Raw genomic sequence first — 71608 nt, 5'->3', positions numbered from 1 at the left:
AGTTGCCTTCTTTCTTTTGAAAAGAAGCTTCTCCGCTCTCGTCATCCAAGGTTCCTTTATCTTACCCCTTCTTGCCTGTCTCAGAGGAACACATTCATGCATTTTTCGCAACAACTATTCCTTAAACCGTATCCACATGTCTATAGTGGCCTTTCCATGGAGCAATTGCTCCAAGTCCATGGTTCCCAACTCACGTCTGATAGTATCATAGTTTCCTTTTCCCCAATTAAATATCCTCCCATTGTGCCTGCTTCTCTCCTTCCCCATGGCTATATAGAATGTGAGGCAGTTGTGGTCACTATCACCAAAATGCTCTCCCACCGCAAGATCTGACACCTGCTCCAGCTCATTGCCGAGCACCAAAATCAAAATGGCCTCTCCCCTCGTCGGCTGCTTCAATGCGCTGAGTTAGGAAACCCTCAACACACCTTACAAAAACAGCTCCTTCCAAACCATCTGCTCGAAGGAGGTTCCAATCAATATTGGGAAAGTCAAAGTCACCCATTACAACAACCCTACTCCATTCACTCGTTACCAAAATCTGCCGACCTATGCTTTCTTCAGTCTCCCTGCTGCTGTTGGGGGGGGGGGGGGGGGGGGGGGGGCTGTAGTAAACCCCTAATGAGGTGACTGCTCCCTTACTGTTCCTAATTTCCACCCATACTGCCACAGCAGGCAGACCCTCCTGACAATGTTAACTTCTGTAGCTGTGATAACCTCTCTGATTTCCTTTCTGAATTAATTGCATGTGGTGTCCCTCAAGGGTTGGCCCGCACAGTGGCTCAATGGTGAGCACTGCTGCCTCACAGCATGAGGGACCCAGGTTCGATTCCAACCTCGGGCGACTGACTGTGTGGAGTTTGCACGTTCTCCCCGTGTCTGCGTGGGTTTCCTCCGGGTGCTCCGGTTTCCTCCCACAGTCTAAAGATGTGCAGGTTAGGTGAAATGGCCATGCTAAATTGCCTGTAGTGTTAGGTGCATTAATCAGTGGTAAACGTAGGGGAATGGGTCTGGATGGGTTCCTCTTCGGAGGGTCGGTGTGGACTTGTTGGGTCGAATGGACTGTTTCCACACTGTAGGGAATCTAAGGATCTACCCTTGGACTCTCCGTTTCCTCACCTACATAGTGCCAGGAGGTGACATTGTCCAAAAGCACCGTGTTAGGTTTCACATATACACTGACACTGCCCAGCTCTCCCTCCCCATCATCCCTCTCCATTACTCCACGGTTACTCACTTATCAAACTGCTTACCACGCTCGCACTACTCGATTAGCTGAAATTTTCTCCAATGGAACATTGTAATGGTTAGAACCATTGCCTTCAGTTGCTATTACAAATTCCTTTCCCTTACTGCTGAGCCCCTCCATCCCACTGGGAAATATCTGAGGTAGAACTCCATTCTTTCCAATATTGCTGTTATATCTGACCCCAAGGTGACCTTCTGATCAGACATCCACACAATCCCAAACACCAGGAATTCCATTCTCTAAAACGTTTCTTGTCTCCCCCTCACCCCAGCTCCATTGTTACTGAAACCCCATACCCGTGTCGGTGTTGCCTTAAACTTGACGAATCTGAAGCCGAACCCTTGATTCCGTGACTGACCCAGAATCTGCTAGTTTTCTGTGTTTCCTGCGCAATTACCCCTGGTCCGTTTGTGGTGCAGCTTTCTACAGTTTCCACCATTTAAATAGCACTGTTCTTTTATTATCCCCTCCAAAATGACCCACTTCCCATTTACCCAAATTATACTCCATCTGGCAACTTGTTGTCCCCTTCTCCTGTGCATCTCTCCCTCTTCAAAGTCCTCTTAGAACTTTACATTTATGCCTTTTCTGACAGATTCCCCCACCCCCCAATTCTTCTAAACGTTTACTGGGAAACCTGGGCAGTGGGAAGCGTGCAGTTTTGCTCTGTTTTTCGTGAGACTCTATGGGATGACGGGGAGGAGCTTGCTGCCCATTGCTCAGAATGGAGACAACTTGCCCATCGAGCTGCATGAGCCTTTCACCCCCCCCCCCCATGTCTTATTGATGAGGCACAAGGGCAACACGGAAGGAAAGAGAAGGAAGGAAATCCTGCTCTCCACATCTTACTGACTCTTGGAATATACTGTCTCATGTGTCAAAGATCTGCCCTGTTCAGTCACATGAAGTCCCAAGGTGGAAACTCATAGAAACCCACATAGATTTCCCCCTGAACTAACTGCTGACCTCCACAAGTGGTAATGTGTACAGTCATCCTGGCCCAGGTGGAGGGGATGGTGTGAGTTTCTAAGCTGAACTGACAGTGACAGATTTTATAACTTGTATTAAAGGATACTACAGGTGGACATTCAGATGGTAATCTCAGTCATTGTAACACCTAACTCTGATTGAATTAGTCAAGTCATCAGGATCTGGATATTCACATTGTGTGTGAGTATTGTGTTCCAGCTCAATCCCAATTACTGCATAAAAGTTCTCCTTTAAATCATCCCATTCTCTCAATAGTTCTCCCCACACCTTCAATGTGTCCTGTAATCCTTGTATAATGAGCTGATGGGTGTAAGGTTTATTATTATAACGTGTAGCTTTTGTAAACCCCTCTGTCACAGCTCCCCTCAATTTCCTTTGCTACAAGGAGAACAATCTTAGTTTTCCCAAACCCCTGATTCCCCAATGTCTGTTTGCTCTCTATAAGCCACACATCAGGGTTGTGTTGGAACAGTGTCCACTTGCCTGTATCAGTGCAGCTCCCAGCAATGTTAAAGAACGTGAACATCCTCCAAGGACAAAGCATTGTGCCTGAGTGGTGTCCCATCCACCACCTTCAGCATTCCCTCTCCCCACCCCCGAGGTACAGTGGCATCACTGTTTAAGAGGTAAAGTCAGTATTGTCCTACCAGACCATAGGGCTGCTCTCTCATTAGGGAAAGATGACTGGTGGTGTTTTAACCGGAAGGTTACCCCAGCCCAGGCAAGGGGAGAGGTTGAGAAGGAGAATCCATCTAATGTAGATCGATATTATCTACCCAATATATCAGCAACAACTATATCATACCAATGAATAATGTAAAATAATATCCAAAAAATGCTACTACAATCCCCCATTCCTTCAACCATCCTGGTAAATCCCCTGTGCCCCCTCTCAGGGACCCTGACATCCTTCCCAATGTGTGGGCGATCTCTGGTTTGCACAGACCCAGCTGCTCTGTGTTCCTGTGGGTGATGTCATCATCGAGCACCAGTTGCACTAAACCTCACTGTCTGTGAGGGTGGGAGACACAGAATTCCCAATAGCATTTAATACATATTTAGGTGCACACTTATGATACCAAGACAGATGGTGCCAATGACTCTGTATTGGAAACTGGATCAGGATAGTTTGGTGATAGTTTTCTTTACTGGCACAGACTCAATGGCCCACAGAGCCTTTTTCTGTGCTGTAAACATCGAGACACTTAATATAGGAATATGACAGGCCACCTTTGAAACCAGGTCAGAAAAAATGATAGAAGAATAGAGGACACATGATTGGTCAATGTGTTTGGGAGGAACGTGAGATGGAGAGGTTTAGGAGGAAATTCAGGAGCTCGATGCAGGAACCTGAAAGGGCCATCATCAAGTGAGAAATAAAAATGGGGTATCCTCAAGGCCGAAATCAAAGAAAGGCACATGTAGCACAACTTTGAGAGACTGGAGGGGATTAGAGTTAGGGAGGGGTCTGAGGCTTGAGAGGGATTATTAGAAATAAGGAAGATGTTCGCCGAGCGGGAAATTTGTGTTGCAGACATTTCGTCCCCTGTCTAGGTGACATCCTCAGTGCTTGGGAGCTTCCTGTGATGCGCTTCTGTGATGTTTCCTCCGGCATTTATCGTGGTTTGTATCTGCCGCTTCCGGTTGTCAGTTCCAGCTGTCCGCTGCAGCTGGAGTGGTAATGTTATCTAGCATGGAAACAGACCCTGTGATCCAATCAATCCATGTCAAACATAATTCCAAACTGAGGTAGTCTCACCTGCCTCCCCTTGGTCCACATGTATCCAAACATTTCCTATTAGGTACCTGTCCAAATGGGTTTCCCGTAGAGTCACTGTGGTGTGGAAACAGGCCATTTAGAGTCAGAGTCATTGAGATGTACAACATGGAAACAGACCCTTCCATCCAACCCATCCATGCTGACCAGGTATCCCAACCCAATCTAGTCCCACCTGCCAGCACCCAGCCCATATCCCTCCAAACCCTTCCTTTTCAAATATCCATCCAAACGCCTCTTAAATGTTGCAATTGTACCAGCCTCCACCACATCCTCTGGCGGCTCATTCCATGCACGTACCACCCTCTGCGTGAAAAAGTTGCCCCTTCAGTCCCTTTTATATCTTTTCCCTGTCACCCTAAACCTATGCCCTCTCGTTGTGGACGAGTTGCTGGAAGACTGGTGCCATTATTTGAGAAGGTTGGTGAGGAAAGGCGAGCAAACTATAGACCGGTGAGCCTGAAGTCTGTAGAAGGCAAGTTGTTGGAAGGGCTTATAAGGGGCAGGATTTACATGTAATTGGAAAGACAAGATTGATTAGGGATAGTCAGCATGGCTTTGTGCATGGAAATCACTTACTTGGACTTCAGAAAGACGTTCAGCAAGGGTCCACATAACACACGGGTTAGCAAGTTCATTACCATAGAATACAAGGAGATGGGGAGATTTGGATACAAAATTGGCTGGAAGGTCATAGAGTCATAGAGATATACAGCACCGAAACAGACCCTTCGGTCCAACCAGTCCATGCCGACCAGGTATCCCAACCTATTCTAGTCCCACCTGCCAGAACCTGGCCCATATCCCTCGAAACCCTTCCAATTCATGTTCCCACCGATAGAGAAACCTCAATTATGTGAACGAGTGGGCTGGGCACTAATTCATTCGGATAATCAATAATTCGGTGAATCGATTAAATGCCTTTTCTCTGGGGCTCGGAGTTTTCAAAGTCTGCTCCCCATTCCGGAGACTGCAGCAGCACAAAGGACGATCGCCCACACACACACGGGGCCCAAGCCTGACCCCTACCACAGTCCAACACCGCACCCAGTCTGACCTACATGGGAATACTCACACACCATCCCCAGCCAGACCCTCACCACTGTCCACACACCGACCCAGCCTGGCCCTCACTCCTGCCCACATACTGCCAACAACTTGATCCTCAGTGCTATCCACAACCGCCCCCAACCTTACCCTCACCGCTGTCCACACACCGCCTCCAGCCTGACCCTCACCGCCGTCCACACACCGCCACCAGCCTGACACTCACTGCTGCACACACACCGCCACCAGCCTGACCCTCACTGCCACCCACACACCGAGCCAACCTGAACCTCACCGCTGTCCACCCACCGCCCCCAGCCTGAACCTCACCACTGTCCACACCGCCCCCAGCCTGAACATCACTGCTGTCCACACACCGCCCCCACCCGGAACCTCACCATGGTCCAAGACCGCCCCCAGCCTGACCTTCACCGCCGTCAAACACCGCCCCAGCCTGACTCACAATGCCACCTGCACACCGCCCCCAGCCTGACCCTCACTGCCGTCAACACACAGCCCCAAGCCTGACCCTCAACGCTGTCCAACACTGCTCCAAGTATGATACTCGTTGCCATCCAACAGCGCCCACAGCTTGACGCTCGCCACCATCCACACACAGCCTCATGCCTGACCCTCACCGCCGTCCACAAACTGCCCCAGTCGTTACACTCATTGCCGTCCAACACAGCCCCAAGCCTGATACTCATTGACGTCCAACACCGCCCCCAGCCTGACCCTCGCCGCCATACACACACCGTCCCAGCCTGACCCTCAACGCTGTCCAACACCACGCCCAGACTGACCCTCACCTCTGTCCAACTTGCCTCCTGGCTGTCCCTCACCTCCGTCAAACACCGCCCCAGCCTGACCCACAATGCCACCCGCACACCGCCCCCAGCCTGAACATCACCGCCGTCTACACACTGCCCCAAGCTTGACCCTTAGTGCTGTCCAACACTGCCCCAAGCCTGACACTCATTGACGTCCAACACCGCCCCCAGCCTGACCCTCGCCGCCATACGCACACCGCCCCAAGCCTGACCCTCACCGCCGTCCACACACCGCCCAAACCTGAAACCTCACTGCCGTCTACTCACTGCCACAAGCCTGACCCTCACTGCCACCTACACACTGCCCCCAGCCTGACCCTCACCGCCATCCACCCACCACCCCCATCCTGACCCTCACCGATGTCCACACACCACTTTCAGCCTGACCCTCAACAACGTCCAACACCGCCCCCATATGTGACCCTCATCGACGTTCAACACTGCACCCTGCATGACCCTCATTGATGTCCAACACTGACCCCAGGCAGACCCTCACCGCTGTCGACACACTGCCCCAAGCCTGACGATCACCGCTGTCATCACACCGCCCCCAGCCTGACCATCACCGCTGTCGACACACGCCCACAGCCTGATCCTCACCGCTGTCAACACACTGCCTCCAGCCTGACCCCCTCTGCCATCCACATAATACCCCCACATTAAACCTCACTGCTGTCCCCACACCGCCCCCAGTCTGACCCTCACTGCCGTCCACCACATTCCCAGTCTGACCATCACCACCCCCAGCCTGACCTCCCCCGCCATCCCCACACCATCCCCAGCCTGACGCTCACCGCCGTCCACACACCAGCCCCAGTCTGACCATCACCGACCCCTGCCTGACCCCGTCTCCCGTCCACACACTTCCCCCAGCGTGACCCACTCTGCCATCTCCACACCGCCCCCAGCCTGACCCTCACCGCTGTCCAACGCCATCCCGAGTCTGACCATCACCGCACCCAGCCTGACCCCCTCCACTATCCCCACACCGCCCCCACCCTGAACCTCACTGCCGCGCCCACATCGCCCACAGCCTAACCCTCACCACCCCGAAACACCGCCCCCAGCCTGACCCTCACTGCCATCCACACATCTCCCCAGCCTGACCCTCACTGCCACCCACACACCGAGCCAGCCTGACCCTCACGGAGTCCACCCACCGCCCCCAGCCTGAATCTCACCGCAGTCCACACACCGCCCCAACCTGACTCACAATGCCAACTGCACACCGCCCCCAGCCTGACCCTCACCACCAACAACACACAGCCCCAAGCCTGACCCTCAATGCTGTCCAACACTGCCCCAAACATGACACTCGTTACCGTCCAACAGTGCCTCCAGCTTGACGCTGGCCGTCATCCCCTCACCGCCCCAAGCCTGAAGTACACCGCCGTCCACAAACCACCCCAATCCTGACACTCATTGCCGTCTACACACCGTCCCCAGCCTGACCCTGACCGCTGTCCAACACTGCCCCCAACTGACCCTCACCTCCGTCCAACATGCCACCAGGCTATCCCACACTTCTGTCAAACACCGCCCCAGCCTGACCCTGAATGCCACCCGCACACCACCCCCAGCCTGACCCTCATCACCGTCTCCACACTGCCCCAAGCCTGACCCTCATTGCTGTCCAACACCACCCCAAGCCTGACACTCATTGCCGTCGAACACCGCCCCCAGCCTGATCCTCACCACCGTCTCCACACTGCCCCAAGCCTGACCCTCACTGCTGTCCAACACTACCCCAAGCCTGACACCCATTGCCGTTGAACCCCGCCGCATGCCTGACCCTCACAGCCATATAATCATCGCCCCCACCCTGACCCTCACCACCATACACACACCGCCTCAAGCCTGACCCTCACCGCCGTCCACACACCGCCCCAAGCCTGACACTCATTGCCGTCTGCACACTGTCCCCAGCCTGAACCTCACCGCTTCCAACAGTGCCCCCAGCCTGACCCACACCGCCGTCTACACACCTCCCCAAGCCTGGCACTGATTGCCGTCTGTACACTGTCCCCAGCCTCACCATTGCCACCATCTACACACCGCCCCAAGCCTGACACTCATTGCCGTCCGACACCGCCCCCAGCTTGACCATTGCCGCCGTCCACACACCACCCCAAACCTGACACTCATCGCCTTCTACACACCGCCCCTAGCCTGACCCTCACCGCTGCCCAACACCAACCCCAGCCTGACCCTCACCTCCGTCCAACACGCCCCAGGCTGTCCTTCACCTCCATCAAACACCGCTCCAAGCCTGACCCTCACCGCCGTCCACTCACTGCCCCCAGGCTGACCCCCACCGCTGTTTAAAAGCGCATGCAGCCTGTCCCTCAGCGTCGATCACACTCCGCCCCAGCCTGACCCCCTCCGCCATCCATACAACACCCACGCCCTGACCCTCTCTGCCATCCATACACTGCCCCAAACCTGACACTCACTGACCCAAAACACCGCCCCCAGCCTGACCCTCACTGCCGTCCACTCACTGCCCCAAGCCTGACCCTCACTGCCACCTACACACCGCCCCAGCCTGACCCTCACCGCCATCCACCCATCGCCCCAGCTTGAACCTCGCTGATGTCCACACACTACTCCGAGCCTGACCCTCACCAACTTCCAACACCGCCCCCGATGTGACCCTCATCGACGTCCAACACTGCACCCTCCATGACCCTCATTGATGTCCAACACTGCCCCCAGGCAGACCCTCACCGCTGTCGACACACCGCCCCCAGCCTGACCATCATCGCGGTCGACACACCGCCCCCAGCTTGACCATCACCGCTGTCGACACACCGCCCCCAGAATGACCTTCACCGCCGTTTAGCTTTGCACCCAGCCTGACCCTCACCACAGTCCACACACCGCCCCAAGCCTGACACTCAACATTGTCCACACACCGCACCAAGACTGACCCTCACTGCTGTCGGCACACCGCCACCAGCCTAACCCTCACCAACTTCCAACACTGCCCCCAGCCTGACCCTCACTGCCGTTCACACAGCGCCCCAAGCCTGACCCTCTTTGCCATCTATGCTCTGCCCCCAGCCTGACACTCACCTCTGTCCAACCCCACCCCAGCCTCACCCCCACCACTGTCCACACACCACCCTCAGCCTGACCCTCACCACTGTCCAACACCGTCCCCAGTCTGACCCTCACCTCCATCCATCACCACCCTCAGTCTGACCCTCACTGCTGTCCATACATGGTCCCCAGCCTGACCCTCACCTCTGTCCAATACCGCACCCAGCTTGAGCCACATTGCCACCCGCACACCGCCCACAGCCTGACCCTCACCGCCGTCTATACACCGCCCCCAGTCTGACTCGCATCTCAGTCCACACAATGCCCCCAGCCTGACTCTCGCCGCCGTCCACACACCACCCCAAACCAGTCACACACCGCTGTCCACACACCATACCCAGCCTGACCCTCATTACCGTCCAACACCGAGCAAAGCCTGACACTCATTGCCGTCTACACACTCTCTCTAGCCTGACCCTCACCACCGCCCACGCACCGCCCCCAGTCTGTCCCTCAGCACCGTCCACACATCACCCCCAGCCTGACCCTCACCGCTGTCCACCCAACGCTCCCTGCCTGACCCCCACCACCGACCACACACACCGCAACCAGTCTTACCCTCACCGACGTCCACATACAACCCCCAGCCTGACCCTCACCGCTGTCCACACACCGCCCCCTGTCTGACCCATACCGCCATTCATCACCGCACCCAGCCCGGCACTCACTGCCGTCCACTCACCGCCCCCACATTGACATCCACCACCTTGCAACACTGCCCCGAGCCTGACCCTCACCGCCCCCAGCCTGACCCTCAACGCCATTCACACACCATCCCCAGCCAGACCGTCACCTCCATCCACCCACCGTCCCCAGGCTGACCCACACCGACATCCACACACCGCTCCCAGCCTGACCACCACCATCGTCCACGTCCCGCCCCCAGCATGACCCTCTCCGCCGGCAACTCCTGCCCCAGCCTGATCCTCACCACCATCCAAACATGGCCCCGAGCCTGACCCTCACCTCCGTCTAACCCCGCCCCCGGGCTGATCCTCACCACCGTACACACACTGCCCCAAGCATGTCCCTCACCGTCGTCCACACACCACCCCAAACCTGAACTTCACAGCCGTCTACATACCGCCCGAGGCTGACCCTCACCAGAGGACTGGAGGGAGGCAAATGTAATTCCTCTCTTCAAGAAAGCAATCAGGGAAATTCCCGGCAATTACAGACCAGACACTCTTACGTCTGTTGTCTGCAAGGAGTAAGAAAGGATTCTGAGGGATAGGATTTTTGACCATCTGGAGGAGCATGGCTTGATTAAAGCAGTCAACACGGCTTTGTGAAGGGCAGATCATGCCTCACAAATCTTATTGAGTTCTGTGAGGATGTTACCAGGCAGGTTGATGAGGGTCGAGCTGTGGATGATGTCTATCCTGACTTAAGTAAGGCATTTGATAAGGTTCCCCATGGTATGCTCGTTCAGAAGGTCAGAAGGAATAGGATAAAGGGAAATTTAGCTGTCTCGATACAGAATTGGCTGGTCAACAAATGACAGCGAGTGTTATTGGAAGGAAAGTATTCTGCCTGGAAGTCAGTGGTGAGTGGTGTTCCACAGGGCTCAGTCCTTGGGCCTCTAATCTTTGTAATTTTTATTAATGACCTGGATGAGGAGATTGAAGGGTGGGTCAGCAAGTTTGCAGATGAACAAAGGTTGGAGGTGTCGTTGACAGTATCGAGGGCTGTTGTTGGTTGCAGCGGGACATTGACAGGATGCAGAGATGGGCTGAGAGGTGGCAGATGGAGTTCAACCTGGATAAATGCGAGGTGATGCATTTTGAAAGGTCGAATTTGAAATCTGAGTACAGGATTAAAGACAGGATTCTTGGCAGTGTGGAGGAACAGAGGGATCTTGGTGTGCAGATATATAGATCCATTAAAATTTCCACCTAAGTGGACAGGGTGGTTAAGAAAGCATATGGTTTTTTGGCTTTCATTAACTGGGGGATTGAGTTTAAGAGCCATGAGATCTTGTTGCAGATCTATAAAATTTTGCTTATACGGCACTTGGAATATTGTGTCCAGTTCTGGTCGCCCTATTATAGGAAAGATGTGGATGCTTTGGAGAGGCTTCAGAGGAGGTTTACCAGGATTCTGCCTGGAATAGGTGACTAATCTAATGAAGAGAGGTTGACTGAGTTCGGACTTTGTTCATTGGAAAAAAGAAGGAAGAGAGGGGAACTAATTCAGGTGCACAAGATAATGAGAGGCATAGATAAAATCGACAGCCAAAGACTTTTTCCCAAAGCAGAAATTGTTAACACGAGGGGACATAATTTTAAGCTGTTTGGAGGAAAGTACAGAGGGGATGTCAGAGGCGGGTTCCTTACGCAGAGAGTTGTGAGAGCATGGAATGCGTTGCCAGCAGCAGTTGTGGAAGCGAGGTCATTGGGGATATATAAGAGACTGCAGGACATGCATATGGTCACAGACATTTGAGGGTTCATATATTAGGTTTACCTTACATGAGGATCAACGGTCGGCACAACATTGTGGGCTGAAGGGCCTGTTCTGTGCTGTACTGTTCTAGGTCCTATGTTCTATGTTCTATGAAGTGTATCTGTACCTTTCGACCATCTGCACCCTGTACTAACAGATAGTGCTCCCTCACTACCTTAGAAACCATCCCCTCAGTATGTTTATCCCCAAAACACCTCGACAGAACATTCATGCCCTCAACACCTCAGAAAGCAAACCTGTTGCCCCCTTGGACCATGTTCATCCCCAAATCTGTTCTCACTGGGACGACCCACTGCCACCTCCAAGATTGGAGCCCAGGGCCCAGAACATTATTTGAGTCTCTGGATTGATCATAGATTCGCTGTGATGTGGAAGCAGGGCATTCGGCCTATCAGGTTCACACTGACCCTCGGCAGAGCATCCCACCCTACCCCTCTATCCCTGGATCCTTTCATTTCCTCTCGCTAACCCACCTAGCCTGCACATCTTTGGACAGTGGGAGGGAACTTGAGCACCCGGAGGCTGACACGGGGAGAATGTGCCAACTCCACACAGACAGTCGCCAGAGGCTGGAATCGAACCCGGGTGGGGTGAGGCAACACTGAGCCCCCGTGACCATCCCACCATCTCCTCCCCGTTGATGACCGTCTGATGTCTGTACCCAGGGAGTATCGAACTTGTCTGGCGTTTATTTAAGAAAGATTAGTGAAAAGGGCAATGCCTCCACAAGCTCAAGATGCTTGATCCCCCTCGAAAAAATATTTATATCAATATCAAAAAGAGACTTTATTCACAAAAATAACTTTACGTACAAACATAGTCACTAAAGTTCGGTTCGGTACACTCTTTACAACAAGTCTTTGCCACGACATATATCCTCCCCTTGGCTGATTAACTGAACTGTTAGGTCTGAGCTGTTCCTTCTGAAGTAACAACACAAAGTTACATTGAGAAGGATCTTTGTGAAGTGCCTGTGTTCTGTATCTGTTCTCCCATGTATCCCGCCCTCCAAATACAACACCTTACAAAGCCTTAAACCTGTTTGTCAACTTTCAGCAGAAGCTGCCTCAGGGCATTGAACACAGACTGAATTACTCAATGGCGCTTGGATCAGGTCAGATCAAATTCTCAAGTAAACAGATTGTTGGGGATATTCAGTAGCAACGGTGAAGAGAGAGAGGAACATTCGCATTTCAAGTGACCCTTCCACAAAACGGTCTGTTCTGAAGGAACTTTCCCGTAGAAATCACTGGATTGAAAGGTGAACTCTGTCTGTCTCTTTCTCCCTCTCCCTTCAGAGATGCTGCCGGGCATGCTTAGCTTCTTCAGCAATCTCTGTATTGATGTTTCAGGTCTCCAGTGCGTCCGTATAGATTGATTTTAGTGTTGAATTCTCAAGCTTTCTCTATTAAAGGAATAGAATTCCTCTCCTACAAAGCGGGGTCAGTTACCACAGCTAACAGCTTCGTGATGTCAACACGGTTGGCTCAATCTCTATCAGGTCTGAAATTACCATGAAGGCACCAGCTTCTCAACCTCGCCCCTCACCTGAGGTGTGTGACCCACCAGGCCTCTCTCTCTGACAAGACAGCAGCTCTCGGGTCCTCCTGGTCTATACTAACTTCCCAACTTTAAAAGGGCACTACAGTGAGAGAGCTCTTTGCATGGTTCAGGTCAAAGTCCTGGAGCTCCCTCCCTAACATCACTGTGGGACACCCAAGGACAGCAGCAGGAGAGTACAGCTCACCCCCACCTTCCAGGCAACTATTAGAGGGTGTGGGAATCACATGCAAGCCAAATTTGAAAACAAATTTTATAACAGGGTCACGGTGGATGGTCACTAACTCTGTTTCTTTACCTCTGTTGAAATCAGCGTAATGAAGAAGCTAAGGGTGGGTTGAAAATCACAATGATAGCCTTTCGTAGGTTGCTGTTTAGGAGAGTTTGTATCGACAGTATGAATGTTTGAGCACTTATTCAAGAGAATGCAGGTAGCTGCCAGAAGTAGTGATGGGGGCAGGTACAATTGCGACATTTAAAAGGCATCTGGATGAGTATGTGAATAGGAAGGATTTAGAGGGTTATTAAACAAGTGCTAGCAAATGGAGCCGAAATGAGATGAGAATATCTGGTTGGTATGGACGAGTTGGACAGGAGGGACTAGTTCCAACCTGTGCACCTCTGTGACTCTGTGCCTCTGAATACTCTATTGCAGAGAGTTTCAGACAGGGTTTGGTTTGTGTGTCTATCTCAGGCTTCCTCAGAATCTGCAGACCCAATGTCTCCAAATTTCCACAAGACTCTATGAAATAGAAAAAAGAGGGTCAGTGCTGAAAGAGTGCTGCACTGTCAGAGGATCAGTACTGAGGCAGTGCTGCATTGTCGGAGGGTCAACACTGAGGGAGTGCTGCAATGTCAGAGGGTCAGTATTGAGGGAGTGCTGCACTGTCAGAGGATCAGTACTGAGGGAGTGCTGCATTGTCGGAGGGTCAACACTGAGGGAGTGCTGCAATGTCAGAGGGTCAGTATTGAGGGAGTGCTGCACTGTCAGAGGATCAGTACTGAGGGAGTGCTGCATTGTCAGAGGGTCAACACTGAGGGAGTGCTGCAATGTCAGAAGGTCAGTATTGAGGGAGTGCTGCACTATCAGAGGGTCAGTACTGAGGGAGGGCTGCACTATCAGAGGGTCAGTACTGAGGGATTCCTGAAGAAGGGCTAATGCCGGAAACGTCGATTCTCCTGTTCCCTAGATGCTGCCTGACCTGCTGCGCTTTTCCAGCAACACATTTCCATCTTTGAGGGAGTGCTGCACTGTCAGAGGATCAGTACTAGGGAGTGCTTCACTGTCAGAGGATCAACACTGAGGGATTGTGGCACTGTCAGAGGGTCAGTACTGAGGGAGTGCTGCACTATCAGAGGGTCAGTACTGAGGGAGTGCTGCATTGTCGGAGGGTCAACACTGAGGGAGTGCTGCAATGTCAGAGGGTCAGTACTGAGGGAGTGCTGCACTGTCAGATGGTCAGTACTGAGGGAGTGCTGCACTGACAGAGCGTCAGTACTGAGGGATTGCGGCACTGTCAGAGGGTCAGTACTGCGGGAGTGCTGCACTGTCAATTTGTCAGTTCTGAGGGAGTGCTATACTGTCAATAAGTTAGTAGTGAGGGAGTGTTGTACTGTCAGAGTGTCATTCTGACGGAGTGCTGTACTGTCAGAGGTTTTATCCTGAGATTGGGCCACACTGTCAGCGGGCCAGAACTGAGAGAGTGCATTACTAACAGAGGATTAGTGTGGAGGGAGTGCTGCATTGTCAGAGAGTCAGTATGGAGGGAGTGCTGCATTGTCAGAGAGTCAGTGTGGAGGGAGTGCTGCATTGTTAGAGGGTCAGTATGGAGGGAGTGCTGCATTGTCAGAGGGTCAGTATGGAGGGAGTGCAGCATTGTCAGAGAGTCAGTATGGAGGGAGTGCAGCATTGTCAGAGGATCAGTGTGGAGGGAGTGCAGCATTGTCAGAGGGTCAGTATGGAGGGAGTGCTGCATTGTCAGAGGGTCAGTGTGGAGGGAGTGCAGCATTGTCAGAGGGTCAGTGTGCAGGGAGTGCAGCATTGTCAGAGGGTCAGTGTGCAGGGAGTGCAGCATTGTCAGAGGGTCAGTGTGGAGGGAGTGCTGCATTGTTAGAGGGTCAGTATGGAGGGAGTGCTGCATTGTCAGAGCGTCAGTATGGAGGGAGAGCAGCATTGTTAGACGATCAGTATGGACGGACTGCAGCATTATCAGAGAGTCAGGAAGGAGGCATTGCTGTGCAGTGAGAGAGTCAGTAGTGATGAAGTGCGCACTCTCTGAGGGTCAGTGCTAATGGATGGCCATGCTGTCAGAGTCTCACACTGTGAGAGGGTTACTGCTGAGGGAGCGCAGCACTGTGAAAGGGTTAGAACTGAGGGAGCACGGCACTCTGAGGGGGTTAATACTGAGGGATCACCGTGCTGTGAGGGGGCCAGTACTGAGGGAGCGTCGCGCTATGTGTCGGACAGTCAGTACTGAGGGACTGCTGCATTGCCAGAGGGTCAGTACTGAGAGAGTCATGGACTGCCAAAGGGTCAGTACTGAGGGATTGCTGGAGTATCAGAAGTGCAGGAATGAGGCAGTGCCGCACTGTCAGAGGGTCAGTACTTAGGGAGTGCTGCACTGCCAGAGGGTCAGTACTGAGGGAGTGCTGCGCTGTCAGAGGGTTCAGTAATGAGGGAGTGCTGCACTGTCAGAGAGTCAGTACTGAGGGAGCACTACACTGTCAGATGGTCAGTACTGAGTGAGTGCTGTACTGTCAGAAGGTCAGTGCTGAGGGAGTGCTGCATTGTCAGACAGTCAATACTGAGGGAGTGCTGCACAGTTAGAGGGTCAATAGCGAGGGAGTGCTGCACTATCAGAGGGCAGTACTGAGGGAGTGCTGCACTGCCAGAGGGTCAGTACTGATGGGGTGCTGCACTGCCAGAGAGTCAGTATTGAGGGAGTGCTGCGCTGTCAGAGGGTCAGTACTGAGGGAGTGCTGCGCTGTCAGAGGATCAGTACTGAGGCAGTGCTGCATTGTCGGAGGGTCAACACTGAGGGAGTGCTGCACTGTCAGAGGATCAGTACTGAGGGAGTGCTGCATTGTCAGAGGGTCAACACTGAGGGAGTGCTGCAATGTCAGAAGGTCAGTATTGAGGGAGTGCTGCACTATCAGAGGGTCAGTACTGAGGGAGGGCTGCACTATCAGAGGGTCAGTACTGAGGGATTCCTGAAGAAGGGCTAATGCCGGAAACGTCGATTCTCCTGTTCCCTAGATGCTGCCTGACCTGCTGCGCTTTTCCAGCAACACATTTCCATCTTTGAGGGAGTGCTGCACTGTCAGAGGATCAGTACTAGGGAGTGCTTCACTGTCAGAGGATCAACACTGAGGGATTGTGGCACTGTCAGAGGGTCAGTACTGAGGGAGTGCTGCACTATCAGAGGGTCAGTACTGAGGGAGTGCTGCATTGTCGGAGGGTCAACACTGAGGGAGTGCTGCAATGTCAGAGGGTCAGTACTGAGGGAGTGCTGCACTGTCAGATGGTCAGTACTGAGGGAGTGCTGCACTGACAGAGCGTCAGTACTGAGGGATTGCGGCACTGTCAGAGGGTCAGTACTGCGGGAGTGCTGCACTGTCAATTTGTCAGTTCTGAGGGAGTGCTATACTGTCAATAAGTTAGTAGTGAGGGAGTGTTGTACTGTCAGAGTGTCATTCTGACGGAGTGCTGTACTGTCAGAGGTTTTATCCTGAGATTGGGCCACACTGTCAGCGGGCCAGAACTGAGAGAGTGCATTACTAACAGAGGATTAGTGTGGAGGGAGTGCTGCATTGTCAGAGAGTCAGTATGGAGGGAGTGCAGCATTGTCAGAGGATCAGTGTGGAGGGAGTGCAGCATTGTCAGAGGGTCAGTATGGAGGGAGTGCTGCATTGTCAGAGGGTCAGTGTGGAGGGAGTGCAGCATTGTCAGAGGGTCAGTGTGCAGGGAGTGCAGCATTGTCAGAGGGTCAGTGTGCAGGGAGTGCAGCATTGTCAGAGGGTCAGTGTGGAGGGAGTGCTGCATTGTTAGAGGGTCAGTATGGAGGGAGTGCTGCATTGTCAGAGCGTCAGTATGGAGGGAGAGCAGCATTGTTAGACGATCAGTATGGACGGACTGCAGCATTATCAGAGAGTCAGGAAGGAGGCATTGCTGTGCAGTGAGAGAGTCAGTAGTGATGAAGTGCGCACTCTCTGAGGGTCAGTGCTAATGGATGGCCATGCTGTCAGAGTCTCACACTGTGAGAGGGTTACTGCTGAGGGAGCGCAGCACTGTGAAAGGGTTAGAACTGAGGGAGCACGGCACTCTGAGGGGGTTAATACTGAGGGATCACCGTGCTGTGAGGGGGCCAGTACTGAGGGAGCGTCGCGCTATGTGTCGGACAGTCAGTACTGAGGGACTGCTGCATTGCCAGAGGGTCAGTACTGAGAGAGTCATGGACTGCCAAAGGGTCAGTACTGAGGGATTGCTGGAGTATCAGAAGTGCAGGAATGAGGCAGTGCCGCACTGTCAGAGGGTCAGTACTTAGGGAGTGCTGCACTGCCAGAGGGTCAGTACTGAGGGAGTGCTGCGCTGTCAGAGGGTTCAGTAATGAGGGAGTGCTGCACTGTCAGAGAGTCAGTACTGAGGGAGCACTACACTGTCAGATGGTCAGTACTGAGTGAGTGCTGTACTGTCAGAAGGTCAGTGCTGAGGGAGTGCTGCATTGTCAGACAGTCAATACTGAGGGAGTGCTGCACAGTTAGAGGGTCAATAGCGAGGGAGTGCTGCACTATCAGAGGGCAGTACTGAGGGAGTGCTGCACTGCCAGAGGGTCAGTACTGATGGGGTGCTGCACTGCCAGAGAGTCAGTATTGAGGGAGTGCTGCGCTGTCAGAGGGTCAGTACTGAGGGAGTACTGCGCTGTCAGAGGATCAGTACTGAGGCAGTGCTGCATTGTCGGAGGGTCAACACTGAGGGAGTGCTGCAATGTCAGAGGGTCAGTATTGAGGGAGTGCTGCACTGTCAGAGGATCAGTACTGAGGGAGTGCTGCATTGTCAGAGGGTCAACACTGAGGGAGTGCTGCAATGTCAGAAGGTCAGTATTGAGGGAGTGCTGCACTATCAGAGGGTCAGTACTGAGGGAGGGCTGCACTATCAGAGGGTCAGTACTGAGGGATTCCTGAAGAAGGGCTAATGCCGGAAACGTCGATTCTCCTGTTCCCTAGATGCTGCCTGACCTGCTGCGCTTTTCCAGCAACACATTTTCATCTTTGAGGGAGTGCTGCACTGTCAGAGGATCAGTACTAGGGAGTGCTTCACTGTCAGAGGATCAACACTGAGGGATTGTGGCACTGTCAGAGGGTCAGTACTGAGGGAGTGCTGCACTATCAGAGGGTCAGTACTGAGGGAGTGCTGCATTGTCGGAGGGTCAACACTGAGGGAGTGCTGCAATGTCAGAGGGTCAGTACTGAGGGAGTGCTGCACTGTCAGATGGTCAGTACTGAGGGAGTGCTGCACTGACAGAGCGTCAGTACTGAGGGATTGCGGCACTGTCAGAGGGTCAGTACTGAGGGAGTGCTGCACTGTCAATTTGTCAGTTCTGAGGGAGTGATATACTATCAATAAGTTAGTAGTGAGGGAGTGTTGTACTGTCAGAGTGTCATTCTGACGGAGTGCTGTACTGTCAGAGGTTTTATCCTGAGATTGGGCCACACTGTCAGCGGGCCAGAACTGAGAGAGTGCATTACTAACAGAGGATCAGTGTGGAGGGAGTGCAGCATTGTCAGAGGGTCAGTATGGAGGGAGTGCTGCATTGTCAGAGGGTCAGTGTGGAGGGAGTGCAGCATTGTCAGAGGGTCAGTGTGCAGGGAGTGCAGCATTGTCAGAGGGTCAGTGTGCAGGGAGTGCAGCATTGTCAGAGGGTCAGTGTGGAGGGAGTGCTGCATTGTTAGAGGGTCAGTATGGAGGGAGTGCTGCATTGTCAGAGCGTCAGTATGGAGGGAGTGCAGCATTGTTAGACGATCAGTATGGACGGACTGCAGCATTATCAGAGAGTCAGGAAGGAGGCATTGCTGTGCAGTGAGAGAGTCAGTAATGATGAAGTGCGCACTCTCTGAGGGTCAGTGCTAATGGATGGCCATGCTGCCAGAGTCTCACACTGTGAGAGGGTTACTGCTGAGGGAGCGCAGCACTGTGAAAGGGTTACAACTGAGGGAGCACGGCACTCTGAGGGGGTTAATACTGAGGGATCACCGTGCTGTGAGGGGGCCAGTACTGAGGGAGCGTCGCGCTATGTGTCGGACAGTCAGTACTGAGGGACTGCTGCATTGCCAGAGGTTCAGTACTGAGAGAGTCATGGACTGCCAAAGGGTCAGTACTGAGGGATTGCTGGAGTATCAGAAGTGCAGGAATGAGGCAGTGCCGCACTGTCAGAGGGTCAGTACTTAGGGAGTGCTGCACTGCCAGAGGGTCAGTACTGAGGGAGTGCTGCGCTGTCAGAGGGTTCAGTAATGAGGGAGTGCTGCACTGTCAGAGAGTCAGTACTGAGGGAGCACTACACTGTCAGATGGTCAGTACTGAGTGAGTGCTGTACTGTCAGAAGGTCAGTGCTGAGGGAGTGCTGCATTGTCAGACAGTCAATACTGAGGGAGTGCTGCACAGTTAGAGGGTCAATAGCGAGGGAGTGCTGCACTATCAGAGGGCAGTACTGAGGGAGTGCTGCACTGCCAGAGGGTCAGTACTGATGGGGTGCTGCACTGCCAGAGAGTCAGTATTGAGGGAGTGCTGCGCTGTCAGAGGGTCAGTACTGAGGGAGTGCTGCGCTGTCAGAGGGTCAGTACTGAGGGAGTGCAGCACTGCCAGAGGGTCAGTCCTAAGGGAGTGCTGCGCTGTCAGAAGGTCAGTAATGAGGGAGTGCGGCACTGTCAGAAGGTCAGTACTAAGCGATTGCCGGACTGTCAGAGGGTCAGTACTGAGGGAGTGCTGCACTGTAGAAATATTAGTACAAAGAGAGTGCTGCAGAGTAAGACAGTCAGTACTGAGGGAAATCTGTTGTGTCAGAGCATCATTTCTAATGGAGTGCTGCAGTGTCAAAGGAGCAGTGCTGAGGGAGACCTGCTCTGTCAGAGGGTCAGTATTGAGTGAGTGCTGCACTGTCAGAGGGTCAGTACTAAGGGAGTGCTGCACTGTCAGAGGATCAGGACTGACCGAGTGCTGCACTGTCGGAGGCATTGCTGCACTATCGCAGGTGCAGAATCGAGACAGTGCCACGCACCGAGGGAGTTCTGCTGGGTCGGAGCGTCAGTACTGAGGGAATGCTGCAGTATCAGAGGGCAAGTACTAAGGGAGTGTGCATTGTCGAGGGGCAGGCCCGTGGAAATACAGCCCTGTCAGAGTGTCAGGGACGTGCCACACTGTCGGAGGGTCAGTGCTGAGGGAGTGCTGCCCTGTTGTGTTGGTCAGTGCTGAGGAAAAGCTGCACTGTTGGAGCATCAGTCTGGGGGATACCTGCATTGTAAGAGAGTCAGTACTGATTGAGTGGCACACTAGCGGATGGGCTGAATGGCCTATTTTCTGCTCCCATGTCTTGTGGTCTAAGAGGAATATGTGAAATTGCTCAGTACATTTCTGCCTCTGCGTCCTTCATACCCTGCCCAACAATGATTCCCACGTCCAGATTCCAGAGACTGTGTTCAAACACACCGTCTTCATTTGGTTATTGAACCTGAAGAGGTTCCACCCTCTTTTCCCAGGGAACGAGTTTTCGTTTCGCGTGACTGACCTGCCAGCTCAAAGGGATATTTTCATGCTGCAGGCCTGAGATCTATTCCTCAGCCTCCGTCTGCTCATCCCAAATGAATCCCACTGCCCCACACTCAGCACAGTCGTGTGTTCCTTATTTCTGAGCTTCCCAATGCTAATCCAAATCCAGAATGACATCCCACACTCCTCCAAATCGTATCGCAGGCTATTTGACTGGGAGCGAGGAGTGCTAAGAGAGGAAATATAAATCTGAAAGGACTTTACAGTGACATTAAAGGTGAATTGATAATGTGAGAAAGAGTAGGTTGTGGAACACAGTGAGAATTTGTGCATGGACCCAGAGGCTACAGTGAATGGATGCATTGCGTCAATGCTCATTGGGACAGGGTTGGTATGAAATCGTGGAGATGCTCTGTGATTCAATTAAATGAATTAGCATATATATATATATATATATATATATATATATATATATATATATACACACACATAGAGAGAGAGAGATGGTTCTGAGTGGTCTGGCCTTCTTACAACCCAATAAATCTCCAACGACTTTGGAAATGTATCTTCGTTTACCGAATGAGATGATGGAGGAAGTAACAGGCACACTTGCAAATATTTTCAAATCCCCTCCGGCCACAGGAGAGGTGTTGTCGGACTGACCATGTGGTACTGTTATTCAAGAAGGAGAATGGGATATACCAGGCAGCTGCAGGCTAGTCAGGCTAATATCGTGGCTGGGACGTCTGTTGGAAGCAATTTTGGGAGATAGAATTAATCAGCATTTACAGAGACTGGAGTTCATGAAGAACAGTCAGAATGGTTGTGTTAAGGGAGCTCAGGTCTGACCAATGGGATTGCACTTTTTAAGGAGGTGACAAGGTCTGTAAATAAGAGCAATACTTTCCTGTCACCTGCCTTGGAGGTCAGTCAGGCTTTTATCAGGACCCATACTGGAAACTGATAGTGAACATAAAAACTCAAGATCCAAGGAATTTGGCGCAGAATGCTGAGTGGCAGGAAGCAGACAGTGACGGCCCAATCAGAAATCTCTGTCCGTTCATGTCTCACTGTTGGGGTCTTGCTGATGTGGTTGATAGAAAAGATTTAGGTTTGAATGGTGGAAGGTTAATCATTGGGTTCATGAAAGAAATGAAGATTGGTGGGGTGATAAATACTGAGGATGATAGCCTTTGGTTACAGAAGGCTGTAGATGGCCTTGTCAGATGGACCGATCAGTGGCAACGGGTGAGATGCCTGAAGACTGGAGGGTGATAATGATGTGCCATTATTGAAGTAAGGTTGCAAGGAACAGCCATTGTACTATGGAGCTGTGAGCCTGATGGCAGTGGTGGGTAAGCTGTTGGATGGCATTTTGAGGGACAACTTACATGTATTTGGAAAAGCAAGAATTGATTAGGGATGGTCAGCTTGGCTTTGTTTGTGGAAATAATGTGTCCAGCTTGATAGAGCTTTTGAAGGAATGACCAAGGAGACAGATGAGAAGGTTTCACATGGGAGACTGCTTAGTAAAAGGTTAGATGAGATGGCATCCAGGGAGAGAGGACTGCACGGTGCCCCAGTGGTTTGATTCTAACTCCCGGTGGCTGTCTATGTGAAGTTTACACATTCTCTCTGTATCTGTGCGGGTTTCCTTCGGGTGCTCCAGTTTCCTCCCACAGTCCAAAGATGCCATGGGAATGCAGCATCACAGGGATAGAGTAGAGGGTGTGGGTCTGGGTGGGATGCTGTTCAGACAGTCAGTGTGGAGCCAATGGACAGAATGGCTTGCTACTACACTGCAGGAATTCTAAAATGAATCCAGAGAGACAAGTAATGATCTTGGGACCTGGGTTCCAATTTTGGACAGGGGTGGATGTGGGTCCTTACAGTCTGAAGGGGTTTGAAAACTGAGGGGGGAGCTGGGCTGAGCCTTGAAGTGTTGAGGATGTGAATGCTTTGTGGAGCTACTGTCTGAAGGGCTTTGGGGGTTAAACACAACAAAGTGATGCTTTCTTTGGAAATGAGGGAGCACTTTCTGCGGTATTGAGGGAGCACGTTCTGAGGTATTGAGGAAGCACTCTCTGAGGTACTGAGGGAGCACTTTCTGAGAGTACTGAGGAAGCACTTTCTGAGGTACTGAAGAAGAACTTTCTGAGGTACTGTGGGAGCACTTTCTGAGGTATTGAGGAAGCACTTTCTGACGTATTGAGGGAGCACTATCTGAGGAGTTCAGGGAGCATTATCTGAGGTACGGAGGGAGAAATATCTGAGCTGTTGAGGGAGCACTTTCTGAGGTATTAAGGGAGTAGTATCTGAGGTACTGACGGAGAAATATCTGAGGTATTGAAGGAGCACTGTCTGAGGTAGTGAGGGATCATTTTCTGAGGTACTGAGGAAGCACAATATGAGGTATTGAGGGAACACTTTCTGAGGTACTGAGGATGCACTTTCTGAGGTACTGAGGGAGCACGTTCTGGGGTACTGAGGGAGCACTTTCTGAGGTACGGAGGGAGCACTTTTTGAGGAATTGAGGAAACACTGTCTGAGGTACTGGGGGAGCACTATCTGAGGTACAGAGGAAGCACTATCTGAGGTATTGAGGGAGCACTTTCTGAGGTACTGTGGGAGCACTTTCTGAGGTATTGAGGAAGCACTTTCTGACGTATTGAGGGAGCACTATCTGAGGAATTCAGGGAGCATTATCTGAGGTACTGAGGGAGAAATATCTGAGCTATTGAGGGAGCACTTTCTGAGGTATTAAGGGAGTAGTATCTGAGGTACTGAGGGAGAAATATCTGAGGTATTGAAGGAGCACTGTCTGAGGTAGTGAGAGATCATTTTCTGAGGTACTGAGGAAGCACTATATGAGGTATGGAGGGAGCATTTTCTGAGGTACTCAGGGAGAACTGTCTGAGGTACTGAGGGAGCACTTTCTGAGATAGTGTGGTGAGAGACAGAAGGGTGAGTGCGAGAGAAAGAGGGTGAGAGAGAGAGAGGTACGAGATGCGGTTGAGCGATAGAGGAGTGTGTGAGAGAGAGAGGGTGAGAGAGAGGGGTGAGGGAGAGATGGGTGAGAGAGAAGGCGCGTGTGTGAGAGAGAGAGGAGGTGAGACAGATGGGGGTGAGAGAGAGGGTGAGGGAGAGGGGTGAGAGAGGGAGTGGGGTGAGAAAGAGAGGGGTTGAGTGAGAGACGGTTTGAGAGAGGCGGTGAGAGAGAGAGGGGGTGAGAGAGAGGTGGTGAGACAGACTGGAGTTAAGAGAGGGGGGTGAGAGAGAGAGGGGAAGTGAGAGACAGGAGGTGAGACAGACAGGGGTTGAGAGAGAGGGGGTGAGAGAGGGGGTTGGGAGAGAGAGGAGGTGAGACAGACACGGGGTGAGATAGAGGTGGTGTGAGAGGGAGAGGTATGAAAGAGGGAGGTGAGAGACAGGGGTGAGAGAAGGCTAAGAGAGAGATGGGTGAGAGAGGGGTGAGATAGAGTGGTGACAGAGAGAGATGGCAGAGAGAGATGGCAGAGAGAGAGGGTAAGAGAGAGCAGGGTGAGAGAGAGAGGGTTGAGAGAGAGAGCGGTGAGAGAGAGGGGTGTGAGAGAGAGAGGGTGAGAGAGAGAGAGGGAGAGATGTGTGAAAGAGAGAGGGGTGAAAGAGAGGAGCGTGAGACAGAGAGAAAGGGGACGAGAGAGAGTGTGGGCGAGAGAATGTGTGGGCGAGAGAGAGTGGGCGAGAGAGAGAGTGGGCGAGAGATGGAGGGAGTAAGGCAGACAGGGGTGAGAGCGAGATGGGTGTGACAGGGAGAGGTTATGAGAGTGGGTGTGAGAGATAGTGGTAAGAGAGAGAGACGCTGTGAGAGACTAAGAGCGTGAGAGAGTGGGTGAGAGACAGTGGGTGAGAGAGAGGGCGGAGAGAGGGGTGAGAGAAAGGGGGAGATAGAGGTCTGTGAGAGACAGGTGAGAGAGCGAGGTGATGAGTGAAAGAGTGTGTTGAGAGAGAGGCGGTGAAAGAGAGAGAGGGGATGAGAGAGAGAGGAAACGAGACAGATAGGGGGGTGAGAGAGCGGGGTTGAGAGAGAGGGGCTGTGAGAGAGAGGAGGTGAGAGACAAGGGGAGAGATAGAGGGGAGAGAGAGGGGGAGAGTGTGGAGAGAGTGAGGGGGAGAGAGAGGGGCTAGAAAGAGAGGGGGCGAGAGAGACTGGGGTGAGAGAGAGGGAATGTGTGAGAGAAGAAGGTGAAAGAGAGAGAGAGGGCGAGAGAGGGGAGCGCGAGAGCATGGGGTGAGAGAGAAGGTTGAGAGAGAGGGAGTGTTTGAGAGAGGGGAGTGAAAGAGAGAGAGAGTGAGTGAGAGAGGGTGAGAGAGAGAGGGGTGCGATAGAGAGGGTGAGAGAGTGAGGGGGTGAGAGAGAGAGTGGGATGGGAGAGAGAGGGGTGAGAGAGAGAGGGTGAGTGAGAGAGGGTGAGAGAGGGGGTGAGATAGAGAGGAGTGAGAGAGTGAGGGGGTGAGAGAGAGTGGGGTGGGAGACAGAGAGGGGTGAGAGAGAGGGGTGAGTGAGAGAGAGCTGAGAGAGAGGGGGAAAGAGAGAGAGATGGGGTGAAACAGCGAGGGGGTGAGAGAGAGGGAGTGTGTGAGAGGTGGGGTGAGAGAGAGAGAGAGGGTTGAGAGACAGAGAGGTAGTGAGAGAGATTCGGGTGAGGAAGAGAGAGGTGGGAGAGAGAGGGATGAGAGAGAGGGTGTGAGAGAGGGGTGAGAGAGGGGGTGAGAGACGGGGAGAGAGAGAGTTGTGAGAGAGAGGGACGAGAGACAGAGAGGGAGTGAGAGAGAGAGTCGTGTGAAAGAGAGAGAGGGGTGATAGAGAGACGGGGGAGAGAGAGAGGGTGAGAGGGAGAGATAAAGGGTTGAGAGAGAGAGAGGGGTGAGTGAGATCGTGAAGTGAGATAGAGAGAACGGGAGAGAGAGAGGTGTGAGAGAGCGGGGGTGAGAGTGAGAGGGGTGAGTGAGAGAGGGTGTTGCGAGAGAGGCAGTGAGAGAGAGGGGTATGAGAGAGAGAGGAGGTGAGACAGACAGGGGTGAGAGAGAGCGGGTGAGAGAGAGAGGGGTGTGACAGGGAGAGGTTCTGAGAGTGAGGGTGAGAGAGAGAGAGACGCTGTGAGAGACTAAGCGCGTGAGAGAGAGAGTGAGTGAGAGACATTGGGTGAGAGAGAGAGGGCAGAGAGAGAGAGGGGTGAGAGAGAGACGGCGAGAGAGACAGGGGGTGAGAGAGAGAGGGAGTGAGTGAGAGATGGGGTGAAAGAGAGAGGGGTGAGAGAGAGAGGGGATGAGTGAGAGAGGGTGTTGAGAGAGAGGCGGTGAAAGAGAGAGAGGGGGTGAGAGAGAGAGGAGGTGAGACAGATAGGGGTGAGAGAGAGGGGTTGAGAGAGAGGGGGGTGGGAGAGAGAGAAGGTGAGAGACAGGAAGAGAGATAGAGGGGGAAAGAGAGAGAGTGGAGAGAGTGAGGGGGAGAGAGAGCGGGGCTAGAAAGAGAGGGGGCGAGAGAGGGGGCAACAGAGACGGGGGTGAGAGAGAGGGAGTGAGTGAGAGAGGAGGGTGAAATAGAGAGAGGCCGAGCGAGGGGTGAGAGGGAGGCATAAGAGAGAGAGGGTGAGAGAGAGGGGTGAGCGAGAGCATGGGGTGAGAGAACGAGAGGGGTGAGAGAGAGGGGGTGAGAGAGCGAGCGGCTGAGAGAGAGAGGGTGAGAGAGAGTGGTGAGAGAGAGACGGGTGAGAGAGAGAGGGGGGGTGAGAGAGAGAGAGACAGGATGAGAGAGGGGTGAGAGAAAATCAGAGGGGAGTAAGAGAGACCAGTGAGAGAGTGGGATGAGGTGGGGAGAGCGGTGTAAGAGAGAGAGGGGTGAGAATATGAGAGGGCTGAGAGAGGGGTGTGCGAGAGAGGGAGGAGAGTAAGAGAGAGAGAGGGTAAGATAGGGATGAGAGAGACGGGTAGAGAGAGAGAGGTGAGTGAGATAGAGGGCTGAGAGAGAAAGGGGGAGAGAGAGAGACACGGGATGTGAGCGAGATCAGTGAGAGAGAGGAGGTGAGACAGACAGGGGGTGAGAGAGAGGGGTGAGAGAGAGGGTGACAGAGACGGGTGAGAGAGGGAGAGGGGTGAAAGAGAGAGGGTTTGAGTGAGAGAGGGTGTTGAGAGCGAGGCGGTGACAGAGAGAGTGGTGAGAGAGAGGAGGTGAGACAGACAGTGGTTGAGAGAGACGGGGTGAGAGAGAGAGGGGTTGGGGGAGAGAGATGGTGAGACAGACACGGGGTGAGAGAGAGGGGGTGAGAGAGGGAGAGGTAAGAGAGAGAGAGGTGAGAGACAGGGGTGAGAGTAGGCTGAGAGAGAGATGGGTGAGAGAGAGGGGTGACAGAGAGAGATAGCAGAGAGAGAGGATAAGAGAGAGAGGGGTGAGAGCGAGAGAGAGATATGTGAGAAAGAGAGGGGGGTTAGAGACGGGTGAGAGATTTTGGTGTAAGAGAGACGGGTGAGAGAGTTGGTTGAGAGAGAAGGTAGAGACAGAGGGGGAGAGATAGTGGTATAAGAGAGAGAGGGGTGAGATTATAAGAGGGCTGAGAGAGTGGTGAGAGAGAGAGGAATGTAAGAAAGAGAGTGGTTAAGAGAGGGATGAGAGAGAGAGAGAGTGGTGAGAGAGAGAGGGCTGTGAGAGAGGGGGAAGGGAAAGACGGAGTGATGGGGGGTGCCAGAAAGAGGGAGCTTGTGAGGGGGGGTGAAAGAGAGAGAGTGATGAGAGAGAGGGGTGTGTAAGAGAGAGAGGTGAGATGAGAGGGGTTAGAGAGAGGGTTGAGAGAGAGGGGGGTGAGACAGAGAGGGGGAGAGAGAGGGGTGAGAGGGAGATGGGTGAGAGAGAAGGGCGTGATAGAGAGAGGGGTGAGAAAGAGAGAGGGGTGAGTGAGATAGTGAATTGAGATAGAGAGAACGGGTGAGAGAGAGAGGTGCGAGAGAGAGGGGGTGAGAGAGAGAGGGGTTGAGTGAGAGAGGGTGTTGCGAGAGAGGCAATGAGAGAGAGAGGGGTATGAGAGAGAGAGAGGAGGTGAGACAGATGGGGGTGAGAGAGAGGGGGTGAGAGAGAGAGAGAGAGGTGGAAGAGAGGGGAGGTGAGGCAGACAGATGGTGAGAGAGAGGGGTGAGAGAGGAGGTGAGAGAGAGGGTGAGAGAGTGGGGTGAGACAGAGAGAGGGGTGAGAGAGAGGGGGAGAGACAGTGACGGGTTGAGATAGTGAGGGGGTGAGAGAGAGGGGCTGAGAGAGAGAGGGGGTGAGAGAAGGGAGAGAAAGTGATGGGGTGAGAGAGGGGGAGAAAGAGGGGGCGAGAGCGAGATGTGAGCGAGAGGATAGGGTGAGACAGAGAGGGTGAGAGAAAGAGAGGGGTGAGAGAGAGAGTGTGACAAGAGAGTGGGGTGAGAGAGAGTGAGTGGTGAGGGAGAGAGGGGGAGAGAGAGTGACGAGGTAAGCGGGAGAGATAGAGGGGGAGAGAGATGGCAAGAGAGGGGCGGAGAGAGGGTGGAGGCGAGAGAGAAAGTGGGCGACAGAGACAGGGGGCGACAGAGAGGGAGTGTGTGGGAGACGGGGTGAAAGAGAGAGAGGGTGAGACAGGGGTGAGAGAAAGAGGGGTGAGCGAGAGCATGGGGTGAGAGAGAGGGGTCAGAGAGAGAGGGATGAGAGAGACGGGGCGAGAGAGAGGGGGGAGAGGGAGAGGGGTCGAGAGTGAGGGAGTGTGAGACAAAGAGGTGAGAGAGAGGGTGATGAGTGAGAGAGGGTGTTGAGAGCGAGGCGGTGAGAGAGAGAGGGGGAGAGACAGTGACGAGGTGAGATAGTGAGGGGATGAGAGAGACGGGGCTGGGAGACAGGGAGAGAGATGGAGGCGAGAGAGAGGAGGGAGCGAGTAAGGGGGAGAGAGAGGGGCGAGTGGGTGGCGAGACAGAGATGGCGAGAGAGACAGGGGGAGAGAGACAGAGTGTGTGAGAGACGGGGTGAAAGAGAGACAGTGTGAGGAGGAGGGGGAGAGAGAAAGGGGTTGAATGAGAGAGGGTGTTGAGGGAGAGGCGGTGAGAGAGAGGGGGTGAGAGAGAGGAGGTGCGACAGACAGGGGTTGAGAGAGAGAGAGTGAGAGAGAGAGGGGTTGGGAGAGAGAGGAGATGAGACAGACACGGTGTGAGAGAGAGGGGGTGAGAGAGACGGTGAGAGAGAGTGGTGAGAGAGGGAGAGGTAATAGAGAGAGGGGTGAGAGAGGGCTGAGAGAGAGATGGGTGAGATAGAGGGATGAGAGAGAGAGAGGTAAGAGAGAGAGGGGTGAGAGCGAGAGAGAGAGAGAGAGTGGGTGAGAGAGAGAGGTGTGAGAGATAGGGACGTGAGACAGAGAGAGAGGGGTGAGAGTGAGTGTGGGCAAGAGAGAGAGAGTGGGCGAGAGAGAGTGCGCGAGAGAGTGTGGGCAAGAGAGAGAGTGGGAAAGAGATGGAGGTAGTGAGGAAGAGAGGGGGTGAGAGAAAGAGGGGTGTGACAGGGAGAGGTTCAGAGAGTGGGGGTGAGGGGGGGGTGAGAGAGAGGCGAGAAGGAGAGGGAGAGCGAGGGGGAGAGAGAGGGGGAGAGAGTGAGGGAGTGTGAGAGAAAGGGGTGAGAGAGAGGGTGATGAGTGAGAGAGGATGTTGAGAGCGAGGCGGTGAGAGAGAGAGGGGGAGAGACAGTGACGGGGTGAGATAGTGAGGGGATGAGAGAGACAGGGGCTGAGAGACAGGGAGAGAGATAGAGGGGAGAGAGAGGAGGGAGAGAGTTAGGGGGAGGGAGAGAGGGCGAGAGGGGGGCGAGGCAGAGACGGTGAGAGAGACAGGGGAGAGAGAGGCAGTGTGTGAGAGACGGGGTGAAAGAGAGAGAGTGTGAGGGAGAGGGGTGAGAGAGAGGGGTGTGCGAGAGGATGGGTGAGGGAGAGAGGGTGAGAGACAGAGAGGTGAGAGAGAGGGGGTGAGAGACGGTGAGCGAGAGAGAGACGACAAAAGAGACAGAGGGCGAGAGGGATGGAGTGTGTGAGAGACGGGGTGAAAGAGAGAGAGGGTGAGAGAGGGGTGAGAGAGAGAGAGGAGTCAGAGAGAGAGGTGTGAGATTGATGGGACGAGAGAGAGAGAGGAGTGAGGGGGGCGAGAGTGAGGGAGTGTGTCAGAGACGGGGGTGAAAGAGAGAGGGTGAGAGAGGGGGTGAGATAGAGGGGGGAGAGAGAGGGGTAGAGAGAGGGGGGTTGAATGAGACAGGGTGTTAAGAGAGAGGCGGTGAGAGAGAAAGGGTGAGACAGAGGAGGTGCGACAGACAGGGGTTGAGAGAGAGTGAGAGAGAGGGGTTGGGAGAGAGGAGGTGAGACAGACACGGTGTGAGAGAGAGGGGGTGAGAGAGGGGGTGAGAGAGAGGGTGAGAGAGCAGTGAGAGAGGGAGAGGTAAGAGAGAGAGACTGGATGAGAGAGGGGTGAGAGAAATTCAGAGGAGAGTAAGAGAGACCAGTGAGAGAGTGGGATAAGGGGGGAGAGCGGTGTAAGAGAGAGAGGGGTGAGAATATGAGAGGGCTGAGAGAGGGGTGTGAGAGAGAAGGAGGAGTGTAAGAGAGAGAGAGGGTAAGAGAGGGATGAGAGAGAGAGGGGTAGAGAGCCAAGGGTAGAGAGAGAGGTGAGTGAGAGAGAGGGCTGAGAGAGAAAGGGGGGGAGAGAGAGAGACGGTGTGTGAGCGAGATCAGTGAGAGAGAGAGGAGGTGAGACGGACAGGGGGAGAGATGGGTTAGAGAGAGTGTGGCAGAGACGGGTGAGAGAGGGAGAGGGGTGAAAGAGAGAGGGTTTGTGTGAGAGAGGGTGTTGAGAGCGAGGCGGTGAGAGAGAGAGGGGGTGAGAGAGGAGGTGAGACAGACAGGGGTTTAGAGAGAGGTGGGAGAGAGAGAGGGGGGTTGGGGGAGAGAGATGTGACAGGGGTTTAGAGAGAGGTGGGAGAGAGGGGGGGGGTTGGGGGAGAGATGGTGAGACAGACACGAAGTGAGTGAGAGGGGGTGAGAGAGGGTGAGAGAGGGTGAGAGAGTGTGGTGAGAGAGGGAGAGGTAAGAGAGAGAGCGGGGTGAGAGACAGGGGGAGAGAAGGCTGAGAGAGAGATGTGTGAGAGAGAGGGGTGACAGAGAGAGATGGCAGAGAGAGAGGATAAGAGAGAGCGGGGTGAGAGAGAGAGGGGTGAGAGAGGGGTGAGAGCGAGAGAGAGAGATGTGAGAAAGAGAGGGGGGTGAGAGACGGGTAAGAGATAGGGGTGTAAGAGAGACGGGTGAGAGAGTTGGTTGAGAGAGAGGGGTAGAGACAGAGGGGGAGAGAGAATGTGGTGTAAGAGAGAGAGGGGTGAGATTATAAGAGGGCTGAGAGAGTGGTGAAAGAGAGAGGGAGGAATGTAAGAAAGAGAGTGGTTAAGAGAGGGATGAGTGAGAGGGAGAGAGAGTGGTGAGAGAGAGAGGGCTGTGAGAGAGGGGGAAGAGAAAGACGGGGTGAGGGGGGTGCGAGAGAGACGGAGCTTGTGAGGGGGTGAAAGAGAGAGAGTGATGAGAGAGTGATGAGAGAGAGGGGTGTGAGAGAGAGATAGGTGAGATGAGAGGGGTGAGAGAGAGATGGGTGAGAGATGGGTGAGAGAGAAGGGGCGTGAGAGAGAGAGGGGTGAGAGAGAGTGAGTGGTGAGGGAGAGAGGGGGAGAGAGAGTGACGTGGTGAGAGAGTCAGCGGGAGAGATAGAGGGGGAGAGAGAGGGGAAAGAGAGGGGTGAGAGAGGGTGGAGGCGAGAGAGAAAGTGGGCGACAGAGAGGGATTGTGTGAGAGACGGGGTGAAAGAGAGAGAGGGTGAGAGAGGGGTGAGAGGAAGAGGGGTGAGAGAGATATGGGTGAGAGAGAGGGGTCAGAGAGAGAGGGATGAGAGAGACGGGGCGAGAGAGAGAGGGGGAAGAGAGAGATAGGGGTCGAGAGTGAGGGAGTGTGAGAGAAAGGGGTGAGAGAGAGGGTGATGAGTGAGAGAGGGTGTTGAGAGCGAGGCGGTGAGAGAGAGAGGGGGAGAGACAGTGACGGGGTGAGATAGTGAGGGGATGAGAGAGACGGGGCTGAGAGACAGGGAGATAGATAGAGGGGAGAGAGAGGAGGGAGAGAGTTAGGGGGAGAAAGAGAGGGGCGGGGGGGGGGGCGAGAGACACGGTGTGAGCGAGAGGGGGGGCGAGAGACACGGTGTGAGAGAGAGGGGTGAGAGAGAGGGTGAGATAGAGTGGTGAGAGAGGGTGACGTAAGAGAGAGCGGGGTGAGAGAGGGCTAAGAGAGAGATGGGTGAGAGAGAGGGATGAGAGAGAAAGAGGTAAGAGAGAGAGGGGGGTGAGATTGAGAGAGAGAGAGAGAGTGGGTGAGAGAGCGAGAGGTGTGAGAGAGAGGGGCGTGAGACAGAGAGAGAGGGGTGAGAGAGAGTGTGGGCAAAAGAGTGTGTGGGCAAGAGAGAGAGTGGGCGAGAGTGAGTGGGCGAGAGAGTGTGGGCGAGAGAGAGAGAGTGGGAAAGAGACGGAGGTAGTGAGGAAGAGAGGGGGTGAGAGAGAGAGAGGGTGTGCCAGGGAGAGGTTCAGAGAGTGGGGGTGAGAGAGAGGGGGTGAGAGAGAGGCGGGAAGGAGAGGGGGTGAGAGAGGGGGAGAGAGGGGGGAGAGAGAGGGGTTTGAGAGGGGGGAGAGAGAGAGGGTTGAAAGGGGTGAGAGAGAGCGGGAGATAGAGAGGGTGGATGGGATGGGGAGAGAGAGGGGGAGAGAAGGGGGAAAGAGAGGGGTGAGTGTGCGGTGAGAGAGGGGGGAGTGAGAGAGGGGGAGCGACAAGGGGAGAGAGGGGTGTGAGAGAAATGGGGTGCGATGGGTGGAGAGAGAGGGGAGAGGGGGGGAAAGAGGGGGGAGAGAGGGGAGAGGTGGGCAAAAGAGGAGGTGAGAGAGCGAGAGAGAGCGGGAGAGAGGGGGAGACAGAGGGGGAGAGCGGGGGGCAGAGAGAGAGGGGGAGAGAGGGAGGGGTGAGGGAGGGGGGAGAGATGTGAGCGAGAGAGAGTGGTGAGAGAGAGGGGAGAGAGAGGGGGAGAGAAAGGGGGTGGGAGGGGTGAGAGAGAGGAATGATAGAAGGGTGAGAGAGAGGGGGAGAGCGGGGGCAGAGAGAGGGGGAGAGGGGGAGAGACGGGCGGAGAGAGGAGTGTGAGAGAAGGGGTAGAGAGAGTGGGAGGGGAGAGAGGGTGTGAGAGAAATGGGGTGAGATGGATGGAGTGAGAGGGGAAGAGAGGAGGGAGAGAGGGGAGTGGTGAGGGAGAGAGAGAGGGGGAGAGAGAGGTGGAGAGAGGGAGAGAGGGGGGAGAGAGAGGAGGAGATGGGGAGAGCGGGGGGCAGAGAGAGGGGAGAGAGAGGGTGGATGGGATGGGGAGAGAGGGGGTGAGAGAGCGGTGAGAGAGGGGGGAGTGAGAGGGGGGAGAGACAAGGGGGAGGGAGGAGTGTGAGAGAAATGGGGTGCGATGGGTGGAGAGAGAGGGGAGAGAGGGAGGGAAAGAGAGGGGGAGAGAGGGGAGAGGTGGGGAGAAAGATGAGGAGAGAGAGCGAGAGAGAGCGGGAGAGAGGGGTGAGACAGAGGGGGAGAGCGGGGGGCAGAGAGAGAGTGGGCGAGTGGGAGGGGTGAGGGAGGGGGGAGAGATGTGAGCGAGAGAGAGGGGGAGAGAGGGGGAGTGAAAGGGGTGGGAGGGCTGAGAGAGAGGAATGATAGAGGGGTGAGAGAGAGGGGGGAGAGGGGGAGGAGGCGGTGAGAGAGGCGGAGAGAGAGGGGGAGAGCTGGGGTAGAGAGAGGGGGAGATGAGGGAGAGACGGGCGGAGAGAGGAGTGTGAGAGAACGTGTAGAGAGAGTGGGAGGGAAGAGAGGGTTTGAGAGAAATGGGGTGAGATGGGTGGAGAGAGAGGGGAAGAGAGGAGGGAGAGAGGGGAGTGGTGGGGGAGAGAGAGAGGGGGAGAGAGAGATGGAGAGAGGGGGAGAGAGGGGGAGAGTGAGGGGGAGATGGGGGAGAGCGGGGGGCAGAGAAAGGGGGAGTGAGAGGGGGTGAGAGAGAGGGGTGAGAGAGGGGGAGAGATGTGAGCAAGAGAGAGTGGAGAGAGAGCGGGGAGAGAGGGGGAGAGAGGGGGAGAGAGGGGTGAGAGAGAGGAATGAGAGATGGGTGAGAGAGAGGGGAGAAGGGGAGTGAGGTGGGCGAGAGAGATGGGGGAGTGTGAGGGGTGAGAGAGTGGTGTGAGTGAGAGGGGTGAGACAGAGGGGTGAGACAGAGGGGTGAGACAGAGGGGAGGGGGAGAGTGGCGAGCGAGAGAGAGGGGTGAGAGAGAGGGAGGGGAGAGAGGGTGAGGGAGGGGAGAGAGGGGAGAGGGGTGAACGGGGGGTGAGGGGGAGAGGGGGGAGAGAGGGGGGAGTGAGAGAGGTGGAGTGAGAGAGGGGGAAGAGAGAGAGAGGCCGGGAGAGAGAGAGAGAGTGAGAGAGAGATTGGTTGAGAGTGAGTGGGGGTGTGAGTGAGGGGTGAAAGGGAGGGGTGAGAGAAAGGGGTGAGGGGGAGGGGTGAGAGAAAGGGTTGAGAGAGAGGGGAGAGAGAGAGAGGGGAGAGAGGGGTGAGAGAGGGGGGAGTAAGAGAGATGGAATGAGAGAGGAGTAGAGAGCACAAGAGGGGCAGAGAGAGAGGGGAAGAGAGAGAGGCGGGGAAGAGAGGATGAGAGAGAGATGGGTTGAGAGTGAGAGGGGGTGTGAGCGAGAGGGGGTGAGAGTGTGAGGGAGTGAGAGAGAGGGGTGAGAGAGAGAGAGAGGTGCAAGTGAGCGGGAGGGAGGGGACGGAAATGAGACAGAGAGTCTGAGAGAGCGAAAGAGCACACGGGAAGGAGAGAGAGAGAGAGAGAAAGATTGATAGATAGAGAGGGGGCAGAGCGTGATAGGGAGAGAGAGAAGGCGAGCAAAAGACAGAGGGATGAGGGAGAGAGGGATGCGAGGGAGACAAAGAGTCGGGTGAGAGAGAGGGTTTGGGTGGAGAGTGAGTGAGGGGGAGAGAGAGAGAGGGTGAGAAAGAGAGAATACGAATGAGGGGGTGAGAGCGAGGGAGAGAGAGAGAGATGTCTCAGTGAGGACCAGTACAGAAGAGGTGAAAGCAGGACCCTCACAAGATGGTGGGAATGAAGCCTAGAATGTTGCTGTTCCTTGCCCAGCTCTGTATCTATGTCCTGTCTTCCGGGTCTGAATACTGAAGGCCACAAATCTCTCCCTGTGCTGTTTACTGTGAGTGATCTTATCGGCTGCAGGATTTGCTGAAGGCTCCAGATCTCTCTCTCTATCTCTCTCTGGCTGACCAGCTGTCTTTGATGTGGTTATGGATGAGACAGGAGTTAGGAATTCGGCTGAGACAGGAACATCCTGAGTACCTACAGGAGACAGAGAAATAGACAGAATGGGAAATTAGACTGATGCAGTCAGGGTTAGACATGGAGAATGACACTGAATCCCACAGAGACATGGAAAATCCCAGTCTCCATCCCTGGCCTGTGCTGCTGCGTCACGCTGGAATGGAGAATTCTGTTTGCTCAGGATCAGGATAGCTGCAAGAGCGAGAGATGTTGACAGAGGCAGAAATTAGACCCACACAGTGAGGGATACCACATGGAGAAAGACTGAGTGATATCACCAGAGTGCAGGAAGATATCAGGATCACACAATGGTCATGATGAAAGGGTTGTGATTCATGGTGCACTGGGATGAGTACTCACTGACGGGTGAACTACGAGTGGGACAGGTGATGGCCTCGTGCTATTCTCCCCTGACTGTTCATCCAGATGTTAATGCCGGTGTCCGGTATAACCCATCTAACTGCTTAATATCCTTTCAGAAGGGAAATCTGTTATAGGCAGCGGGTCTGGCCTATAAATGATCCAGACCCAGAGCAGTGTGGTTGACTCTAAACACCTCTCTGTAATGATCCAGCAAGGCACTCAGCTCAAGGGCAGCTCGGGGTGGGCATGCGATGCTGCCCAGCCAGAGACAGCAACATCCCATGCGTGAATTAGACATAACATTACTGGGACCAGTGTCCTGGCCAATCATGTCAGTAGGCTTATGGACAGGACTTTACATTGACAGAGAGGATGCAGGGCCAGGGTTCAGGTGAAAGGAGCTTTCCAAATCCAAACAGAAATGGCAATGTAGCTGAAGACAAGCAGAAAGGAACAGGAAGAGAGAGAGTTTAACTGAAACTGTACATCAGTGAATTGGACTGTGACAAGAAATTGTGGAAAGAGTCAGTCGTAATGTTCTTTTTTTGGACTGGATAAAGTCTCTGCAATAAGGTGGATGGACTGTAGCACAGAGATAAATGCGATTTAGTGGTGACAGTGTGAACAAAAGGTGGAGCATGAATATGCTATTGTCCACCTCCTTGAGGGGTCTCAAGGAGTGCAGGATGGGTAACCCTGACAGTAATGGGTAACAAAGGCATTACAGAGAAAGCATTTGGCCCCAGATTATGCAGCTGAATCAGTCTGAATGCTGATTCTTGGTAACACGTGTCATAAACACAAACAGGAGAACAGTTTTGAGGCTGTCTGACACCATTTCATTGCTCAACACTGTTACACATTCCAATGAATTCCTGTGTAATGCGAAGGCACTGTGACCATTGTGGGAGACTTCAGTCTTTGTATAATCTGGGACAGTCACATTGGCAAAAGTGATGTTCTCCGAACTCCTCTTTGAATGTTTCTGTTAGTGTTTCTTTGAATAACACGTTGTGCAAACGGCCAGGGACGTGACTATCTCAGATCGACTGTTGGGTGATGACGCTAAGTGAAGGCGTAATGTCACACTGAGATATCCTCGGGGAAACTGTAGTGTCGTGGAATTCAGCGAGATGATGGATTTTTAAAGTGACCATAAAGCACACCCTACATCGCCAAAGCTATTTACATGGGTTTGAGAGGAGAACTGACCAAGGTAAACAGGGGAAACAGTGAAGTGTATGGCTGGAAATGGGCAGTGGAAAACATTTACAGTCATCGAGATGTACAGCACAGAAACAGACCCTTCAGTCCAACTCATCCATGCCACCCACATATCCTAACATAATCTCATCACATTTGCCAGCACTTGGCCCAAATCCCTCTCAACCCTTCCTGTTCGTATACCCATCCAGATGCCTTTTAAATGCAGTAATTGTACCAATATCCACCACTTCACCTGGCAGTTAATTCCATACACGCAACACCCTCTATATCAGAACGTTGTCCCTTAGGTTCCTTTTATATCTTTCCCCTCTCATCCTGAACCTGGACCCTCCAGTTCTGGACTACCCCACCCCAGGGAAAAGATCTTGTCTGTTAATCCTAACCATGCCTCTCATGGTTTTATAAACCTCCGTTTGGGTTACCCCTCAGCCTCAGACATTCCAGGGAAAACAGCCCCAGCCCATTTAACCTCTCCCTTTAGCTCAAATCCTCCAATCCTGTTAGCGTCTTTGCAAATCTTTTCTGAACCCTTTCAATTTACACATCATTCCGATAGGGAGGAGACAAGAATTGCACGCAATCTCCCCCTCCTTGACAAATCCCTATCCAACACTGCACTCACCCCCTCCCTGACTGATCCCTACCAAGCACTGCACTCACCCCCTCCCTGACAGATCCCTTCTCAACACTGCACTCACCCCCTCCCTGACTGATCCCGACCCAACACTGCACTCACCCCCCTCCCTGACTGATCCCTACCCAACACTGCAATCTCCCCCTCCCTGACTGATCCCTACCCAACACTGCAATCTCCCCCTCCCTGACTGATCCCTACCCAACACTGCACTCACCCCCTCCCTGACTGATCCCTACCCAACACTGCAATCTCCCCCTCCCTGACTGATCCCTACCCAACACTGCACTCACCCACTCCCTGACTGATCCCTACCCTAAACTGTAAACTCCCCTCCCTGACTGATCTCCACCCAACACTGCAATCTCCCCCTCCCTGACTGATCCCTACCCAACACTGCAATCCCCCTAAATTAATCACCATGTGACTTTGTCCACCACGCCATTCAGCCCTCCCTGAGGGACAACAGTGAGGGAGGGGCATCCATGATGAAATTAAGGCAGCGGTCCTCACTGCTCGAGAAAAGTCCCATCCCGGGTTAGTGACAAACAGCGGAAATCTTTGTTACAGGAGAACACCCACACTAACATGTCTCACTGTGAGGGACAGCAGATCACCAAGGGCTGGGTTAGTAACAGCTGTAAGGACACTTTCGGTGGGGCACTGGGCTTGGTGCAAGGGATTCCAATTCCTTCGCCTCCGTGCCCACTTCTTTAACCAAGACTCCCGCCCACCCTCTGACGACCCCTTCTCCCGCCTCCAACACAGCCCATCCATCTGGACACCCCGTGCTGGCCTCCTACCTGCCCTCGACCTCTTCATAGCCAACTGCCGCCTCGATATTAACCGCCACCTGAACTCCCCCACCCCACTCACCCACTCCAACCTCTCACCCTCGGAACGCGCAGGCCTCCACTCACTCCGTTGCAACCCCAACCTCACTATCAATCCAGCAGACAAGGGAGGCGCGGTAGTAGTTTGGCGCACCGACCTCTACACCGCTGAGGCCAAACGCCAGCTCGCAGATACCTCCTCCTACTGCCCTTGACCATGACCCCACCCCCCACCACCAAACCATCATCTCCCAGACCGTCCATAACCTCATCACCTCGGGGGATCTCCAAACCACCGCCTCTAACCTCATAGTCCCACAACCCCGCACCTCCCGCTTCTACCTCCTGCCCAAACTCCACAAACCCGACTGCCCCGGCCGACCCATTGTCTCCGCCTGCTCCTGCCCCACCGAACTCATCTCTGCGTACCTTGACACCGTCCTGTCCCCCTTAGTCCAAGAACTCCCCACCTACGTTCGGGAGACGACCCATGCCCTCCACCTGCTCCATGATTTTCGCTTCCCCGGTCCCCAACGCCTTATTTTCACCATGGACATCCAGTCCCTGTACACCTCCATCCCCCATCACGAAGGACTCAAAGCCCTCCGCTTCTTTCTTTCCCGCCGTACCGACCAGTACCCTTCCACTGACACCCTCCTTCGACTGACTGAACTGGTCCTCACTCTGAACAACTTCTCTTTCCAATCCTCCCACTTCCTCCAAACGAAAGGAGAAGCCATGGGCACCCGCATGGGCCCCAGCTATGCCTGCCTCTTCGTAGGATATGTGGAACAGTCCATCTTCCGCAACTACACTGGCCCCACCTCCCACCTTTTCCTCCGCTACATCGGTGACTGTATCGGCGCCGCCTCGTGCTCCCACGAGGAAGTTGAACAGTTCATCCACTTCACCAACACCTTCCACCCCGACCTCAAATTCACCTGGACAGTCTCAGATTCCTCCCTCCCCTTCCTCGACCTTTCTATTTCTATCTCAGGCGACCGAATCAACACGGACATCTACTACAAACCGACCGACTCCCACAGTTACCTGGACTACACCTCCTCCCATCCTGCCCCCTGTAAAAACGCCATTCCATTCTCCCAATTCCTTCGACTCCGCCGCATCTGCTCCCAGGAGGACCAGTTCCAAAAACGCACAACCCAGATGGCCTCCTTCTTCAAGGACCGCAATTTCCCCCCTGACAAGATCGACGATGCCCTCCAACGCATCTCTTCCACTTCCCGATCCTCCGCCATTGAACCCCACCCCTCCAACCGCCACCAGGACAGAACCCCACTGGTCCTCACCTACCACCCCACCAATCTCCATGTACAGCGCATCATCCGCCGTCATTTCCGCTACCTCCAAACGGACCCCACCACCAAGGATATATTTCCCTCCCCTCCCCTATCAGCATTCCGTAAAGACCACTCCCTCCGTGACTCCCTCGTCAGATCCACACCCCCCACCAACCCAACCTCCACTCCCGGCACCTTCCCCTGCAACCGCAGGAGGTGCAAGACTTGCGCTCACACCTCCCCCCTCACCTCCCTCCAAGGCCCCAAAGGAAACTTCCATATCCGCCACAGATTCACCTGCACCTCCACACATATCATCTATTGCATCCTCTGCACCCCATGTGGCCTCCTCTATTTTGGGGGGACAGGCCGGCTACTTGCGGAGCGTTTCAGAGAGCACCTCTGGGACACACGGACCAACCAACCCAACCACCCTGTAGCTCAACATTTCAATTCCCCCTCCCACTCCACCAAGGATATGCAGGTCTTTGGACTCCTCCATCGTCAGGCCACAACAAAACGACGGTTGGAGGAAGAACGCCTCATCTTCCGGCTAGGAACCCTCCAACCACAAGGGATGAACTCGGATTTCACCAGTTTCCTCATTTCCCCTCCCCCCACCCTGTCTCAGTCAAATCCATCAAATTCAGCACCGCCTTCCTAACCTGAGATCTTCTTCCCGACCTCTCCGCCTCCACCCCAGTCTGACCTATCACCTCACCTTGACCTCTTTCCACCTATCACATTTCCGACGCCCCTCCCCCAAGTCCCTTCTCCCTACCTTTTATCTTAGCCTGCTGGACAAACTTTCCTCATTCCTGAAGAAGGGCTTATGCCCGAAACGTCGATTCTCCTGTTCCCCGGAATGCTGCCTGGCCTGCTGCGCTTTTCCAGCAACACATTTCCAGCTCGGGATTCCAATTATCCCAAGTGACAAAGTTAGGATGGGGATCTTTGAAGTCGAAAGTATCGGAATTATATTTAAAAAGGAATTTGGATGGGTTATCATGATTCCCTCCCACATGCTGTGGAGATAGAGGGAACATTGGTAGGGACCACACTTACGTAAATGTGAAGGAACAGGCCATACCACGGCATTCCCACCGCCTGTCATTAACGAATTCGGCTCCTCTCACATCAGCTGTGGTCCTAACTGCACTCACCTTGATATATCTCGGGATACCGGTGATTAGGATTGCAGGCTGCAACAGATGGGTACAATCATGGTGAATAATGCCTGGATACACCCCCAGGGACTGGAAGGTAGATGGAACTCCCCGGGTGACCACCTTAGTTTCATTCATTTGCAGCGTTTGAGCGTTCCTGCCTGGGCCCAGTATTGATTGCCTGCCCAAAGCTGCTCGGGAGCTGGTTTGGCTGGTGAGCTGCCTCCTTGAACTGTTGCAGGTGGTGGACCCACAATGTCCTTAGGGAGGGAATTCCAGGAGATTGAGCCAGAAGGTCTCATTCACTTGCATTTATTCTGCTCACTGGATGTTGGCTGTGCATCACAATTCTGTATGGATTCTCAGAACGGAATATGTTTTGTCGAAACAGTTAGGAGTGCCACAGTCGCTCAGTGGTTAGCACTGTTACCTCACAGCGCCAGAGACCTGGGTTTGATTCCACTCCTGAGCGACTGTCTGTGTGGTGTTTGTACATTCTCCCTGCATCTGCATGGGTTTTCTCCCACTGTTCAATGGTGCACATTTTTGACAGATTGCCCATAGTGTCGAGGGATATTCAGGTTAGCTGGTATAGCCATGGGAAATTCAAGGTTTCAGAGATATCATCAGGGGATGGATCTGAGTTGGATTCTCTTCAGAGAGTCATTGTGGACTCGATGGGCTGAAGGGCCTGTTTCTGCTCAGTAGGGATTCTATCATATCACTTATCAGCCATATGACAATCGGTTTGATCAATGTACAAAATGGCTTTCGCTCAAAGCTACTCTGACAACAAACATAACCAGCTTTTAAAATTAGGTTTGTAATTCATTGTATAAGCTTCTTTCCATTCAAAAGACTGGGTAGGGGAGGGGGAATGGGTGAAATGTTGCGGCCTCCTTGCTAAAACACAGATAGACTGCCAAGAGGTGCTGGCTATATTGGACAAAGTTAAAAATCACGCAACACCAGGTTATAGTCCAACAGGTTTAATTGGAAGCAGACTAGCTTTCGGAGCGACGCTCCTTCATCAGGTGATTGTGGAGGGCTCGATCGTAACACAGAATTTAGAGCAACAATTTGCAGTGTGATGTAACTGAAATTATACAATTGTGGACATAGATACCACTATTACGCGTGGGAAAACCTCCCACCGTGTACATGGCAGGTACTCATGTGGCTCAGCCAACGTTGTCTATCTTATACGTTGCAGGCAGGGATGCCCAGAGGCATGGTACATTGGGGAAACTGAGCAAAGGCTACGACAACGGATGAATGGGCACCGCACAACAATCAACAGACAGGAGGGTTCCCTCCCAGTTGGGGAACACTTCAGTGGTCCAGGACATTCAGCCTCGGACCTTCGGGTGACCATCCTCCAAGGTGGACTTCGGGACAGGCAGCAGAGGAAAGTGGCTGAGCAGAGGCTGATAGCTAAGTTCGGTACCCATAGGGAGGGCCTCAACCGGGACCTTGGGTTCATGTCACATTACAGTTGATCACCATTGCACTACACAAACACACACACACACACACAGATATTCCTACACACACACACACTCTCACATGCACACGGACACAGATACACCCAGACACCCTCACACACCCTTATAGACACACAGACTCCCACACATGCACCCCCTCACAGACTTAAGACACTCTGCACTCATTACACATACACACACATACTTTCTCACACTTACAACCTCCACCCCAGACAGACACACACACAGAGACAGACAAAGACCCACATGCACACATATATATTGTGTGTGGTGAATTTGTTTGGTACTTTCAGAGTTCCATTGCACTTTGCTCAAAAACCACATAGATTCATGTTGAACTCTGAGCTCAAAAACTGCATGAATTTATGTAAAACTCTGTTGTTTCACTTCTTAGATTGGAATCAATCTAAACATCAGGTCATAGACAGAGAACACAGGGGGCTAACACCTTCAACATATTGTCGAGCTATCACCATTGTTAACAGCTAACCCGAGAATGCAACTTTAAAACAAAAGGGTTTTGTGATTTACACATGAAAGAAGTGAAACTATCACTGTATTCTAACAGATGAAAGGCTTAACAGACAATCAATTTTTCAATGTGTAATTTCAGTTACATCACACTGCCAATTTTTGCTATAAATTATGTGTTACGATCGAGCCCTCCACAATCACCTGATGAAGGAGCGTCGCTGCGAAAGCTAGTGTGCTTCCAATTAAACCTGTTGGACTATAACCTGGTGTTGTGTGATTTTTAACTTTGTACACCCCAGTCCAACACTGGCATCTCCAAATCATGACTATATTGGACAAGTTATACTCCCAAATCACAAAAGCCAGACACCAGCCAGATGGTTATCCATCAGCATAATGCAAAACGTAACAGTTCCCCTGGGCAGGCATATCCCTAACAACGTCTCCACCAAACAAAGGAGGGCCCAGACAGGAATGCACCAGATCCTGCTACACAAAGAAACTAACAGGAACAAGCCATCCAAATGATTAGCAACACTTCAAAATATTAACTGATTCTCCGAATTGGCCAGAAGTATAGAAAGTTCTAGGAAACCATCGAGAAATGAACAAAACCAGGGATCACCTGCAGATCTCTTGAATTTTCTGGAGGCTTTCTGAGGTGACCAACATGGCAAGGGACAGAGACCAGCTCACCATCCAGAGAGAAGGAGAGTGAGAGGGAGAGAGACAAGCTGAAGCAAACCCCAGGAGCATGGGAGAGAGGGAGTGTGAAAAACCATTGCGAGAGAGGGAGCTGGAACCAACTGGAACACCGAGTGTCACCCCTTCAGTCTGTCCATGCTTCAATGCCTGTTTGTCTCAGTCTGACTTCCCCTTCTCTATTTGTCCTTCTCTCTCTCTCTCTGTCTCTTTCTCTCAATCTGCCTTTCTCTCGCTCCTACCCTCTCACTGTCTGTCTCTGCCCCATCTTTCTCTCATCCCCCTTCTCCATCCCCACTCTCTCTACCGCTCTCTCTTTTTCTCACCCTCCCTTTCTCTTTTTCTTTATTTCAGACCTGAAAGTGCTCACCCAATTTTGAACCCCTGAAAACATTTGCCCCCCATTTTCACTCTCCTCCCAAATTTATCCCCTTCCCCAAATACGTTCCCTCCCAAATAACTACCTCACCAACCGTGTCCCCCTCAAATATTTTGCTGCCCCCTCCCCCCCCCCCCCCCCCCCAACGTTGCTGTGAGCCCCACTCCCTGGGGCAGAGGGAGTTGAGTGGAAAAGTGTGGTGCTGAAAAAGCTCAGCAGGTCAGTCCTGAACCATCGATTCTCCTGGCTGACCTGCTGTGCTTCTCCAGCTCCACACTTTGTAACTCTGCCTCTCCAGCATCTGCAGTCCTCACTTTCTCACACCGATAAATGAGTCTGGGTTGACTGACTGGCGATTTTAATGTACAGCAAAATCCCAGTCCGAGAATTACAGAAGGTTTGCATCACAGATGGAGTCCTTTCTGCCATTCATTCCCCTCCCCCATTAAATAATCCTGGTCCGGTTCAGGATCCTCAGGATTGGCCCCTGAATGGCCTCACTGACTATCCTTTCTGTGGAGACCTCTTCTCCACCCTGTCTCAGACTTGGTATCACATGCTGTCCCTCCCTCCATCTCTCTCTGACAACCGCACTTCCTTTCTCCACCAACCCCAAAGCCCCATCAAACACTCTCCCTGTCTCTGGCTGTCCCACTCCCTCCGTGCCTCCCACTCTCCCCCTTCCCATGCAGACTCACTGCCCCTGGGCTGGAGGACATAATGCAGAGACTAACTCGCCTTTTGACTGACCGCTGTAATGCATAGCAAAATCGCACTCTAAAGCCATCGCCAAGTACACACACTGTCCTTCTCCATCTATATATGTCCTTCTCACTCTCTCTCTCTCTCTGTCTGGCTCACTCTGTCCTTTTCTCACTCCACCTCCTTGACTCTTACTGTCCATTTCTCTCTTTCCTCTTTCTCCATCTCCACTCTCTCCATGTCTCTTTCTCTTTTTGTCACTCTCCCTTTCTCTTTCTCTATTTCTCTAATTCAGACTCACTCAGAAAAGTACTTCATGGTCCTTCCATTCACCCCCTCCCCACAATCGGTGTAAATCCTGGGAGAGACCAGCCACTGAGGCAAGCTCTTCCCAATGCCCCTTCCCCAAGTCACTGGGACAGAGCAGAGGGCTCCAGGGAGAAAGAGGGAGAGAAACTACAGGAGAGAAAGAGAGATGGACGGACAGACAGTGAGAGGGAGGGAGAGAACAAGAGAAAGACAGGCAGGCAGAGGAGGGGTGAGAAAGTGAGAAGAACTGAGAGAGAGATCAGGACAGAGAGAGAGAGAGATAGAGAGAGAGAGTGGAACTCCAGGAAGAGAAATACAATGTCAGGCAGATACAAGGTGAAAATGGGGAGAAAGACAGGGAGAGAAGTTCAGGCAGGCAGCAAGACGGAAATCCCAGGGAGAGAGATAGCACAGAGAGAGAGAGGAGTTGCAACAGCAGAGAGATAGAGCTGAGATAGTGGAGTGGTGGTGGGGGCTGTGATGTGGCTAGAATGATGTACAGACAGGAATAGCAAGATCCCACAGAGCTGAGAGACAGATGCCGAGAGAGATGAGCAAGGTCTTAGTTTTGTGAAAGACTGAATGATTAAGCATTACTGAAAAACCTGGTGAGGTGACAAAGGGGGACAATGATAGCCTTTCGGAGGTTGGTGTTTATTAGAGTTTGTATCGACAGTCTGAATGTTTGAGCACTTATTCAAGGGCATGCAGGTAGCTGCCAGATGAAGTGATGGGGGCTGGTACAATTGTGACATTTAAAAGGCATCAGGATGAGTATGTGAATAGGAAGGGTTCAGAGGGACATCAGCCAAGTGCTTGCAAATGGAATGAAATGAGATGAGAATACCTGGTTGGTATGGACGAGTTGGACAGGAGGGTCAGGTTCCAAGCTGTGCATCTCTGTGACTCTGTGCCTCTGAACAGTCGATTGCAGAGAGTTTCAGACAGGGCTTGGTTTTATGTGTCTCTCTCATGCTTCCTCAGAATCTGCAAACCCTGTGTCTCCAAATTTCCACAAGACTCTATGAAATAGAAAAAAAGAGGGTCAGTACTGAGGGAGTGCTGCACTGTCAGAGGGTCAGTACTGAGGGAGTGCTGCACTGTCAGAGGGTCAGTAATGAGGGAGTGCTGCACTCTCAGAGGATCAGTACTGAGGGAGTGCTGCACTGTCAGAGGGTCAGTACTGAGGGAGTGCTGCACTGTCAGAGGGTCAGTACTGAGGGAGTGCTGCACTGTCGGTGGGTCAGTACTGAGGGAGTGCTGCACTTTCGGAGGGTCAGTACTGAGTGAGAGCTGCACTGTCAGAGGGTCAACACTGAGGGAGTGCTGCACTGTCAGAGGGTCAGTACTGAGGGAGAGCTGCACTGTCAGAGGGTCAGTACTGAGGGAGAGCTGCACTGTCAGGGAGTCAGTACTGAGGGAATGCTGCACTATCAGGGGGCAGTACTAAGGGAGTGTTGCACTGTTAGACGGTCAGTACTGAGGGAGTGTTGCACTGTCAGGGGGTCAGTACTGAGAGGGAGCTGCACTGTCAGATGGTCAGTATTGCGGGAATGCTGCACTGTCAGAGGGTCTGTACTGAGAGAGTGCTGCACTGTCAGAGGGTCAGTGCTGAGGGAGTGTTGCACTGTCAGAGGATCAGTGCTGAGTGAGTGCTGCACTGTCAGAGGGTCAGTACTGAGGGAATGCACACTGTCAGAGGGGCATTACAGAGGGAGTGCTGCACTGTCAGAGGGTCAGTACTGAAGGAGAGCTGCACTGTCAGAGGGTAAGTACTGAGGGAGAGCTGCACTGTCAGAGGGTCAGTATTGCGGGATTGCTGCACTGTCAGAGGGTCAGTGTGCAGTGAGTGCAGCATTGTCAGAGGATCTGTGTGGAAGGAGTGCAACATTGTCAGAGGGTCAGTGTGGAGGGAGTGCAGCATTGTCAGAGAGTCAGGACGGAGGGATGGCTGTGCAGTGAGAGGGTCAATAATGATGAAGTGCGCACTCTCTGACGGTCAGTACTAATGGATTGCCATGCTGTCAGAGTATCGCACTGTGAGAGGGTTACTACTGAATTAGCGCTGCACAATGAATGGGTTAGAACTGAGGGAGCACCGCACTCTGAGGGGGTTAGTACTGAAGGACCACGGCGCTGTGAGGGGGTCAGCATTGAGGGAGCACCAAACTATGTGTCGGACAGTCAGTACTGAGTGCTTGCTGCATTTCCAGAGTGTTAGTACTGAGAGAGTGATGAACTGTCAAAGGTTCATTACTGAGGGAGCGCTACACGGTCAGTGTGTCAGTTCTGAGGGAGTGTTGTTTCAGAGGGTCAGTACTGAGGGAGTGATGGACTGTCAAAGAGTCATTACTGAGGGAGCGCTATACGGTCAGTGTGTCAGTTCAGAGGGAGTGTTGTTTGAGAAGGTCAGTACTGAGGGAGCGCTGCACTGTCAAAGCATCAGTATTGAGGGAGTTATAAACTGCCGCAGGGTCAGTACTGAGGCAATGCTGGACGATCAGAAGTGCAGGAATAAGCAGTGCCGCGCTGTCAGAGGGTCAGTACTGAGGGAGTGCTGCACTGTCTTGGTGTCAGTATATTTGGAGATCTGCACTGCCGAAGGGACAGGACTGAGGCATTGCTGGACTGTCAGACGCGCAGGAATGAGGCAGTGCCGCACTGCCAGAGTGATAGTACTGAGGGAGTTCTGTTCTGTCGAAGGGTCAGTACTGAAAAATTGCCACGATATCGGAAGGTCAGTACCGAGGGAGTGCTGCACTGTCAGAGGGTCAGTACTGAGGGAGTGCTGCACTGTCAGAGTGTCTGTACTGTGGGAGAGCTGCATTGTTGGTTGGTCAGTTCTGAGGGTGCACTGCACTGTCAGATGGTCAGTACTGAGGGAGCACTGAACTGTCAGAGGGTCAGTACTGAGGGAGCACTGCACTGTCAGAGGGTCAGTACTGAGGGAGTGCCACACTGTCAGTTGGTCAGTACTGAGGGAGTGCCGCACAGTCAGAGGGTCAGCACTGAGGGAGCACTGCACTGTCAGAGGGTCAGTACTGAAGCAGTGCAACACTGTGAGAAGGTCAGTGCTGAGGGAGTGCTGCACTGTCAGAGGGTCAATACTGAGGGAGGACTGCACTGTTAGAGGGTCAGTACTGAGGGAGCACTGCACTTTTAAAAGGTCAGTACTGAGGGAGTGCTGCACTGTCAGAGAGTCAACACTGTGTGTGTGCCGTACTGTCGGAGTGTCAGTACTGTGGAAATGCTGCACTGTCAGAGGGTCATTACTGAATGAGTGCTGCATTGTCAGAGGATCACGACTGAAGGAGTGCTGCACTATCTGGGGGTCAGGAATGGGGGATTGCCGCAATGTCAGAGGGTCAATCTGGTGGCAGTGCTGCACTGTGAGAAGGTCAGTACTGAGGTAGTGCTGCACTGTCGGAGGGTCAGAAATGAGGGAGTGCTGCACTGTCAGAGGGTCAGTACTGAGGGAGTGCCACTCTGTCAGAGGGTCAGTACTGAGGGAGCGCTGCACTGTCAAAGAGTCATTACTGAGGGAGTGCTGCACTGTCAGCGCATCAGTCTGGGGGATACCTGCATTGTAAGAGAGTCAGTACTGAGTGATTGCATCACCGACAGGGGCGCAGGACCAAGGCCAGTGTCAGAGGGTCAGTGCTGAGTGATTTCTGAACAATCAGAGGATGCGCCGCACTGTCTGAAAGTCAGTATGAAGGTGCGCGACACTGTGGGAGGGTCAGTATAGGTGCAACGCCACACTGTCAAAGGGTCAGTACTGAGGGAGTGCTGCACTGTCAGAGTGGCAGTACTGAGGCAGTGCCACACTGTCAGAGGGCCAGCACTGAGGGATTGCTGCGCAGTCAGAGGGTCAGTACTGAGGCAGTGCTGCACTGTCAGAGGGTCAGGACTGAGGGAGTGCTGCACTGTCAGAGGGTCAGTACTGAGGGAGTGCTGCACTGTCGGAGGGTCAGTACTGAGGGAGTGCTGCACTGTCAGAGTGTCTGTACTGTGGGAGAGCTGCATTGTTGGATGGTCAGTACTGAGGGATCACAGCGCTGTCAGAGGGTCAGTACTGTGGGAGAGTTGCACTGCCAGAGGGTCAGTACTGAGGGTGCACTGCACTGTCAGATGATCAGTACTGAGGGAGAACTGCACTGTCAGAGGGTCAGAACTGAGGGAGTGCCACACTGTCAGAGGATCAGTACTGTGGGAGAGTTGCACTGTCAGAGGGTCAGTACTGAGTGAACACTGCACTGTCAGATGGTCAGTACTGATGGAGAACTGCACTGTCAGAGGGTCAGTACTGAGGGAGTGCCACACTGTCAGAGGGTCAGTAATGTGGGAGAGTTGCACTGTCAGAGGGTCAGTACTGAGGGAGCACTGCACAGTCAGGTGGTCAGTACCGAGCGAGCACTGCACTGTCAGAGGGTCAGTACTGAGGTAGTGCCGCACTGTGAGAGGGTCAGTACTGAGGGAGTGCCGCACTGTGAGAGGGTCAGCACTGAGGGAGCACTGCACGATCAGAGGGTCAGTACTGAAGGAGTGCCACGCTGTGAGAAGGTCAGTGCAGAGGAAGTGCCGCACTGTCAGAGGGTCAGTGCTGAGGGAGCACTGCACTGTTAGAGGGTCAGTACTAAGGGAGCACTGCACTGTCTGAGGGTCAGTACTGAGGAAGTGCTTCACTGTCAGAGCGTCATTACTGAAGGAGTGCTGCATTGTCAGAGGATCACGACTGAAGCAGTGCTGCGCTATGTGGGGGTCAGTAATGGGGGATTGCCGCAATGTCAGAGGGTCAATCTGGTGTCAGTGCTGCACTGTGAGAAGGTCAGTACTGAGGTAGTGCTGCACTGTCAGAGGGTCAGAAATGAGGGAGTGCTGCACTGTCAGAGGGTCAGTACTGAAACAGTGCCACACTGTCAGAGGGTCAGTACTGAGGGATTGCTGTACTGTCACAGGGTCAGTACTGACGGAGTGCCACACTGTCAGAGGGTCAGTACTGAGGCTGTGCCACACTGTCAGAGGGTCAGTACTGAGGGAGAGCTGCACAGTCAGAGGGTCAGTACCGAGGCAGTGCTGCACTGTCGGAGGGTCAGTGCTGAGGGAGTGCTGCACTGTCAGAGTGTCTGTACTGTGGGAAAGCTGCATTGTTGGATGGTCAGTACTGAGGGATCACAGCGCTGTCAGATGGTCAGTACTGTGGGAGAGTTGCACTGTCAGAGTGTCAGTACTGAGGGTGCACTGCACTGTCAGATGGTCTGTAATGTGGGAAAGCTGCATTGTTGGATGGTCAGTACTGAGGGATCACAGAGCTGTCAGATGGTCAGTACTGTGGGAGAGTTGCACTGTCAGAGGGTCAGTACTGAGGGTGCACTGCACCTTCAGAGGGTCATTACTGAGGGAGTGCTGCACTGTCAGAGAGTCAGTACTGAGGTAGTGCTGCACTGTCAGAGGGTCAGAAATGAGGGAGTGCTGTACTGTCACAGGGTCAGTACTGACGGAGTGCCACACTGTCAGAGGGTCAGTACTGAGGCTGTGCCACACTGTCAGAGGGTCAGTACTGAGGGAGGGCTGCACAGTCAGAGGGTCAGTACCGAGGCAGTGCTGCACTGTCGGAGTGTCAGTACTGAGGGAGTGCTGCACTGTCAGAGTGTCTGTACTGTGGGAAAGCTGCATTGTTGGATGGTCAGTACTGAGGGATCACAGCGCTGTCAGATGGTCAGTACTGTGGGAGAGTTGCACTGTCAGAGTGTCAGTACTGAGGGTGCACTGCACTGTCAGATGGTCTGTAATGTGGGAAAGCTGCATTGTTGGATGGTCAGTACTGAGGGATCACAGAGCTGTCAGATGGTCAGTACTGTGGGAGAGTTGCACTGTCAGAGGGTCAGTACTGAGGGTGCACTGCACTGTCAGAGGGTCATTACTGAGGGAGTGCTGCACTGTCAGAGAGTCAACACTGTGGGTGTGCCGTACTGTCGGAGTGTCAGTACTGTGGAAATGCTGCACTGTCAGAGCGTCATTACTGAAGGAGTGCTGCGTTGTCAGAGGATCACGACTGAAGGAGTGCTGTGCTATCTGGGGGTCTGTAATGGGGGATTGCCGCAATGTCAGAGGATCAATCTGGTGGCAGTGCTGCACTGTGAGAAGGTCAGTAGTGAGGTAGTGCTGCACTGTCGGAGGGTCAGAAATGAGGGAGTGCTGCACTGTCAGAGGGTCAGTACTGAGGGAGTGCCACTCTGTCAGAGGGTCAGTACTGAGGGAGCGCTGCACTGTCAAAGTGTCATTTCTGAGGGAGTGCTGCACTGTCAGCGCATCAGTCTGGGGGATACCTGCATTGTAAGAGAGTCAGTACTGAGTGATTGCATCACCGACAGGGGCGCAGGACCAAGGCCAGTGTCAGAGGGTCAGTGCTGAGTGATTTCTGAACAATCAGAGGATGCGCCGCACTGTCTGAAAGTCAGTATGAAGGTGCGCGACACTGTGGGAGGGTCAGTATAGGTGCAACGCCACACTGTCAAAGGGTCAGTACTGAGGGAGTGCTGCACTGTCAGAGTGGCAGTACTGAGGCAGTGCCACACTGTCAGAGGGTCAGCACTGAGGGATTGCTGCGCAGTCAGAGGGTCAGTACTGAGGCAGTGCTGCACTGTCAGAGGGTCAGGACTGAGGGAGTGCTGCACTGTCAGAGTGTCAGTACTGAGGGAGTGCTGCACTGTCGGAGGGTCAGTACTGAGGGAATGCTGCACTGTCAGAGTGTCTGTACTGTGGGAGAGCTGCATTGTTGGATGGTCAGTACTGAGGGAACACAGCGCTGTCAGATGGTCAGTACTGTGGGAGAGTTGCACTGTCAGAGGGTCAGTACTGAGGGTGCACTGCACTGTCAGATGATCAGTACTGAGGGAGAACTGCACTGTCAGAGGGTCAGAACTGAGGGAGTGCCACACTGTCAGACGATCAGTACTGTGGGAGAGTTGCACTGTGAGAGGGTCAGTACTGCGTGAGCACTGCACTGTCAGATGGTCAGTACTGAGGGAGAACTCCACTGTCAGAGGGTCAGTACTGCGGCAGTGCCACACTGTCAGAGGGTCAGTACAGAGGGAGAGTTGCACTGTCAGAGGGTCAGTACGGAGGGAGCACTGCACTGTTAGATGGTCAGTACTGAGGGAGCACTGCACTGTCAGAGGGTCAGTACTGATGTAGTGCCGCAATGTGAGAGGGTCAGTGCTGAGGGAGTGCCGCACTGTTAGAGGGTCAGCACTGAGGAAGCACTGCACTGTCAGAGGGTCAGTACTGAAGGAGTGCCTGGCTGTGAGAAGGTCAGTGCAGAGGAAGTGCCGCACTGTCAGAGGGTCAGTACTGAGGGAGCACTGCACTGTCAGAGGGTCAGTACTGAGGGAGCACTGCACTGTCTGAGGGTCAGTACTGAGGAAGTGCTGCACTGTCAGAGAGTCAACACTGTGGGTGTGCCGTACTGTCGGAGTGTCAGTACTGTGGAAATGCTGCACTGTCAGAGCGTCATTACTGAAGCAGTGCTGTATGGTCAGAGGATCACGACTGAAGGAGTGCTGCGCTATGTCGGGGTCAGTAATGGGGGATTGCCGCAATGTCAGAGGGTCAATCTGGTGGCAGTGCTGCACTGTGAGAAGGTCAGTACTGAGGTAGTGCTGCACTGTCAGAGGGTCAGAAATGAGGGAGTGCTGTACTGTCACAGGGTCAGTACTGAGGGAGTGCCACTCTGTCAGAGGGTCAGTACTGAGGCTGTGCCACACTGTCAGAGGGTCCGTACTGAGGGATTGCTGCACAGTCAGAGGGTCAGTACTGAGGCAGTGCTGCACTGTCGGAGGGTCAGTACTGAGGGAGTGCTGCACTGTCAGAGTGTCTGTACTGTGGGAAAGCTGCATTGTTGGATGGTCAGTACTGAGGGATCACAGCGCTGTCAGATGGTCAGTACTGTGGGAGAGTTGCACTGTCAGAGGGTCAGTACTGAGGGAGCACTGCACTGTCAGATGGTCTGTACTGAGGGAGCACTGCACTGTCAGAGGGTCAGTACTGCGGGAGTGCCACACTGTCAGAGCGTCAGTACTGTGGGAGAGTGCACTGTCAGAGGGTCAGTACTGAGGGAGCACTGCACTGTCTGATGGTCTGTACTGAGGGAGCACTGCACTGTCAGAGGGTCAGTACGGAGGTAGTGCCACACTGTGAGAGGGTCAGTACTGAGGGAGTGCCGCACTGTCAGAGGGTCAGTACTGAGGGAGCACTGCACTGTCAGAAGGTCAGTACTGAAGGAGTGCCACACTGTGAGAAGGTCAGTGCTGAGGGAATGCCGCACTGTCAAAGGGTCAGTACTGAGGGAGCACTGCTCTGTCAGAGGGTCAGTACTGAGGGAGCACTGCGCTGTTAGAGGGTCAGTACTGTGGAAATGCTGCACTGTCAGAGGGTCATTACTGAAGGAATGCTGCATTGTCAGAGGATCACGACTGAAGGAGTGCTGCGCTATCTGGGGGTCAGTAATGGGGGATTGCCGCAATGTCAGTGGGTCAATCTGATGGCAGTGCTGCACTGTGAGAAGGTCAGTACTGAGATCGTGCTGCACTGTCGGAGGGTCAGAAATGAGGGAGTGCTGCACTGTCAGAGGGTCAGTACTGAAACAGTGCCACACTGTCAGAGGGTCAGTACTGAGGGATTGCTGCAGAGTCAGAGGGTCAGTACTGAGGGAGTGCTGCACTGTCGGAGGGTCAGTACTGAGGGAATGCTGCATGGTCAGAATGCCTGTACTGTGGGAGAGCTGCATTGTTGGATGGTCAGTACTGAGGGATCACAGCGCTGTCAGATGGTCAGTACTGTGGGAGACTTGCACTGTCAGAGGGTCAGTACTGAGGGAGCACTGAACTGTCAGAGGGTCAGTACTGAGGGAGTGCCACACTGTCAGAGGGTCAGTACTGTGGGAGGGTTGAACTGTCAGACGGTCAGTACTGAGGGAGCACTGCACTGTCTGAGGGTCAGTACTGAGGAAGTGCTGCACTGTCAGAGAGTCAACACTGTGGGTGTGCCGTACTGTCGGAGTGTCAGTACTGTGGAAATGCTGCACTGTCAGAGCGTCATTACTGAAGCAGTGCTGCATTGTCAGAGGATCACGACTGAAGGAGTGCTGCGCTATGTCGGGGTCAGTAATGGGGGATTGCCGCAATGTCAGAGGGTCAATCTGGTGGCAGTGCTGCACTGTGAGAAGGTCAGTACTGAGGTAGTGCTGCACTGTCAGAGGGTCAGAAATGAGGGAGTGCTGTACTGTCACAGGGTCAGTACTGAGGGAGTGCCACTCTGTCAGAGGGTCAGTACTGAGGCTGTGCCACACTGTCAGAGGGTCCGTACTGAGGGATTGCTGCACAGTCAGAGGGTCAGTACTGAGGCAGTGCTGCACTGTCGGAGGGTCAGTACTGAGGGAGTGCTGCACTGTCAGAGTGTCTGTACTGTGGGAAAGCTGCATTGTTGGATGGTCAGTACTGAGGGATCACAGCGCTGTCAGATGGTCAGTACTGTGGGAGAGTTGCACTGTCAGAGGGTCAGTACTGAGGGAGCACTGCACTGTCAGAGGGTCAGTACTGCGGGAGTGCCACACTGTCAGAGCGTCAGTACTGTGGGAGAGTGCACTGTCAGAGGGTCAGTACTGAGGGAGCACTGCACTGTCTGATGGTCTGTACTGAGGGAGCACTGCACTGTCAGAGGGTCAGTACGGAGGTAGTGCCACACTGTGAGAGGGTCAGTACTGAGGGAGTGCCGCACTGTCAGAGGGTCAGTACTGAGGGAGCACTGCACTGTCAGAAGGTCAGTACTGAAGGAGTGCCACACTGTGAGAAGGTCAGTGCTGAGGGAATGCCGCACTGTCAAAGGGTCAGTACTGAGGGAGCACTGCTCTGTCAGAGGGTCAGTACTGAGGGAGCACTGCGCTGTTAGAGGGTCAGTACTGTGGAAATGCTGCACTGTCAGAGGGTCATTACTGAAGGAATGCTGCATTGTCAGAGGATCACGACTGAAGGAGTGCTGCGCTATCTGGGGGTCAGTAATGGGGGATTGCCGCAATGTCAGTGGGTCAATCTGATGGCAGTGCTGCACTGTGAGAAGGTCAGTACTGAGATCGTGCTGCACTGTCGGAGGGTCAGAAATGAGGGAGTGCTGCATGGTCAGAATGCCTGTACTGTGGGAGAGCTGCATTGTTGGATGGTCAGTACTGAGGGATCACAGCGCTGTCAAATGGTCAGTACTGTGGGAGACTTGCACTGTCAGAGGGTCAGTACTGAGGGATTGCTGCAGAGTCAGAGGGTCAGTACTGAGGGAGTGCTGCACTGTCGGAGGGTCAGTACTGAGGGAATGCTGCATGGTCAGAATGCCTGTACTGTGGGAGAGCTGCATTGTTGGATGGTCAGTACTGAGGGATCACAGCGCTGTCAAATGGTCAGTACTGTGGGAGACTTGCACTGTCAGAGGGTCAGTACTGAGGGAGCACTGAACTGTCAGAGGGTCAGTACTGAGGGAGTGCCACACTGTCAGAGGGTCAGTACTGTGGGAGGGTTGAACTGTCAGACGGTCAGTACTGAGGGAGCACTGCACTGTCAGAGGGTCAGTACTGAGGTAGTGCCACACTGTGAGAATGTCAGTAGTGAGGGAGTGCCGCACTGTCAGAGGGTCAGCACTGAGGGAACACTGCACTGTCAGAGGGTCAGTACTGAAGGAGTGCCACACTGTGAGAAGGTCAGTGCTGAGGGAGCACTGCACTGTCAGAGTGTCAGTACTGAGGGAGCACTGCACTGTGAGAGGGTCAGTACTGAGGGAGTGCTGCACTGTCAGAGAGTCAACACTGTGGGTGTGCCGTACTGTCGGAGTGTCAGTACTGTAGAAATGCTGCACTGTCAGAGTGTCATTACTGAAGGAGTGCTGCATTGTCAGCTGATCACGACTGAAGGAGTGCTGCACTATCTGGGGGTCAGTAATGGGGGATTGCCGCAATGTCAGAGGGTCAATCTGGTAGCAGTGCTGCACTGTGTGAAGATCAGTACTGAGGTAGTGCTGCACTGTCGGAGGGTCAGAAATGAGGGAGTGCTGCACTGTCAGTGGGTCAGTACTGAGGTAGTGCCACACTGTGAGAGGGTCAGTACTGAGGGAGTGCCACACTGTCAGAGGGTCCGTACTGAGGGATTGCTGCACAGTCAGAGGGTCAGTAATGAGGCAGTGCTGCACTGTCGGAGGGTCAGTACTGAGGGAGTGCTGCACTGTCAGAGTGTCGTACTGTGGGAGAGCTGCATTGTTGGATGGTCAGTACTGAGGGATCACAGCGCTGTCAGTTGATCAGTACTGTGGGAGAGTTACACTGTCAGTGGGTCAGTACTGAGGGAGCACTGCACTGTCAGATGGTCTGTACTGAGGGAGCACTGCACTGTCAGAGGGTCAGTACTGAGGGAGTGCCACACTGTCAGAGGGTCAGTACTGTGGGAGAGTTGCACTGTCAGAGGGTCAGTACTGAGAGAGCACTGCACTGTCAGATGGTCAGTACTGAGGGAGCACTGCACTGTCAGAGGGTCAGTACTGAGGTAGTGCCACACTGTGAGATGGTCAGTACTGAGGGAGTGCCGCACTGTCAGAGGGTCAGCACTGAAGGATTGCCACACTGTGAGAAGGTCAGTGCTGAGGGAATGCCGCACTGTCAGAGGGTCAGTACTGAGGGAGCACTGCACTGTCAGAGGGTCAGTACTGAGGGAGTGCTGCACTGTCAGAGAGTCAACACTGTGGGTGTGCCGTACTGTCGGAGTGTCAGTACTGTGGAAATGCTGCACTGTTAGAGGGTCATTACTGAAGGAGTGCTGCATTGTCAGAGGATCACGACTGAAGGAGTGCTGCGCTATCTGGGGGTCTGTAATGGGGGATTGCCGCAATGTCAGAGGGTCAATCTGGTGGCAGTGCTGCACTGTGAGAAGGTCAGTACTGAGGTAGTGCTGCACTGTCAGAGGGTCAGTACTGAGGGATTGCTGCACAGTCAGAGGGTCAGTACTGAGGGAGTGCTGCACTGTCGGAGGATCAGTACTGAGGGAGTGCTGCACTGTCAGATGGTCAGTACTGTGGGAGAGCTGCATTGTTGGATCGTCAGTACTGAGGGATCACAGCGCTGTCCGATGGTCAGTACTGAGGGAGCACTGCACTGTCAGAGGGTCAGTACTGAGGGAGTACCACACTGTCAGAGGGTCAGTTCTGTGGGAGAGTTGCACTGTCAGAAGGTCAGTACTGAGGGAGCACTGCACTGTCAGAGGGTCAGTACTGAGGTAGTGCCACACTGTGAGAGGGCCAGTACTGAGGGAGTGCCGCACTGTCAGAGGGTCAGCACTGAGGGAGCACTGCACTGTCAGAGGTTCAGTACTGAGGGAGCACTGCACTGTCAGAGGGTCAGTACTGAGGGAGTGCTGCACTGTCAGAGAATCAACACTGTGAGTATGCCGTACTGTCGGAGTGTCCATACTGAGGGAGCACTGCACTGTCAGAGGGTCAGTACTGAGAGAGTGCTGCACTGTCAGTGAGTCAACACTGTAGGTATGCTGTACTGTCGGAGTGTCAGTACTGTGGAAATGCTGCACTGTCAGAGGGTCATTACTGAAGGAGTGCGGCGCTATCTGGGGGTCAGTAATGGCCGATTGCCGCAATGTCAGAGGGTCGATCTGGTGGCAGTGCTGCACTGTGAGAATGTCAGTACTGAGGTAGTGCTGCACTGTCGAAGGGTCAGAAATGAGGGAGTGCCACACTGTCAGAGGGTCAGTAATGAGTGAGTGCCACACTGTCAAAGAGTCATTACTGAGGGAGCGCTGCACTGTTAGCGCATCTGTCTGTGGGATACCTGCATTGTAAGAGAGTCAGTACTGACTGAGTGCCACACTATCAGATGTGCTGAATGGCCTAATTTCTCCTCTCATGTCTGGTGAGCGACGAAGAATATCTGAAATTCATCAGTACATGTCTGCCTCTGCTTCCTACATACCCTGCTCAGCAGTGATTCCCACGTCCAGATTCTAGAGACGGTGTTCAAACACACCGTCTTCATTTGTTCACCACCCTCTTTTCCCAGGGATCAAGTTTTCGTTTCGTGTGACTGATCTCCCAGCTCAAAGAGACATTTTCATGCTGCAGGGCTGAGGTTTAGTCCTCAGCTTCCGTGTGCTCATCCCAAATGAATCCCACTGCCCCACACTCGGCACTGGCATGTGTTCCTTATTTCTGAGCTTCCCTATGCTAAGCCACATCCAGAATGACATTCCACACTCCTCCAAATCGTATCACAGGCTAATTGCCTGGGAGCGAGGCGTGCTAAGAGAGGAAATTAAAATCTGAAAGTACCTTACAGTGACATTAAGGGTGAATTGATAATGAGGGAAAGAGTAGGTTGTGGAACACAGTGAGAATTTGTGCATGGACCCAGAGGCTACAGTGAATGGATGCATTTTGTCAATGCTCATTGGGACAGGGTTGGTATGAAATCGTGAAGATGCTCTGTGATACAATTAGATGAATTAGCATAAATATAGAGAGAGATGGTTCTGAGTGGTCTGGCCTCCTTACAACCCAATAAATCTCCAAAGACGGTGGAAATGTATCTCCGTTTACCGAATGAGGTGATGGAGGAAGTAACAGGTACACTTGCAAACATTTTCAAATCCCCTCTGGCCACAGGAGAGGTGCCGTCGGACTGACCATGTGGTACTGTTATTCAAGAAGGAACATGGAATATACCAGACAGCTACAGGCCAGTCAGGCTAATATCGTGGGTGGGACGTCTGTTGGAAGCAATTTTGGGAGATAGAATTAATCAGCATTTACAGAGACTGGAGTTCATGAAGAACAGTCAGAATGGTTGTGTTAAGGGGGGGTGGTCAGGTCTGACAAATGGGATTGCACTTTTTAAGGAGGTCACCAGGTGTGTAAATAAGGGCAATGCTTTCCTGCCGCCTGCTTGGAGGTCAGTAAGGCTTTTCTTAGGATCCTTATTGGAACCTGGGCTCCAAACTTGGACAGGGGTGGATGTGGGTCCTTACAGTCTGAAGAGGTTTGAACGCAGTCTGAGGGGGGAGCTGGGCTGAGCCCTGAAGTGTTGACTATATGAATGTTTTGTGGAGCTACTGTTTGAGGGGCTTTGGGGGTTAAACACAACAAAGTGATGCTTTCTTCGGTATTGAGGAAGCACTTTCTTCGGTATTGAGGGAGCACTTTCTGAGGTATTGAGGGAGCACTTTCTGAGGTACTGAGGGGGAACTATCTGGCGGTACAGAGTGCAGAGGGTAGAAAGGAACAGATGCAATTCCCCAAGGCGCTCTGGTGTTGTAATTTGAAATGGAAGCCACTCCCCATTTCAGAAGATTCAGATCATTTTAAACAATCAGTGAAAAATAACAGCAGCATGTGTCTGAAACATGGTTTGGGGGAAAACATTCATCAATCTATTGTCACTTGTTGTTTGGAGACGCTTTAGAAAAGCAGGCACCTAAAAAGACTGATGCTGTCGATGCAATATGTGGTGCACAGGAAGATCCAACAAGTCATCTGTAGCTGTTGTCTGTCCTCCTGGAGCAGTCATCATGCGAGATCAGGGTTCAGTCCTCGGAGAAATCATTTCTCCAGCAATACCTCAACCATGCCTTTACAGGTGTGTGTGTGTGTGTGTGTGTGTGTGTGTGTGTGTGTGTGTGTGTGTGTGTGTGTGTGTGTGTGTGTGTGTGTGTGTGTGTGTGTGTGTGTGTGTGTGTGTGTGTGTGTGTGTGTGTCTGTGTGTGTGAGAGAGAGAGAGAGAGAGAGAGAGAGAGAGACTGCCCGTGTTTGTGTGTGTGAAAGCGTGGAAGCATGTGTATCTCTGTGTGTCTGTATATGTGTGTGCGTGAGAGAGAAAGTGCATGTTCATGTGAGAGTGTGTGGCTGTGTGTGTCTCTGTGTGCATGTGTGTGAGTGAGGGTGTGTGTGTGAGAGTGTATAAGTGTGTGTGAGAGAGAGTATGTTTTTGTGAGAGAGTGTGTGTCTGTGTGTGAAAGAGTGTATTGGTGTGTATGTGTGTGTGAGAGAGTGTATCTGTGTATGTATGTGTGTGTGAGAGAGAGGTCTTTGTGAGAGATTGTGTCTGTGTATCTATGTGTGTGTGAGAGTGTGTGTGAGAGAGCGTGTCTGTGTGTGTGTGAGAATGTGTGTGCGAGAGAGAGTGTGTCCAGGTGTGTGTGTGAGAGAGAATGTGTCTGTGTATGTGTGTGTGAGAGAGAGTGTAACTGTGTGTTTATGTGTATGCGTGAGAGTGTGTCTGTGTGTGTGTTTGAGGGAGCGTGTGTCTGTGTGTGTATGTGTGTGTGAGAGAGAGAGTGAGCCTGTGTGTGTATGTGTGTGTGAGAGAGTGTCCGTGTGTGTGTGTGTGAGAGAGAGAGTGAGTGTGCGTGTGCATGTGTGTGTGAGAGAGAGAGTGTGTCTGTATATGTGAGAGAGTGAGAGTGTGTGAGAAACAAAAGCTCATTCACTTTAATAATTTCAGTCCGAGACCAAATATCTGAATCAGAGTCGTTTATTTGTACACTTGCAAGTGGGTGCCTTGTCTAATTGCCAGGTAAGGCAATTATAAATGCACAGTAAACCCCAACAAACTCTCGCAATTTATACAGTTTTTTCCCATATGTTTTCCTTATTCCATTGTTTGTTCCCTGCTTCGCTTACGTCATTCATTTCCTTAAGACTGATCCCACAACTTCTGTTTATCCGGCCTTGTCAGTGACAAATATCTATCTCTGCTCCCATAAGGGTGTTTGACGTCATCCCATCCTTTGCTTACCATTATCTGCTCCCTCGATCTGCGCTGCCCCTCACATCATCTTATCACTAAGCCCTTTTAATCGGGGGTTGTTCCTGTGTCTCTGTACAAGAGGGGAAACAGATGTTTTTTCCTGTTTGCCCATACATCCACCATTGTTCTGTAATCACGTCTCATGCTAACATACCATTTTCTTTAACGGATTATATATGTTTCCTCATTTTTGCTAAGTTAGCTCTCGTCCGAAACAATCCCAAACTAATGTGAATTCATTTACTCTGTATCAGAACTTAGAATTTCAGAAATAACATTAATTCACCAACATCCCACAATTTCCCCTTTTTCTTTTGATTACCATTTGTTATCTTCTGCATTTTTGTCTCTTTTTTTTTAAACACCGTTCCCAAAATTCGCAAGCATCATTTCAGAGATTTCATCCATCTTGGCTTCACTCATCTCCTCATTATTTAGCTGATAAAGTTCCTCTGTCTGATTCCCTCTTAGGGGCATCTGTTTCATCAAGGCTGTTTCAATCAGTCTTTGGGTGAGCCCTAGTATACAGGGCATGACACAATAGCCAATGGCCACCAATACCCCGACTACTACTATCAGGGAAGTAAGGATAGAAACCACCACCCCCTTTTTCTGCTAAAATCGTATCAAGGGCTATTCTGTTTTCCCATGCCATCCTACTTGTCGGATCAAGCTGTTCCGATATTCCTTTAACCACATCTCTTGTATAATTTATAAATAGCTGTTGATTATAGAAAATGTAATTTATCCAATCTACATTTTTATTAATTGTTACCCACCAAAGGAGAGCTGACTCAAAGCCTGCTGCAATCTGGTTACGAGCTTTGAATTCAGGTACTCCCCTAGGGACTCCTACCGAATCAAGATAAATCCTGTCATCAAAAGAAATATCTAACAGTAATCTCTTCCCCCTTCCCTTTTTCCCTACTATCTTTTCCTTCTCAAATGCCAAGGTAAATGGAATTGCCAATTGTACGATTGCACATATCCCTCTCCAATCTGGAGGTAGTGTGGGTCTCAATATTTTTCCTCCACAGTACCACCACAGATCCGCTCAGGGAACCTTTAGTGCTGAGTAGTTCCCTCCCTTCTCCGTTTCGGTAAAATTCTTAATCTCTGTACATAATTTCAGCTCCCCCAAATCTCTCGACCGACTTGTACCTCGCCTGCACACACACGACGTGTGATTTCCAACTGCGGCGGAAAATGTGGGGGGGATCTTTTACATCTTTCTTCTCCAAGGGAGGGAACATCAGAGACAAGGAGGTCCAATTCCTATCATACCATGCAGTCTCATCCTGGTACAGGGCATACATTTCATGCCCTTCCTGTCTCGCTTCCACCCGAGCGGAAAGGGAACCACCTGGGTCACTGGCCTACCAGAGGCACATGCATAGCAATTGCTTTTGTTCAGACCTTTTTACAGTATACTTTACCCATTCAACCCAGGCATTTGCATCCCCATACCCAGTCTCTATCTCGATGGTCTGTTTCAAGTCCTTTACCTCTATAATTTTTACTACTTTAGGATCATCGGGCGGGGTGAAGGGTTGTATCTCATTACCCAGTAATTCTATCCGTTTTCCCTGTACTACGCTAATTCGAAAACAACAGCCCACAAACCCCTTCCCATTTGCTTTCATTTCAATCCCAAATGTTTCATTTAATTGTATCTCATAAGTGCCACCCCCAAAATTGCTTCGTGCCATGTGGTTTTCCTTATCGTTAAGTATATGGGGTTACACTTTTTATCGGAACAATCGCGAGCTGGTCGGAAGGGGGCCCAGTGTATTGTGACGAGACCATTATACCAAGTACCATGCCCGAGGCCATCCCCATAGGACTTAAGATGTCTCTCTGAGCTGCGGTACTGTCTCTGATTAGCTACATCCCCACAATTTACTAAACTGCATGCATCAGTGTCTATTACTTGTGGATTATCAGACTCAGGAACAATTAATACTACATATGAAAATGATATTTGACAAATTTCCAATACCAAGAGGGCTAGCATCATTACTCTAAGCATTTCCAATATTCTAATCATCATGCTGAAGCACAAAAAAGCTTAATACACAATCTTACAGAAATAATCCCGCGCTCGCGCCAACACTGTATAGTCAATTACTCAAAGTCTCTTTAGTCTGAGTTTCAGCGGGTCTTGCGTTGATTCGGCTGTCCAGACTTCTTCCTCAACTGGAGGGTCCACTGGCCCTTTGATCCGAGTGTAATGAGTCCAGCCTTTTTCTGCCGTCCTTATTGCCGTTTCGGTCAAAAGAGCCTGGTACGGCCCTTCCCAGTCCGGCTGCAATTTAGTCTCTATCCATGATTTTACTAAGACCCAATCTCCTGGCCGGATGGGGTGAACAGCGAATTCAAGGGGCGGAGTCTGTGCCAATAGACCCTGTTTTCTGAGGAAAGATAAAGAGGAGGACAAGCCCAGTTTATACTTCTTTAAAAACAAATCTTTAGTTTCGGGAATTGGCAATTCTCCATTCGTTCCCAGATAAGGTAATCCAAATAAGATTTCATAGTCCCAAATCTTTCCTTGGGGCTGTTCGTTCTCGCAAGAGAGCTATAGGTAAACCTTTGGTCCAAGGGAGTCTGGTTTCTATGATCAATTTAGAGAGCTGTCGTTTGAGTGTTTGGTTCATTCTCTCAACTCTTCGTGATGATGGCGGGTGCCATGGAGTATGGAACTCCCAGGAAATTCCCAACCCCTTCATTACCCCCTGTAACACTTTAGAGGTAAAATGAGTTCCTTGGTCGGAATCTATACGGTTCACTAGCCCATATCGGGGAATTATGTGCTCTAATATTGTTTTAGACACCCCATTTGCAGTGGCAGTAGCTAGGGGATATGCTTCAACCCAACCAGATAAATGATCTACTATGACCAACATATATTTTAGTCTTCCTACTCTAGGCAGTTCAGTATAATCTACTTGTATACTCTGGAAGGGTCTCAATCCTGGGTCTCTTCCTCCCGGGGTCTGTTTTCTCAGGACTTTTTTATTTACCTTTCTGCATATTATGCACCCCTCACATATTTGTTTAGCGATGGTATATATTCCTTTACATCCATATTCCCTAAGAAGTAAATCACACATTGCTTGTACTCCCCAGTGACTGCCTTGGTGTAGGATAGCCATAATCTCCCGCATCGTCATTTTGTTTAACATTTCCCTTCCATCAGGTAACATCCAATGCCCGTCTGCTGTTTTTGTAGCCCCTAAATCTCTCAATTCTTTTTCTTCTCTTTCAGTAAATATTGGAGCTTCCCTAGGACCTGGGACAGTAGGTATTAGGGAATGAATCACCACTTCTTGTGGGTTCAGGGCGTCTTCCCTAGCCACTTCATCAGCTAATCTATTTCCCCTAACCTCTGGTTCATTTCCTTTCTGATGATCATTTACGAGCACTACTGCTATTTCTCGGGGGAGTAATAGAGATTCCAAGACCCGTTTAATCAATTCTTCATGAACTAATTCCTTCCCCCGGCTATGAATCAGTCCTCTTTCCTGCCATATCTTTCCAAAAGTGTGCACAACACCAAATGCATATTTAGAATCAGTGTATACTGTTCCCTTTTTATTTTCTAATGCCCTAAGGGCTCTCTCCAATGCATAGAGTTCGCAGGTCTGAGCTGACCACCCATTTGGCAACCTTCCTGCCTCCACCACACTACTTTTTGTCCCATATACTACTGCATACCCATTATGCCTTTTCCCTTCAATCACCCGGGATGATCCATCTGTAAAAAGTCGAGCCCCAGCATGAAATGGAACATCTCTCAGGTCCATGCGGACCTTAGTTTGGTATTCTATAATGTCAAGGCAGTCGTGCCCTGGATTCTGAGGAGAGTCTCCTTCCCCTTTCCAAAGAAAGGCAGCCGGATTGTCAGTGACTAGCACTAAATCATCCTTTTCTATCAGTATCGCCTCATATTTCAAAATCCGTGAGTCTGTCAACCATCGCTCAGCTTTTTGGTTTAAGATCGTTCTCACTTGGTGTGGGGTGCTTCGTATTAGGGCTCCCACAAATGTAAGCTTTCTGCTTTCCTACACCAACAGTGCAGTGGCAGCCACGGCCTGCACATACTCAGGCCACCCTCGGGATACTGGATCCAATAGCTTTGAAAGATATGCTACTGGCTGTCTCATCCCTCCCCATCTCTGGGTTAATACCCCCAAAGCCGCTCCCTTATCTACGGTGGCAAAGAGGTGGAAAGGTTTATCTAGGGAAGGTAAGGCTAACACGGGGGCATGAATCAAATGTCTTTTGAGTTTCTCAACTAGTTCTTTTTCATCATCATCCCAATTTAGACATTTTGGCTCCCCCACAAATAGTTTGAGATATAGTTTCCTAGTCTTCTGAGCATATGAATCTATCCACAATCTGCAATATCCCGTTAGACCCAAACATTTGCGTAACTCCCATTTAGAGCTGGGCAGTGGCATCCCCAATATTCCCTCTATCCGTTCCGGGCTTATCTTTCGCTTACCCTCACTCACTAAATGTCCCAAGCATTTTACTTCTTGCTCCACATATTGCAATTTGTTTTTAGATACTCGCAGGCCCTGCTGGTTCAGAAAATTCAATAATTTGTTGGTGGCTTCTACTACTCTTTCTCTTCTTATTCCTGATACTAAGAGGTCGTCTACATACTGTAATAGGTAGTCCCCTTGGGGCTGCTAAATTTCTCCAATATTTGTTCTAACATCTGTCCAAATAAATTCGGGGATTCAATAAACCCTTGGGGGAGCACAGTCCATCGGTATCGCTGTTTCCGTCCTGTCTTGGGATCTTCCCATTCAAAGGCAAACAAATTCCTACTTGCCTCCGCCAAGGGACAAGCCCAAAAGGCATCCTTTAAATCCATCACACTAAACCATTTGTGATCATGAGGGATCTTACTTAATAACGTGTAGAGGTTTGGCACCATTGGATGCCTGACCTGTACAATTCAATTTAATGTTCTCAAATTCTGCACCAATCGATAAGTTCCATCGGATTTCCGCACTGGTAGAATTGGGGTATTATAAGGAGACATACATGGCTCCAACAGTCCATCTTTAATCAGTCCCTCAATTACTGGCTGCAGTCCTCGTTTACCTTCTATGGAAATAGGGTATTGCCGTTCACAGATAACGTCCCCTTTCCGTTTTAAATTTATTAGAAGGGGAGGGATCTGTAGTTTTCCACGATTCCCTTCTCTAGCCCATACAATAGGGTCTATCTCTCTCGCTCTCTGCGTCCTCTGTCAACATTGCCAGTTGTACAACTAATTCCTTTTCCTGAATTCCAATCTCCAGTCCTAAAAGGATAATTAAGTCTCTCCACAGTAAGTTACTTCCTATATCAGGGGTATACAGCAGTTCCCCTGTAACCCTACCCTGAGGACCTTCTATCATCATAGGTTCAAATACCGGAACAGTAAATCCTTCCCCTTTCACCCCCGAAACAGTAATTGATCGTTTTGATATTTTTGCTTTCTTTGGTTTAAAATTCAGCGATGACCGTGCCACCCCCGTATCTACTAGGAAGACTACTTCTTCCCTACAGGGTCCCACCTTCAAGTTTTTCAAGGGTTCCTGGTGGGCCCCCGAGGGCAGGAACCCCTGACACCCCTATTCCTAATCAAAATTCATAAGCGGAGTTGCCCTTTCTTCCCTTTTTAGATCAGGAGACTCCTGCTTAAAATGCCCTATCTTTCCACAATAATAGCATCCTGCCTGTGGAGACCTCCATCTCTGCCCCTGGCGCTCGAACCCTCGATCAAATGTTTCCCCTTGTCCTCTCCCTCTCCCTCTTCCTCTCTGCCCTACATGCTGCCTCCCGCTGCTCTGGTTGCTCACTATTGGTTCCATTCTGTTCTTAACTACCTCATCTACCGTAGCTACCATCATTTTTGTCTTCTGTTTTTGTCTCTCATCCTCCCTCTTTACAAATACTTTTTGTGGCTCTCTCAACAATTCATCTAATGATTTTTCACTCCATCCTTCTATCTTCTGGATCTTTCTCTGTATGTCTGGCCATACTTTTATCACAAAATGTACTTTCAAAAGACCCTGTGCCACTGGTTCCTCAGGGTTCATTCCAGAATATTTCCGCATTGAGTCCCTTAATCTTTACAAGTAAGCTGAGGGAGTCTCATCTTTCTCCTGTCTAATTTCAAAGGCTTTAGTCAGATTCTGTGACTTCGGAACTGCCTCTCATTCCTTTTAGAATCAGGTCTTTCAATTCCCTCATTTCTTCTCTATGCTCCGGGTTTCGGTTTTCTCACTGGGGTCTCTGAGGGGAAACTTCACCTCTCCCTGTCCAGCATCCCCATCTCCAATCGGGTGTTCCCTGTCCCATATTTTAATGGCTGCTCCTCGTATAAGTCCCCTTTCTTCCCCAGTAAATAGTATATTCAAACTAGAAATTAACTCAGCCCAGGTATACAGACTGGGCCCCAGAAAGTGATCCATTTGTTCAGACAACCCTACCGGATCTTCAACCAGGACCTTCATTTCCTTTTTAAAGGTTCTGACCTCCCCACTGGTGAGGGGGGCACTTACAAACCCAATCTTTTTGTCCCCTATGGGTACCTCCCGAAGGGGATAAGTCGTTACGTTCTTCCCCTTTTTCTTTTGTTTTCCCTCTTAGACTTTGATTTAGATCCACTGGAGGCCTCCTCTACATCTACTGGAGCTTCCCTTTCTTTTGCTGAGGATTGAGGGTCAGGAACAACAACATCCCTGTCCACCGCCCCTTCGTCCTCCTCTGGTGAATCATCTGTTCCCTGTCCCTGTCTGTCTCTCTCTCCTCCTCCCCCATGTTCACCTAACCTGATTTTATGGTACGGGGTGGGGGGGGGGGGGGGGCAAACAGTTAAGAGGATCCCAGGGACGAGGTGGGGCAGAGGGGGAATCCTTCGTCTTTACTACCATAATTCCCAAACTGCCCTTCCAACAGGACGCATAGTCCTCCTCCTCTTGGCTAAAAGGTTGTTTTCCATTCACATACAAACCTAAATACTGACAGACCCAATCCTCGTTCGAACCGTACTTTGGCCAGAAGACAGCCGGACGAAGGATTGGTTCTTTGGTCCATACTAAATAACAATATTTAATCATTTTCTTTTTATCTTTTGCTCTTGTACAAGTATTACTTGCTGAAAATGTGTTGCCGGAACAGCGCAGCAGGTCAGGCAGCATCCAGGGAACAGGAGAGTCGACGTTTCGGGAATAAGCCCTTCTTCAGGAAGGGCTTATGCCCGATCCATCGACTCTCCTGTTTCTTGGATGCTGCCTGACCTGCTGCGCTGTTCCAGCAACACATTTTCAGCTCTGATCTCCAGCATCTGCAGACTTCACTCTCTCCTCAAGTATTACTTTTCCAATCCCGCAACATCCTCCTCAATGGACTTTCAGGAGGAATGTTACCAGGGACTCTTTCATCCCTTACTCCGTGACAGCTACTCTGCCTATCCCCCATTTCCCGGGGCCCTCCCTAGTCCCTCAGCGAGTAAATACCTCTTTTCCCGGCCACCAAGGCAATACTTAAAAGTCAGGTTTCTTACATTGGTCTGTGCACAGATTTGCCTTGCCCCTTTTGTCACCGTATCTTCTATCGAGCTATCACTGTCTGATTCAGATGTCTCTTTTGTAGGATTCACGTCAGTCACCCAAGGGAGCAGACCAAACCGGGACACGAGACCGCTCCTCAATGGAGAACGGGACGCGTCTTCCCAGTGTCCAAGGCCATCCACTCCCCCTGGTGATGGAAGAAAATCCCGGACGAGAGCCCCAATTGTGAGAAACAAAGCTCACTCACTTCAATAATTTCAGTCCGAGACCAAAAATCTGAATCAGTACTGTCGTTTATTTGTACACCTACAGGTGGGTGTAATGTCTAATGCCAGGGAAGGCAATGACGAATACACACTAAACCCAACAAACTCTCGAAATTTATACATTTTAAATTCCCATATTTTTCTCATTTCATTGTTTGCCCCCTCCTTCGCTTACGTCACTCACTTCCTTAAGACTGATCCCACAACTTCTGTTTATCCGGCCTTGTCCGTGACAAATTCTTATCTCTGGCTCCCATAAGGTTGTTTGACGTCAGTCCACTGCAGGTCATTGTTTAGGCATATATTTTCTTTATCAGCATCTATTTCTATCCAGAGGCCACTTTGACCTCTTTAATTAGGGTTTGTTCCTGTGTCTCCGTACAAGTGGGAAACAGATGTTTTTTCTGTTTGCCCATACATCCACCATCGTTCTGTAATCACGTCTCATGCTAACGTATCTTTTTTTTAGCTGATTATATATTTTCTCATTTTTGTTCTGTATCAGAATTTATGGTTGCAGAAATAACATTAATTCATCTATATCCCACAGGTGGCAGGACAGGCATTCACAGCTCTGGGGTGAGGGGTGCCAGGCATTCACAGATCTGGGGAGGGGAGGGACAGGCATTCACAGTTCTGGGGGTGGGGTGGACAGGCATTCACAGCTCTGGGGAGGGGGTACAAGCATTCACAGCTCTGGGGAGGGGAGGGACAGGCATTCACGGCTCTGAGGGGAGAGGGTCAGGCGGTCACGGCATTGGGGAGTGAAGGGACAGTAATTCACATCTCTGTGGGGAGGGGGACAGGCATTCACAGCTCTGGGGTTTGGGGGGACAGGCATTCACAGCTCTGGGGGGAACAGGCATACAGCTCTGGGGGTAGTGGTGGACAGGCATTCACTGCTCTGGGGAGGTGGCGGGGCAGGCATTCATAGCTCTGGGGGGAGGGGGCACAGGCATCTACAGCTCTGGGGAGGTGGGGGGACAGGCATTTACAGCTCTGGGGGGAGGAGGGAACAGGCATTCACAGCTCTGGGGAGGTGGCAGGACAGGCATTCACAGCTCTGGGGTGAGGGGGGCCAGGCATTCACAGATCTGGTGAGGGGAGGGACAGGCATTCACAGCTCTGGGGGTGGGGTGGACAGGCATTCACAGCTCTGGGGAGGGGGAACAAGCATTCACAGCTCAGGAGAGGGGGTACAGGCAACACAGCTCTGGGGGGGACATGTAGTCACATCTCGGGGTGATGGGGACAGGCATTCACAGCTCTGGGGAGGGGAGGGACAGGCATTCACAGCTCTGGGGAGGGGAACAAACATTCGCAGCTCGGTAGAGGGGGGCAGGCATTTACAGCCCAGGGGGGAACAGGCATTCACAGCTCTGGGATTGGGGGTGACAGACCTTCACAGCTCTCGGGAGGGAGGGGACAGGCATTCACAGCTCTGTGGGAGGGGTGCAGGCATTCACAGCTCTAGGGGTGTGGGTGGACATGCATTCGCGGCTCTGGGGGGGGGGTGGACAGGCATTCACAGCTCTTGGGAGGGGGGACAAGTATTCACAGCTTGGGGGAGGGGGTGACAGGCAAGACAGTTCTGGGGGGGACAGGTATTCACATCTCCGGGGGATGGGGACAGGCATTCACAGCTCTGGGGGAGGGGGGATGCAGGCATTCACAGCTCTGGGTGTGGCGGGGGACTGGCATTCACAGCTCTGGGGGAGGGGGGACAGGCATTCACAGCTCTGGGGGTGAGGGGAACAGGCATTCACAGCTCTGGGGGTGGGGGGGACAGGCATTCACAGCTCTCGGGAGGCAGTGGACAGGCATTCATTGCTCTTGGGGGAGGGGAACAGGCATTCACAGCTCTGGGGGGTGGGGTGGACTGGCATTCACAGCTCTGAGGGGAGGGGGACAAGCATTCACAGCTCTGGGGGAGAGGGTGCCTGGCATTCACAGCTCTGGGGAGGTGAGGGACAGGCATTCAGCACTCCGGGGGTGGGGGGACAGGCATTCACAGCACTGAGTGGAGGGGGACAGGCAGTCACAGCTTTGGCGGGGAGCAGGCATTCACAGCTCTGGGGAGGGAGGGGATAGGAATTCTCATCTCTGTGGGGAGGGGGACAGGCATTCACAGCTCTGGGGATGGTGGGGGACAGGCATTCACAGCTCTGGGGAGGGGGGACAAGCATTCACAGCTCTGAGGAGATGGGGACAGGCAGTCACAGCTTTGGGGGGGGGAGCAGGCATTCACAGCTCTGGGGCGGGAGGGGATAGAAATTCACATCTCTGTGGGGAGGGGACAGGCATTCACAGCTCTGGGGAGGGGGACAGGCATTCACAGCTCTGGGGAGGTGGGGGACAGGCATTCACACCTCTGGGGCGAGGGGGGACAGGCATCTACAGCTCTGGGAAGGTGGGGGGACAGACATTCACAGCTCTGGGGGTAGGGGGGAACAGGCATTCACAGCTCTGGGGGTGGCGGGGACAGGCATTCACAGCTCTGGGGGTGGTGGGGGACAGGCATTCACAGCTCTGGGGCGAGGGGGGTGACAGACATTCACAGCTCTGCGGAGGCGGGGGACAGGCATTCACAGCTCTGGGGTGGGACGGAGACAGGCATTCACAGCTCTGTGGGTGGGGGAACAGGCATTCACAGCTCTGGGGGGGGGGAACAGGCATTCACAGCTCTGGGGGGGACAGGCATAAAGCTCAGGGGGTAGTGGGGGACAGGCATTCACAGCTCTGGGGATGCGGGGGGACAGACATTCACAGCTCTGGGGTGGGGCGGAGACAGGCATTCACAGCTCTGGGGGTGGGGGGGGACAGGCTTTCACAGCTCTGGGGAGGGACGGAGACAGGCATTCACAGCTCTGTGGGTGGGGGGAATAGGCATTCACAGCTCTGGGGGGGAACAGGCATTCACAGCTCTCGGGGGGAACAGGCATACAGCTCTGGGGATGTGGGGGACAGGCATTCACAGCTCTGGGGTGGGGCGGAGACAGGCATTCACAGCTCTGGGGGTTGTGGGGACAGGCAATCACAGCTGTGGGGAGGGGGACAAACATTCACAGCTCGGTAGAGGGGGGGCAGGCATTCACAGCCC

Source organism: Chiloscyllium plagiosum, unplaced genomic scaffold (assembly GCF_037043375.1).
Source record: "Chiloscyllium plagiosum isolate Xiang-an unplaced genomic scaffold, Cpla_swu_hap1 HiC_scaffold_50, whole genome shotgun sequence".
Classification (NCBI taxonomy): Eukaryota; Metazoa; Chordata; class Chondrichthyes; order Orectolobiformes; family Hemiscylliidae; genus Chiloscyllium; species Chiloscyllium plagiosum.
The sequence above is the reverse complement of the archived record's forward strand: the minus strand, read 5'-3'. Positions refer to the sequence as shown.